This window comes from Anomaloglossus baeobatrachus, chromosome 4, assembly GCF_048569485.1.
Source record: "Anomaloglossus baeobatrachus isolate aAnoBae1 chromosome 4, aAnoBae1.hap1, whole genome shotgun sequence".
NCBI classification, from domain to species: Eukaryota; Metazoa; Chordata; class Amphibia; order Anura; family Aromobatidae; genus Anomaloglossus; species Anomaloglossus baeobatrachus.
The window spans coordinates 339,782,625-339,854,713 of record NC_134356.1 but is presented as its reverse complement, the minus strand read 5'-3'; the positions used below and the strand labels follow the sequence as shown (position 1 = coordinate 339,854,713).

Here is a 72,089-nt window from a genome sequence, read left to right as displayed (position 1 = left end):
TCCCCTCTGTACTCGTCTGTCAGTGTTATATATTTGTATCCCCGACCTTCTGTCTCCTCCCCTTTACCCTGTAGACTGTGAGCCCCCCGAGGGCAGGGTCCGCTCCCCTCTGCACCCGTCTGTCAGGATTGGTTTATTCACTGTAATTTATATCTGTATTTTGTGTGTGACCCGTTCCCATGTACAGCATGGAATAAATGTTCTCTATAAAAATAAAACTGTATAAATATATTTCTCCTTTTTTTTTTTTTTTTAATTGATATACTTATTTTAATAAAACTGTTCTAGAAGTTTGGGCTGAATGTTCATTTCTATAATGATAAAGCTCGGTGTGACATTAGTGAGCAGTCACTGCCGGTCGGGCTGCGGTCACAGTGTTGTAGGTAGTTTCCAAAACATCTGTCCTCACATGTAGACCCACAGTAAACTGATCAGATCTCGCTGACAATTTATTTTCTGTCTTTAGCAGCGCCTGATCCTCTTATGCCCCCCATTTATTAGGCCCCAGTCCTGTTTCACCGTGTTTCCCTCCTTTGGTGGCAACATAACTCCATGAGGCTCACAACGCCTGATTCCGGTCATATGGGGCGAAACGTGTTTTTTTTTTTTCTTCTTTAAATTTAAAAGGGACGTAAGTTGCTTTTTGCTGAGCGTCTGAAGCTGTTGCCACCACTGTTCCATAGGACGGGCTCTGGCAGAGGTGACACTACATATTTTACAGAGGGGTAACAATACTACTTAGAAATTTTGAGAAGTATTTTTAGCTGCTGAGGAGAACATCATAATTTGCAGCAACTCAAAATGATAGTACATACAGTAGATGGGTATCTATAAGGCCCCTTTCAGATGTCCGTGTTTAAACAGGTGCAAGCCACACGTACCAGTATGGTTGTCCGTGTGGTACCGGTAAAAAAAAAGTAAGATACTGAAATGAATGTTTTTTGGTTTTGGTTTTTTTTTTTGTTTTTTTTTTTGTTTAATGTGGAAAGCCTGAAAAATTAAAGATATAGGAAGATAAATAGAGCTTATAGAATAGTGTTCTAGAGATAGTTAGCTTGACCAGCATTTTTACACCATTTTTATTTTTTAATTTAAAAAAAAAAAAGTGGGGTCCCCCCAACTTTCATATCCAGCACAGGAACAGCAGCAGCTGTAGGCTGAAATCCTCAGCTCTTTGCAGTACCTTGGCTGGTTATGAAAAAGAGGGGATCCACGCTTATTCTTTACATTTTTAGATTAAAAAAAATTACGTGTGGTCCCCTCTATTTTTACTAAAAAAACAGCCATGGTACAGCAGACAACTGGGGGATGATATTCTTAGGGTGGAAAGGGCCATGGTTATTTGCGCCCTTTCCAGCCTAACAATAGCAGCCCACAGACGCCCGAGAAGTGGCACATCAATTAGATGCAGCAATTGTGGTGCTGGACCTGGCTTTTCCCCGTTGCTTTGGTGCAATGGCAAACTGGGTAATATTTGTGGGGTTGACGCCAGCTCCAGCATACACCCCTACTACTAATCCAGTAGATGAAAGGAGAATAACAAACTTTATTTGAACAAAAAACCTTCGACTCAGACCTCATTCACCAATTTATTTGATTTTTATAAATAAAAAACAGTTCTACCGTAATCTATGGTGAGGTCCCACGACATTCCCCAAAAGCAAACCTGGAAAGACATAAAAGAGAAAATCATTCAATAAATAAAGACAAAAGACACCCTCTTTTCCAATTTATTTCTCTATCAAAGCCCTAATCCTGGTCTGCCGAAAGCCAATTGGGGGCGGTCACGTCAATACTGCTGTCACACTCAATGGAGAACCGAACATTCCTCATTGGTTGTGAGAGTACTCACACACACACACTGCTGTGGATGCTTCTCTTTGATGACCTTCATCTCATAAGGTGAGCTCAGGTTATTCAGGTCAGCAGTATGTGTGCGGGCGCGGCAGTGATGTCACAGGTTAATCAGAGTTCACAATGAACTCAGATGACATCCTGATGACACCCGCGCTACTGTGGGGGTCGCGGCAGTAACGTCATGGGTTCATCGGAGTTCTCAATAAACTTTGAAGAACCCGTGAAGTCACTGTCGCTACACCCGCGGTGGCGTAGGCGTTGTCAGGATATCAGAGTTCCTTGGATACTCACCTGTCCCCAGCGATGCTGTCCCTGGCACTGATGTCTATGGTGCTGCTGCTTCCAGGTCCTCCGTTGAGTGCATATTCATTGAGTATAATGAGCGGGGATCGGAAGCAAGTGACAGCAGGGCTGGAGACAAGTAAGTATAAAAATTCATTTTATTTCAGAGACACGTGTTTTCTCTGGTTCTTGTCACACGGATTACATCAGTGTGTGACATCCGTGCTGCCTGAGAAAAAAAAACAATGTCTGCGTGCAGGGAAATGTGGGGCAACACGGTCCATGTAAAAACATGCATGTGTGAGGAACACTATAGAATAACGTGAGTACGTGTGGCATCCGTGTTAAAAATGGATGTCACACATACCTGAAACATATGGATAAAAATTCCCCGTTTTCCCCAATCGGTGCGGGTTCCAGTGATCGGACACTGATCAGCAGGTGATCACCTGGCCCATGGATAGGTGATAACTTGTTTTCACTAAACAATCCCTTTAAGGTGTGTAAACAATCCCTACAATTATTTGTCCGACAGCTCTCTCTTGACTATCACATACAGGAGTGCTCGGCCAAATGTTCTTGTGTTCTCTCTCTGAGAGCTGATGTCGCCTCCTCTGGGGGTGGATTATCTTTCAAGAGATCAAAAGCATCAACAAGTGGAATTCAAACACGCCGGTTCCTTCCCTCCCTTTAAGCTGGGTTCACACTAATCGACAGCGACAACGACGTCGCTGTTTACGTCACCATTTTCTGTGACGTAACAGCGACCTTGTAAGTCGCTGTTATGATCGCTGCTTAGCTGTCAAACACAGCGACGCAGCAGCGATCATAACGTCGCTGTGCTACATGTGCAGAGAGCAGGGAGCCGCGCTTAGCGCTGGCTCCTTGCTCTCCTAGGTACAGTACACATCGGGTTAATTAACCCGATGTGTGCTGCAGCTACATGTCACAGTGCAGAGAGCAGGGAGCTGCGCACACTGCTTAGCGCTGGCTCCTTGCTCTCCTTGCTACAGTATACATTGGGTTAATTACCCGATGCGTACTGCAGCCACATGTGCACAGAGCAGGAGCCGGCACTGGCAGCAAGGGCGGAGGCTGGTAACGAAGGTAAATATCGGGTAACCAGGGAAAGTTCTTCCCTTGGTTACCCAATGTTTACGCTGGTTACAGCTTACCGCAGCTGCCAGACGCCGGCTCCTGCTCCCTGCCCGCTTCATTTCGTCGCTCTCTCGCTGTCACACACAGCGATGTGTGTGTCACAGCGGGAGAGTGACGACCAAAAAATTAAGCTGGACATTCAGCAACGACCGGCGACCTCACAGCAGGGGCCAGGTCGTTGCTGGATGTCACACACAGCGACAGCGACTGGACGTCGCTGCAACGTCACAGAAAATGGTGACGTAGCAGCGACCTCGTTGTTGTTGCTGTGTGTGACACCAGCTTTACATCCATTCTCGAGGTAAGTCAGATAGCCCCCATACACATCATATTGTTGTCTGATCCGTGCAATTTTAGCCCTATGTTTATGGGAGCTTTCATGTAATCTGTATAAGGGCTTATTCACACATCTATGAACGTCAGTACAATCTCTGAACACAATGCATGGACTGGCTGAGGCCGTCCTTATAGACAGTGCTGTGAGCTCAGAAATCATGAACCTCAGTGCAGCAACTCCGCTCTAGTCACCTCTAGTGAGATAGAATGGAGTTACTGTACAGGGGACGTTCCTTACAGACAGTGCTGTGAGCTCAGACATCATGAACCTTAGTGCAACAACTGTGATCTAGTCATCTCTGTGCTGGGCAGTGTTGTAACTAGAATTTGATGGGCCCCAATGCAAAATTAGGACCTGCCCCCCCAACACAGATACACTGGGTACAGGATAATGACACCGACACTCGGGGCATGGGATAATGACGCTGACACTCAGGGTGCGGGATAATGAAGTTAACACTTGGCTCTTTCCCTCAGCACTCAGGTTTCCCATGATCTGAAATCCCTCTTTCTATCATCATCCAGCTTTCCTATGTTCTGATATCCATCTTGTCCTCAGCACCCAGCTTCCCTAGGCTCTGCTATACATCTTTCCCTCAGCACCCAGCTTTCCCATATCATAGCATCGTAAAGCTGGGTGCTGCGGGTAAGAGCCTCTTTCCATCAGCACAAAACGTTCCCATCCCAAGCTTATGTCTTTGTCCCCCCTCGTATATATAGTTCTCCAAATACTATAATGGCCCCCACATAGCTTTCCATATAGCATATTGGGTCCCACGTAACCCTTCATTTTACTAGAATGCGTCCCATAGTCCTCCTTGTATTATAATGCATTTCCCATAGTCCTCTCTGTATAAGGTAACTCTTATAGCCCTCCAATTATTATACTACAACTCCCATAGTCCTCCATGTATTATAATTCACTCCATAGTCCTCCATATATTATACTGCACCCCATAGTCCTCCATATATTATAATGCACCCCCATAGTCCTCCATGTTTTATAATGCACCCCCATAGTCCATGGATAAGGTAGCCCTCATAGGCCTTCATATATTATAATGCAGCCCCCATAGTCATGCATGTATTATAATGCACCCCACAGCTCACCATGTATTATAATGCAGACCTCATAGGCCTCCATGTATAATAATGCAGCCCCCATAATCCTCCATATATTATAATAGTAGCTGTCATATACCGTCCCCCAGGCCCACCCACCCAGTTCCTTGACCACTTTTCAGCCTGGCTGCCGCACTTCATGCCCTCAGAATTACCAACCCTCATCCGAGGAGACTTTAACATACCCATGACCAGCCCCTCCTCCCCATCTGCATCCCAGCTTCTATCTCTCACCACCTCCCTTGGCCTCTCACAGCTCTCATCTTCTGAGACACATGAAGATGGTAACACTCTTGACCTGGTCTTTATCCGCCTCTGCTCAATCTCTGACTTTGACAACTCACCTCTTCCCCTCTCTGACCACAACATCCTCTCCTTCAAGCTCACAAACCCTCGTCCACCCCAGTACACTCCCACCTATCACACATTCAGAAACCTACAGGCCATTGACTTTCAGACCCTTACAGACTCTTTACACTCATCACTGTCCCCTATCTCCTCACTTTCCTGTCCTGATCTGGCTGTAAACCATTACAATGACACACTCAGAAATACCCTAGACCAAGTAGCACCCCTCACCCTCAGAACCTCCAAACACAGAGTAAAACAGCCTTGGCTCACTTCCCAAACTCGATTTCTCCAGTGATGCTCTAGGAGTGCCAAACGCATATGGAGGAAAACCCGCACACCAGAAAACGTCATCCACTACAAGTTCATCTTAAGGACCTACAACTCTTCACCTCGCCAAACAGACCTACTTCACCACCCTTATTTCCTCACTATCCAACAATCCAAAAAAGCTCTTTGACACCTTTCACTCCCTCCTCAGTCCCAAAGTACATACCCCCATCACAGACCTTCATGCTGATGACCTGGCCTCATATTTCACAGATAAAATAGAAAACATCCGCCAGGAGATCAGCTCCCAGCTACCAAGCGTTGTGAATCCCATCCCTCCATATATCCCATCAAGCTCACTTTCCACATTTGACCCAGTCACAGAGGAGGAAGTCTCCAGGCTCCTCTCTTCTTCTCATCCTACCACTTGCCCTACTGATCCCTTTCCCTCACACCTACTCTGGTTGTCACCACTCACCTAACTAAAATCTTCAATCTCTCTCTCTCTTCGGGTATCTTCCCCTCCTCCCTCAAACACTCTATTATTACTCCATTATTAAAAAAACCCTTCCCTTGATCCGTCCTGCACAAGCAACTACAGACCAGTCTCCAATCTCCCCTTCATCTTCAAACTCTTGGAGCGCCTGGTCTACTCTCGCCTCACCCGCTACCTGTCCTCTCACTCTCCTCTAGATCCTTTACAGTCTGGCTTCCGCCCTTTACACTCAACAGAAACTGCCCTTGTCAAAGTGACCAATGACCTATTGACTGCAAAACATAATGGTGACCACTCTCTGCTTATCCTTCTTGACCTCTCTGCCGCCTTCGACACTGTTGACCACCATCTCCTTCTCTCTATGCTCCATTCTATCGACCTAAAGGACACTGTGCTCTCGTGGTTCTCTAACTATCTTTCTCGCCGTTCATTCAATGTATCATTTGCTGGCTCCACATCTTCTCCTCTTCCTCTCACTGTTGGGGTCCCTTAAGGTTCAGTCCTCGGCCCTCTTCTTTTCTCCCTCTACACTGCCCCAATTGGAATGACCATTAGCAGATTTGGTTTTCAGTACCATCTTTATGCTGATGACACACAGCTATACACCTCATCCCCTGAGCTCACCCCCGCTGTACTACAGAACAGAAGTGACTGCCTGACTGCAGTTTGCAATGTCATGTCTGCTCTCTATCTCAAACTAAACCTTTCCAAAACTGCCCGCTCCTGCCGCTTGCACCTCAAGAACATCTCTAGAATCCGCCCCTTTCTCACAATGGAAATGACAAAAACACTCACCGTGGCCCTGATCCACTCTCGCCTTGACTACTGTAACTCACTATTAATTGGTCTCCCCCTAACTAGACTCTCTCCTCTACAGTCCATCCTTAATGCAGCAGCTAGGGTCATCTATCTGGCTAATCGCTACTCGGATGCCTCTGCTCTGTGCCAGTCATTGCACTGGCTGCCCATATATCACAGGATCCAATTCAAACTGCTTGTTCTCACCCACAAAGCTCTCCACAGTACAGCACCCCCTACATCTCCACCCTCCTCTCTGTCTATCACCACAAAGCTCTCCACAGTGCGGCACCCCCCTACATCTCCACCCTCCTCTCTGTCTGTCTCTGTCTCACCCCACCCGGTCTCTACGCTCTGAAAACGACTTTCGACTAACATCAACACTAATCCGAACCTCCCACTCCCAGATCCAAGACTTCTTCCGAGCTGCACCAATCCTCTGGAACGCTCTACTGTTAGGGCCAGGTGGACGGGCAGACCCAGGAGGCGGATCCACTGGGCCGAACTCCTTGATGAAGGCAAGGGGTCCGGTAGCCGGAGCACTACGGGTAGCAGGACAGTCCGTATACAAGAGTAGAATGGAGAAGTCCCTGGGACCACGGAGTCACTGATGGTAGTCCGGGTGACGGAGCTCAGGTTCGGAGGCCGAGATGTTGTCAGGTGGAGTCCGGAACCGATGGAGCGAGAGGACGGGTCACCTCAGGGATCAGAGATGGTACGGACTGACAGGATGGCAGATAGTCAACGTTCTGGGTTCGGGAATCGGCAGGACCGGATGGCGAGGCAGGAGCGGCTCTAGAAGAGAGATAGGTAAGTATGGCACAGAGACACAAGGAGACCTGACTCCTAGCTTGGGAAACACGAAGAACAGGCCCCGCCCACTTGGACACTAAACCCCTTTATACCCTGTACCTGTGTGCTCAATTTCCTGTCAGTGGACGCTGGCCCTTTAAGAAAGGGTCAATGACCGCGCGCGCGCCCTAATGCGCATGCGCGAGGCCCGGGTGCCAGAAGCCAGGGCAGGGAGCGGTGAGCAGGAAGCAGGAGAGCCGGGCTGGGGCTGAGCAGCCGACGGGCGCCGGGAGCGGGGACCGGACCGCCTGGAGACCGCAGGCAATGGAGGCTGGGGACCGGGGAGAGAAGCAGGGAAGCCGGGGAGCGTGGCAGGTGAGCCGGGGAGCAGAGCAGGGGAGCCGGAGAGCGTGACATCTAGCCCAAGAAGTCATAATGAATCATAACTTACTCTGCTTCAGACGCTCCCTAAAAACGCATCTTTTTAGGGCGGCCTACCACACTCCCTAATCTAATCCAATTCACACAGTGCCTCTACAACTTCTCACAACATAACCTCACGTCAAACTCCATGCCACCCAAATGCATCTCAAGATTCAGGCCCACTGGTCCAGGAAGCCATTATCTATCCCCCATTTCCTTGAAATTGCTGGATTGTCATTGTAAATAAGCACTTGTACCTTGCCCCCCCACCCCACCCATATCTCATTGTAGATTGTAAGCTCTCACGAGCAGGGTTGTCTTTTTTTTCCCCTCTAAATATTGGATTTTCTATTACTGTTATTACTGTTACTTTTTTGTATATCATCCTCCTGAATTGTAAAGCGCTGCGGAATATGTTGGCGCTATAGAAATAAAGATTATTATTATTATTATTATTATTATTAATATTATTAATACAGCTCACATAGTACTCCATGTATTACTGTATAATGCACTCCCCATAGTCATTCATGTATTATAATGCAGCCCTCAAAGTCCTCTGTATATTATACTGAACCCCATTGTCCTACATATACTGCACCCCATAGCCATCTATGTAAAATTCACCCCATAGTACTCCATATATTATACTGCACCACATAGTTCTCCATGTATTATACTGCACCCCATAGTACTACATACAGTTAGGTCCAGAAATATTTGGACAGTGACACAATTTTCGCGAGTTGGGCTCTGCATGCCACCACATTGGATTTGAAATGAAACCTCTACAACAGAATTCAAGTGCAGATTGTAACGTTTAATTTGAAGGTTTGAACAAAAATATCTGATAGAAATTGTAGGAATTGTACACATTTCTTTACAAACACTCCACATTTTAGGAGGTCAAAAGTAATTGGACAAATAAACCAAACCCAAACAAAATATTTTTAATTTCAATATTTTGTTGCCAATCCTTTGGAGGCAATCACTGCCTTAAGTCTGGAACCCATGGACATCACCAAACGCTGGGTTTCCTCCTTCTTAATGCTTTGCCAGGCCTTTACAGCCGCAGCCTTCAGGTCTTGCTTGTTTGTGGGTCTTTCCGTCTTAAGTCTGGATTTGAGCAAGTGAAATGCATGCTCAATTGGGTTAAGATCTGGTGATTGACTTGGCCATTGCAGAATGTTCCACTTTTTTGCACTCATGAACTCCTGGGTAGCTTTGGCTGTATGTTTGGGGTCATTGTCCATCTGTACTATGAAGCGCCGTCCGATCAACTTTGCGGCATTTGGCTGAATCTGGGCTGAAAGTATATCCTGGTACACTTCAGAATTCATCCGGCTACTCTTGTCTGCTGTTATGTCATCAATAAACACAAGTGACCACGTGATCACGTTGCCTCCACCATGTTTTACAGAGGATGTGGTGTGCCTTGGATCATGTGCCGTTCCCTTTCTTCTCCAAACTTTTTTCTTCCCATCATTCTGGTACAGGTTGATCTTTGTCTCATCTGTCCATAGAATACTTTTCCAGAACTGAGCTAGCTTCATGAGGTGTTTTTCAGCAAATTTAACTCTGGCCTGTCTATTTTTGGAATTGATGAATGGTTTCCATCTAGATGTGAACCCTTTGTATTTACTTTCATGGAGTCTTCTCTTTACTGTTGACTTAGAGACAGATACACCTACTTCACTGAGAGTGTTCTGGACTTCAGTTGATGTTGTGAACGGGTTCTTTTTCACCAAAGAAAGTATGCGGCGATCATCCACCACTGTTGTCATCCGTGGACGCCCAGGCCTTTTTGAGTTCCCAAGCTTACCAGTCAATTCCTTTTTTCTCAGAATGTACCCGACTGTTGATTTTGCTACTCCAAGCATGTCTGCTATCTCTCTGATGGATTTTTTCTTTTTTTTTCAGCCTCAGGATGTTCTGCTTCACCTCAATTGAGAGTTCCTTAGACCGCATGTTGTCTGGTCACAGCAACAGCTTCCAAATGCAAAACCACACACCTGTAATCAACCCCAGACCTTTTAACTACTTCATTGATTACAGGTTAACGAGGGAGACGCCTTCAGAGTTAATTGCAGCCCTTAGAGTCCCTTGTCCAATTACTTTTGGTCCCTTGAAAAAGAGGAGGCTATGCATTACAGAGCTATGATTCCTAAACCCTTTCTCCGATTTGGATGTGAAAACTCTCATATTGCAGCTGGGAGTGTGCACTTTCAGCCCATATTATATATATAATTGTATTTCTGAACATGTTTTTGTAAACAGCTAAAATAACAAAACTTGTGTCACTGTCCAAATATTTCTGGACCTAACTGTATATTATACTGCACCCCACAGTCCTGCGTATATTATACTGCACCCCATAGTTTTCCATATATTATAATGCACCCCCATAGTCCTATATGTATTATAATGCAGTCACCATAGTCCTTCATACACTGTGTGCAGAATTATTAGGCAAGTTGTATTTCAGAGGATTTTTTTCTATTATTGATCAACAACTATGTTCTCAATCACCCAAAAGACTCATAAATATCAAAGCTTAATATTTTTGGCAGTTGGAGTGGGGGTTTTTAGATTTGGCTATCTTAGGCTAGATTTGGCTATCTTAGGTCCACGCAGCGGAAAATGCACGGATTTTGCCGCGGATTTCTCGCAGAAAAGCCGCGGATTTCACGAAAATCTGCAGCACCGGCACTTCCCAGCCATTTCTATGGCATTTTGGAAATGCTGTGTCCATGCTGTGGATTTTTCCGCAGCGGATTTCGTGCGGATTTTGGTCCGGAAAAATCTGCAACATGTCAATTATTGTTGCGGATTTTCATCCGGATTTTGGCTTTAAAATTGGGAAAAAAAAATCCGCATCAAATCCGCGGCAATTACGCGGTAAATCCACGGCAAATCCGCACCTTTGAAAAGGTGCGGATTTTGCGGGAAAGCTGCGGATTTTGATGCAGAAAAATCCGCAGCTACATTCTCTCGTGGACACATAGCCTTAGGAGGATATCTGTCTGTGCGGGTAACTATTACTGTGCAGAATTATTAGGCAACTTAATAAAAACCAAATCTATTCCCATCTCACTTGTTTATTTTCACCAGGTAAACCAATATAACTGCACAAAATTTAGAAATAAACATTTCTGACATGCAAAAAAAACCACAAAAAATTAGTGACCAATATAGCCCCCTTTCTTTATGATGACACTTAACAGCCGACTATCCATAGATTCTGTCATTGCTTGATCTGTTTACACTCAGCATTGCGTGCAGCAGCCGCCACAGCCTCCAGACACCACAGCCTCCAGACACCACAGCCTCCAGTCACCACAGCCTCCAGCCACCACAGCCTCCAGACACTGCTCCCAGAGGTGGACTGTTTTCTTTCCCTGTAGATCTCACATTTTATGAGGGACCACAGATTCTCTATGGGGTTCAGATCAGGTGAACAAGGGGGCCATGTCATTATTTTTTCATCTTTTAGACCTTTACTGGCCACCCACGCTGTGGAGTAGTTGGATGCATGTGATGGAGCATTGTCCTGCATGAAAATCATGTTTTTCTTGAACGATACTGATTTCTTCCTGTACCACTGCTTGAAGAAGTTGTCTTCCAGAAACTGGCAGTAGGTCTGGGAGTTGAGCTTCACTCCATTCTCAACCCGAAAAGGTCACACAAGTTGATCTTTGATGATCCCAGCCCATACCAGTACCCACCTCCACCTTGCTGGTGTCTGAGTCGGAGCGGAGCTCTCTGCCCTTTACTGATCCAGCCTCTGGCCCATCCATCTGCCCATCAAGAGTCACTCTCATTTCATCAGTCCATAAAACCTTTGAAAAATCAGTCTTAAGATATTTCTTGGCCCAGCCTTGACGTTTTATCTTATGTTTCTTGGTCAGAGGTGGTGGTTTATCAGCCTTCCTTACCTTGGCCATGTCCCTGAGTATGGCACACCTTGTGCTTTTTGATACTCCAGTAACGTTGCAGCTGTGAAATATGGCCAAACTGGTGGCAAATGGCATCTTGATTTTCCTCAATTCATGGGCAGTTATTTTGTGCCTTTTTGTCCCGGAACGCTTCTTGCGACCCTGTTGGCTATTTGACATGAAACGCTTGATTGTTAGGTGATCACGCTTCAAAGGTTTGGCAATTTGAAGACTGCTGCATCCCTCTGCAAGACATCTCACAATTTTAGACTTTTCAGAGCCCGTCAAATCTCTCTTCTGACCCATTTTGTCAAAGGAAAGGAAGTTGCCTAATAATTAAGCACACCTTATATAGGGTGTTGATGTCATTACACCGCACCCCTCCTCATTACAGAGATGCACATCACCTGATTTACTTAATTGGCAGTTGGCTTTCACTATACAGCTTGGAGTAGGACAACATGTAGAAAAAGTATCATGTGATCAAAATACTAATTTGCCTAATAATTCTGCACACAGTGTATTGTATTATTCACCCCATAGTCCTTAATGTATTCTAATGCAGCCCTATTGTCCATGTATAAGGTAACGCCATTAGTCCTCATATAATGCAGCCCCCATAATCCTATATGTATTATAACGCATCCCCATAGTCCTTCATATTGTATTATGCAGCCCTATAATCCTCCATATACAGTGCCTACAAGTAGTATTCAACCCCCTGCAGATTTAGCAGGTTTACACATTCGGAATTAACTTGGCATTGTGACATTTGGACTGTAAATCAGCCTGGAAGTGTGAAATGCAGCAAAAAAGAATGTTATTTCTTTTTTTATTTTTTTTTTAAATTGTGAAAAGTTTATTCAGAGGGTCATTTATTATTCAACCCCTCAAACCACCAGAACTGTTTGGTTCCCCTAATGTATTAAGAAGTATTTCAGGCACAAAGAACAATGAGCTTCACATGTTTGGATTAATTATCTCTTTTTCCAGCCTTTTCTGACTAATTAAGACCCTCCCCAAACTTGTGAACAGCACTCATACATAGTCAACATGGGAAAGACAAAGGAGCATTCCAAGGCCATCAGAGACAAGATCGTGGAGGGTCACAAGGCTGGCAAGGGGTACTAAACCCTTTCCAAGGAGTTGGGCCTACCTGTCTCCACTGTTGGGAGCATCATCCGGAAGTGGAAGGCTTATGGAACTACTGTTAGCCTTCCACGGCCTGGACAGCCTTTGAAAGTTTCCACCCGTGCCGAGGCCAGGCTTGTCCGAAGAGTCAAGGCTAACCCAAGGACAACAAGGAAGGAGCTCCGGGAAGATCTCATGGCAGTGGGGACATTGGTTTCAGTCAATACCATAAGTAACGTACTCCACCGCAATGGTCTCCATTCCAGACGAGCCCGTAAGGTACCTTTACTTTCAAAGCGTCATGTCAAGGCTCGTCTACAGTTTGCTCATGATCACTTGGAGGACTCTGAGACAGACTGGTTCAAGGTTCTCTGGTCTGATGAGACCAAGATCGAGATCTTTGGTGCCAACCACATACGTGACGTTTGGAGACTGGATGGCACTGCATACGACCCCAAGAATACCATCCCTACAGTCAAGCATGGTGATGGCAGCATCATGCTGTGGGGCTGTTTCTCAGCCAAGGGGCCTGGCCATCTGGTCCGCATCCATGGGAAGATGGATAGCACGGCCTACCTGGAGATTTTGGCCAAGAACCTCCGCTCCTCCATCAAGGATCTTAAGATGGGTCGTCATTTCATCTTCCAACAAGACAACGACCCAAAGCTCACAGCCATGAAAACCAAGGCCTGGTTCAAGAGGGAAAAATCAAGGTGTTGCAGTGGCCTAGTCAGTCTCCTGACCTTAACCCAATTGAAAACTTGTGGAAGGAGCTCAAGATTAAAGTCCACATGAGACACCCAAAGAACCCAGATAACTTGGAGAAGATCTGCATGGAGGAGTGGGCCAAGATAACTCCAGAGACCTGTGCTGGCCTGATCAGGTCTTATAAAAGACGATTATTAGCTGTAATTGCAAACAAGGATTATTCCACAAAATATTAAACCTAGGGGTTGAATAATAATTGACCCACACTTTTATGTTGAAAATTTATTAAAATTTAACTGAGCAACATAACTTGTTGGTTTGTAGGATTTATGCATCTGTTAATAAATCCTGCTCTTGTTTGAGGTTTGCAGGCTCTAACTTATTTGCATCTTATCAAACCTGCTAAATCTGCAGGGGGTTGAATACTACTTGTAGGCACTGTATAATGCACCCCTAAAGTCCATGTATAAGGTAACCCAATTAGTCCTCCATATAATGCAACCCCCTAAGTCCTATATGTATTAAAATGCACCCCATAGTTCTTCATATTGGATTATGCAGCTCCATAGTCCTCCATGTATAATGCACCCCTATATTCCATGTAAAAGGGATCCTTCATATAGTATTATGCACCCCTTATATTCCTGCATATAGTATTATGCACCCCTTATATTCCTCCACATAGTATTATGCTCCCCTTATATTCCTTCATATAGTTTAGTACACGCCTTATATTCCTCCATATAGTAGTATGCACCCCTTATATTCTGCCATATACTAGTATGCAGCCCCCATATAGTGCACCACCATATTGTGTGCCCCAATATAATATTGTGCGCCAACATATAGTTATATGTGTCACGCTCCCCGGTGCCCGTGCCATGCTCCCCGGTGCCCGTGCCACGCTCCCCGGTTCCCCTGCCACGCTCCACGGCTCCCCTGCCACGCTCCCCGGCTCCTCTGCCACGCTCCCCGGCTCCTCTGCCACGCTCCCCCGCTCCCGGACCTCGCTTCCCCACTCCCGTGCCACGCTCCCCGGTCCCCTGCTCCTCAGCCTCCATGCTCCCTCACCTGCGTCCTCCAGGCAACCCGGTCCCCGGTCCCGGCGCCCGTCTGCTGTCCTGAGCCGGCCCGGCACTCCTGCCTCCTGTACACCGCATCCTGCTCTGGCTTCTGGCACCCGGGCCTCGCGCATGCGCATTAGGGCGTGCGCGCGGTCATTGACCTTTTCTTAAAGGGCCAGCGTCCTCCAACAGGATATTGAAGATGCAGGTACAGGGTATATAGGGGGTTCCTTTCCAAGTGGGCGGGGCCTGTTCTTCGTGTTTGCTAAGCTAGGAGTCAGGTCTCCCTGTGCCATTGTCTCGTACTCACCTATCTCTCTTGTAGAGCCGCTCCTGTCCCGCCAACCGATCCTGACGGTTCCAGAACCCCGAACGGACTGTCCGCCATCTTCTCAGTCCCTACCGTCTCCGATTCCTGGATCTGTGCGGTGACCGATCTCCCCGTTCCGCTGGTTGTGGACCCTGCCTGACATCATCTCGGCCTCCGAACCTGCGCTCCGTCACCCGGACTACCTTCAGAGACTCCGTGATCCCAGGGACTTCTACACCCACTCCTCTGAACGGACTGTCCTGCTACCCGTAGTGCTTCGGCTACCGGGCACCTTGCCCTCGGTTGGGTGCTCAGTCCAGTGGATCCACCTCCTGGGCCTACCCGTCATCCTGGTCCTAACAATATGCAGCCCCATATACTATTTTGCAACCCCAATAAATGCTTCCCCATAGTCCTCTGGAATTCCTGATTAAATACACAAATATACTCACTTCTCCTCATTCAGCCACTGCCCCAGTCTCCTCAGCGTGTGTCCACTGTTATGCCACTCTGACATTTTAGCACATCAGTGCGCAGTAGTGACGTCACTGCTAGAGATGAGCGATGTTCGAGGTTCGCCAATTTCATGTTCGAGTGATTTTTGCTAAAAGCTCGACAGTTCGAGTTACGTTCGAGAACAGTTCGATCACCAAAAAGCCTAGCTAGTTACTAGCTGGCTTTTCACTGTAATAGTGTGAGTCACTCTGTGATTCACACTATTATCAAATTTCAGCTTATAGTGTGCGGGGGGGACGGGGTTTAGATCTGTGCTACTGCAAAGTGCTGAGAGAATGCCGATCACTATTTATTAATTTTTTTTTCCCCTAACCGCGCGTGCAGTGGAGCGTTCCAAGCTGTCAGCAAATCACAGACACAAACACAGCTAAGTTGATTTTTGCCAGACAAGCAAGGGCATGTGTCATAGGCTGTGCATGTCACATGTCCTTAACCTATAAGATACGGCCATTTTCCCCTTCGCCGCTATTATCTGTCTTCTGCGTGTGGGTGACAGTCACCGCTCACGCTGCTGCTGCTGCTGCTGTGTGCGCTATAGAGATACAGTGCAATCTACACAGCGCTTTAGGGATTAGGGACTGCTGGTTATTTCAGCCCTTTTCAGGGCTGATTTACAGGCATTCATAGCCATAGCTGCTAAGCATGTCCGTGCAAATGCGGTGTAGGGATTTAGATAACAGCGTCTGGCTACCTCAGCTCAGGCAATTCCTTACTGCATTTTTTCATTAGCAGGGATAGAAAGTGAGGCTTCCTTTGCTGTCCTGCTCCCCAGAGCACCCGTGCATTCTACCCACATGCACATTTTTGCCACGCTATTTTATTTGCCCAAGGAGCTGACACTTTTTGTGCCATCCTAAAAGTGTCTGGAATACTACCTTAGTGTTCCTTTGCTGTCTTGCTACCTACAGCACCCGTGCATTATACCCACCTGCCCATTTTTGCCATGCTATTTTATTTGCCCTAAGAGCTGACACTTTTTGTGACATCCTAAAAGTGTCTGAGATAGTACCTTAGGGCGGCTTTGCACACTACGACATCGCAGGTGCGATGTCGGTGGGGTCAAATTGAAAGTGACGCACATCCGGCATCGCATGCGACATCGTAGTGTGTAAAGCCTAGATGATACGATTAACGAGCGCAAAATCGTCGTAATCGTATCATCGGTGCAGCGTCGGCGTAATCCATAATTACACTGACGCGACGGTCCGATGTTGTTCCTCGTTCCTGCGGCAGCACACATCACTGTGTGTGAAGCCGCAGGAGCGAGGAACATCTCCTACCGGCGTCACCGCGGCTTCCGTAGGATATGCGGAAGGAAGGAGGTGGGCAGGATGTTCACATCCTGCTCATCTCCGACCCTCCGCCGCTATTGGCCGCCTGCCGTGTGACGTCGCTATGACGCCGCACGACCCGCCCCCTTAGGAAGGAGGCGGGTCGCCGGCCAGAGCGACGGTCGCAGGGCAGGTGAGTGCGCGTGAAACTGGCGTAGCGATAATTTTTGCTACGCCAGCTATCACACGATATCGTACCTGCGACGGGGGCGGGGACTATCGCGTGCGACATCGCAGCATCGGCTTGCGATGTCGCAACGTGCAAAGCCCGCCTTAGTGTTCCTTTGCTGTCCTGCTACCCACAGCACCCATGCATTATACCCACCTGCCCATTTTTGCCATGCTATTTTATTTGACCAAAGAGCTGACACTTTTTGTGCCATCCTAAAAGTGTCTGGAATACTACGTTAGTGACCCTTTGCTGTCCTGCTACCCACAGCACCCGGGCATTCTACCCAACTGCCCATTTTTCCCACACAATTCTATTTGCAAACTGTGCTGCCACTGTTAGGGGCATATTAAAATTGTCTGGGATAGTCAGTGTTGGTTCTTCAGCTGTCAATAAAGCTAGACCACCGCTGCAATCTACAGCACCTCTCCATTTTTGCTACCACATTTTAAGTGTCCAATCTTTTCGCTAACAAAATGAGTGGCAAAAGGACAGATGCTGGTGGAAAGGGGAACAGGCGTGTTGGAAAAGGAAAAAAAGTTTGTGTCCGTGGGGTAGGTGGGAAAGCTATATTAACATCTGCTGAAGAAATGCCATCTTCCAGCAAAAGTAAGATGTCTACTACTTTCCATGGACAATCCGATGTGCTTCCTTTTTTACGGAACCGAACAACTGTAACAAAGGTAGATGATGCACAAAAAAAAACAAGCTTGAATGGATCTCAAGTGCTCCAACAAGTGGCCTCTCCTCCACCTCAACTTCAACATCCAAAAAACAACAGTCCTCTGAGTTGTCATCCCAATCGCACTTGCTTTCTCCCAGCTCTCAAGTCTCCACCCGCCCTGAAGAGTATGGTGTAACAGAGATGGCTGAGTCTGCAGAGCTGTTCAGTCACACTATAGCCTCTGGGAATCAGAGGTCTGTTGCCAAGCTACAGTGAGTACAGACCAGGAAATGTCTGCAGTGATGCCCAGAAGCTTTGTGAGTCTGATTCAGGCCTTGATGACCAAGTTTCTGAGCATAATGTAGACCCTCATTCCCAAACTGTAACACCTGTTGGTAGAGACAATGAGGAACATACTGATGACGATGAGACGCAGATACCAGATTGGGATGACAACTTAACTTGATAATGAAGTTCTAGATCCCACTTACTGTCAACCCACAGTCAGGCACTCGAGGAGGACACCAGAGGCGGTGGAGGAGGATGCAACTGATGACGAAGTTACCTTGCGCCTTCCTGGACAGAGTCGGAGAACTGGAAGCACGTCAACAACTGCATCCTCAGCCACAACTCTGCCTCTGAGCACAAGTCGGGGTGGCTCTGCAGGTCGCATGGCCTCTAAGCCTTGCCTAGCCGGGTCCTTTTTTGACCTTGCAAAGGATCTCCCAAATCATGTGATCTGTAAAATTTGTCACCAATCTATAAGTAAAGGCCAAAACCTCACCAGTTTGACAACTTCTTCCATGAATCGTCACATGAATAACAAGCATAAGTCCCAGTGGGAAGCTCACCGTGCTGCAATGCGGCCTAGCGGAGCGAGCCAACCACCGCCTGCCCCTTCAAATTCCTCCGCGCGCCCTTCATCTTCTATGACTGTGGGGACAGCTGTCACACATGTTTTTCCACGCAGATCTTCCACCTCTTTAACCGCAACAGCCAGTTTGCTTGGCAGGTTGTCAGTTGGTTTGGAAGGGGAAACAAGTGCTGGTGTAGAGCTCTCTCAGACATCGAGAGCATCAACTTTGGATGAAGGCAACATCATGTCTCCGCCTGCACTTTCCTCACAGATCTGCAGTTTTCCAGGGACACCCTACTCACCACCGTCTCCACACAGCAGCCAGATCTCGGTCCCTCAGATGTGGACAAATAAAAGGCCATTTCCTCCGAGCCATGACAAAGCTAAGAGGTTGACTTTCACCCTCTGTAAGCTCTTGGCTACCGAAATGCTGCCTTTCCACCTGGTGGACACAGAGGATTTTCAAGACCTTATATCAGTCGCAGTGCCACAGTGCCAGATGCCCAGTCGCCACTACTTCTCCAAGAAAGGTATGCCTGCGCTACACCAGCATGTCGCACACAACATCGCCGCTTCCTTGAGAAACTCTGTGTGTGACAGGGTGCATTTCCCCACCGATACTTGGACCAGTAAGCATGGACATGGGCGTTACATGTCGCTGACTGGGCACTGGGTAACTATGGTGAGAGATGGTGAGGGGTCTGCTGAACAAGTCTTGCCGTCCCCACGACTTGTGCGTCAATCCTCTGTATGTCGAAGTTCCTCCACTGCTTCTGCCTCCTCAACCTCATCTGGGTCCTCCACCTCCGCCCAAAGCCTGTGTGGTCAGGCCACCCGCGTTGTAACTGTGCACAAGGAATCCCACACACCTCCTTACTATGCTGGCAGTAGAGCTCAACGGCATCAGGCGGTCTTTACGTTGAAATGTCTGGGAAATAAGAGTCACACAGCTGAGGAGTTGTGGTCAGCTCTGCACTCAGAGTTTCGTAAATGGTTGTCTCCACTCAACCTGCAGCCAGGTAAGGCCGTGTGCGACAATGCTGCAAACCTGGGTGCGGCCCCTCGCCGGGGCAAGGTGACACACGTGCCTTGTATGGCTCACATTTTGAACCTTGTTGTCCAGCAATTTTTCACCCACTATCCCGACCTAGATGGGCTTCTGCACAGGGCACGGTCACTCTCTGCTCACTTCCGCCGTTCAACCGCCGCAGCTGACCGACTTGCATCGCTGCAGAGGTCTTTCGGCCTGCTGGTTCATCGCCTGAAATGCGATGTGACGACACGCTGGAATTCGACTCTCCACATGTTACAGCGACTGTGGCAGCACCGCCGAGCCCTGGTGCAATACGTTATGACGTATAGCCTGGGCCAACGAGATGCAGAGGTGGGGCAGATCACGCTGATGGAGTGGTCTCAGATCAAGGACCTATGCACCCTTCTGCACAGCTTCGACATGGCGACGAATATGTTTAGCACTGACAATGCCATTATTAGCATGACAACGGAAGGGTTAACATGATCTACAAGGACCAGACGTTCATCATCACCAAGGCGGCAGGCATGGGACAGTGGGGGAGAGGGATTAACAAGGGCGCATGGTAGCAGCCAAACTGTTTAGGAAGGGGCAGGAGCCCATGGAGAAATGGAGGACGAACTGTCGATGGGCATGGAAGACTCAGCTGATGAGGGAGACCTTGGTCAAATTTCGGTTGTTCGAGGTTGGGAGGATATGTCAGAGGAAGGCAGCATGGTTATCACCTCGCCGCCACCAACACAGCAAGGACTTGGTCCGCAGGGATGCGCAAGACACATGAGTGCCTTCTTGCTGCACTACCTTCAACATGACCCTCGGATTGTCCGAATTAGAAGTAATGATGACTACTGGCTTGCCACACTCTTAGATCCCCGGTACAAGTCCAAGTTTTGCAAAATAATTCCAGCCATAGAAAGGGACGCACGTATGCAGGAGTATCAGCAGAAGCTGTTACTCGATCTTAGCTCGGCTTTTCCACCAAACAACCGTGCAGGTGCAGGGAGTGAATCTCCCAGTTGTAACTTGACAAACAGGGGACTGTCTCGTCATCAACAGTCAAACCGTACCAGCAGCACCGTATCTGGTGGTAACAGCAGTTTTATTGAATCGTTTCATAATTTTTTAGACCCTCCTTTGCAAGGCCACCAGAGACAAGAAGTCTGACACATAGTAAACGGCTGGAGAGGATGATACAGGAGTATCTCCAAATGAACATCGATGCCATGACTTTGCAAATGGAGCCTTGCTCATTTTGGGCTTCAAATCTTGAAAAATGGCCAGAGCTCTCCACTTACGCCTTGGAGATCTTGTCATGTCCCGCGGCCAGCGTTGTCTCTGAATGTGTCTTCAGTGCTGCTGGGTGTGTGCTGACAGATAAGCGCACGCGTCTGTCCAGTGACAATGTGGACAGACTAACGTTCATCAAGATGAACAAGTCATGGATCAGCAAGGACTTTGCTACCCCAGTGTCATCCTGGGGAGAGTAAAGGCTTGTGGATTTGGATTGTGCTTGATGCAAGTCAACATGTGAAGTTTACAACTAGGGCACAAGTGATGCCACTGAAGTGGTGTGTGTGGGGCCCAATTTTTGGAAAAAAGGGAGACTCCGCTTGGAGTCCCCTTGCTGTGTTTTTAAAAATGATCCAAGATGAACAAGTCATAGTTCAGCAAGGACTTTGCTACCTACCCAGGTGTCATCCTGAAGACAGTTAAGGCTGGCGTATTTTTGAATGTGCTTGATGCAAATCAACAGGTCAAGTTTGCAACTGGGGCACAAGTGATGCCACTGAAGGGGTGTGTGTGGCCCAATTTTTGGAAAAAAGGGAGACTCTGCTTAGAGTCCCTTTGCTGTGTTTTACATGATTTTAGAAGGGCGTGCCATGCCTATATCTGTGTCTCCTCCTCTTTTTCCTCGTCCAGCTGTTTCGTTTTCGCATGAGTATATGTCCTTGTCACTTTCCCATGTGTTTGTGGTATGTTGTGAGTTGTTTGTCACCTTTTGGACACCTTTGAAGGTGTTTTCTATGTGTTTTTAGTTGTTTGCCTCCCATTGTTTTCAATGGGGTTCGAGAGGTTCGTCAAACGGTTCGTCGAACGGCACCTCGAACGGAGCCTTCAGAGGCTCGCTCATCTCTAGTAACCGCAGTCCTCCATGCTGAAACATCAGTGTCTCACAGACACATAGTAGTAGAATGATTAGAAATAGTGTTCTGCTCCTCCTCGCATTGTTCCTTTCAATTGTATTGGCATCTGTGATGGTGATGCCGATATAAATGAAAGTACGATCGTCGTCAGGAGGTCCACGGGGCCACAGTGACTCACGGGCCCAATCTAGACAGCTCACTAGTGAATCATCTAGAATAGAGTGGCAAAAATGAGGTGCTCAAAATATCCACTCTGATCTAGACGGCTCACTGCTAAATCACCTAGAACAGAGTGGCTAAAATGAGGTCCTCAAAAAATCCACTCTGATATAGACGGCTCACTACTGAAGCAGCTAGAACGGAGTGGCTTTTTTGAGGTCCTCAAAAAATCCACTACGACACAATGTGGATATTATGAGGACTTTCAGCTGCGCACTGTTACGCTTTTTGCTTTGAGGCTCCTCCCACTCTTCGAAAAAATCCATTGCAGTCACCTCAGTACCAAATGTACATAATGTAGTGGCTAAAATGAGGTCCTCAAAAAATCCACTCTGATATAGACGGCTCACTACTGAAGCAGCTAGAACGGAGTGGCTTTTTTGAGGTCCTCAAAAAATCCACTACGACACAATGTGGATATTATGAGGACTTTCAGCTGCGCTCTGTTACGCTTTTTGCTTTGAGGCTCCTCCCACTCTTCGAAAAAATCCATTGCAGTCACCTCAGTACCAAATGTACATAATGTAGTGGCTAAAATGAGGTCCTCAAAAAATCCACTCTGATATAGACGGCTCACTACTGAAGCAGCTAGAACGGAGTGGCTTTTTTGAGGTCCTCAAAAAATCCACTACGACACAATGTGGATATTATGAGGACTTTCAGCTGCGCACTGTTACGCTTTTTGCTTTGAGGCTCCTCCCACTCTTCGAAAAAATCCATTGCAGTCACCTCAGTACCAAATGTACATAATGTAGTGGCTAAAATGAGGTCCTCAAAAAATCCACTCTGATATAGACGGCTCACTACTGAAGCAGCTAGAACGGAGTGGCTTTTTTGAGGTCCTCAAAAAATCCACTACGACACAATGTGGATATTATGAGGACTTTCAGCTGCGCACTGTTACGCTTTTTGCTTTGAGGCTCCTCCCACTCTTCGAAAAAATCCATTGCAGTCACCTCAGTACCAAATGTACATAATGTAGTGGCTAAAATGAGGTCCTCAAAAAATCCACTCTGATATAGACGGCTCACTACTGAAGCAGCTAGAACGGAGTGGCTTTTTTGAGGTCCTCAAAAAATCCACTACGACACAATGTGGATATTATGAGGACTTTCAGCTGCGCACTGTTACGCTTTTTGCTTTGAGGCTCCTCCCACTCTTCGAAAAAATCCATTGCAGTCAACTCAGTACCAAATGTACATAATGTAGTGGCTAAAATGAGGTCCTCAAAAAATCCACTCTGATATAGACGGCTCACTACTGAAGCAGCTAGAACGGAGTGGCTTTTTTGAGGTCCTCAAAAAATCCACTACGACACAATGTGGATATTATGAGGACTTTCAGCTGCGCACTGTTACGCTTTTTGCTTTGAGGCTCCTCCCACTCTTCGAAAAAATCCACTGCAGTCACCTCAGTACCAAATATACATAATGTAGTGGCTAAAATGAGGTCCTCAAAAAATCCACTCTGATATAGACGGCTCACTACTGAAGCAGCTAGAACGGAGTGGCTTTTTTGAGGTCCTCAAAAAATCCACTACGACACAATGTGGATATTATGAGGACTTTCAGCTGCGCTCTGTTACGCTTTTTGCTTTGAGGCTCCTCCCACTCTTCGAAAAAATCCATTGCAGTCACCTCAGTACCAAATGTACATAATGTAGTGGCTAAAATGAGGTCCTCAAAAAATCCACTCTGATATAGACGGCTCACTACTGAAGCAGCTAGAACGGAGTGGCTTTTTTGAGGTCCTCAAAAAATCCACTACGACACAATGTGGATATTATGAGGACTTTCAGCTGCGCTCTGTTACGCTTTTTGCTTTGAGGCTCCTCCCACTCTTCGAAAAAATCCATTGCAGTCACCTCAGTACCAAATGTACATAATGTAGTGGCTAAAATGAGGTCCTCAAAAAATCCACTCTGATATAGACGGCTCACTACTGAAGCAGCTAGAACGGAGTGGCTTTTTTGAGGTCCTCAAAAAATCCACTACGACACAATGTAGATATTATGAGGACTTTCAGCTGCGCTCTGTTACGCTTTTTGCTTTGAGGCTCCTCCCACTCTTCGAAAAAATCCATTGCAGTCACCTCAGTACCAAATGTACATAATGTAGTGGCTAAAATGAGGTCCTCAAAAAATCCACTCTGATATAGACGGCTCACTACTGAAGCAGCTAGAACGGAGTGGCTTTTTTGAGGTCCTCAAAAAATCCACTACGACACAATGTGGATATTATGAGGACTTTCAGCTGCGCTCTGTTACGCTTTTTGCTTTGAGGCTCCTCCCACTCTTCGAAAAAATCCACTGCAGTCACCTCAGTACCAAATGTACATAATGTAGTGGCTAAAATGAGGTCCTCAAAAAATCCACTACGACACAATGTGTGAAATTATAAGCACTTTCTCGGTTGCGCTCTGTTACGTTTTTCGCCGTGAGGCTCCTCCCACTCTTCAAAAAACTGAATTTCAGTCACTTCAGTACCAAATGTACATAATGAAGGCTACAGAGAGATCCTCAAAAAATCCACTCTGATCCAATATGGTAAGTTATGAAGATTGTCAGCTGCGCGGTTCCGTTTTTCCTTGTGAGGCTCCGCCCACTCTTTTAATGTCAGTCCTGCGGCCACGACTTGTGGAAATACGGTAAAATTAAAATTCTAGCAAAACTGAACAATCAGCGCTGTGTGGAATTATTTATATTGTAAAAAATAATAATAAAATGTAAGTTATAATAATAATGAAAATAAAAATTTGCCCTTTGGAAAAAAATAATAAATATAACAGTGTGAGCATCTAATAAATAAAAACATGAAATCATTCCAATTATACATCTGATTCCAGCCCCTGCTGGAGAAACTGAACTGTGTTGTATGGAGAAAAGATCACAGAGATCATCAAAAAATCAACTCTGATCTAGCCACCTCACTAGTGAAGCAGCTAGAATGGAGTGGATAAAATGAGGTGACCAAAAACATGTGACTACAGCGAGGCCTCAAGAAATCAACTCTGATCTAGACACTTCAGCAGTGAGCCGGCTAAATCAGAGTGGAAAAAATGAGGCCTCAAAAAATCAACTCTGATATAGCCGGCTCACTACTGAAGCAGCTAGATCAGAGTTGATTTTTTGAGGACCACAAAAAATCAACTCTGATCTAGACGCAACCATCACTACATCCACAAGGTAGGTACAGCTCCATCCTCCATGATCAATGAGAGCTGACGTAAGACGTAGGCGACTCTGCGTCTGCGCTCGAACTCGGGGATCGCTTGGTTGGGTCTGGCAGTGACATCTACCCAGGGTGCAGCGCGAAGCAGCCATGGCCGGCGTCCTAAAGAAGGTGAGAAGAAGAGGTCACGGCACAGTGTGCAGCGCAGGACACTCGTTACCCGCACGGTGTAAGCAGGGTGCCGTGTGCCGGTATTAGCGCCGGTGCATTCTCTGCTCCGTGTGTGTATGTGCAGGGGACACTCGTTACCACGTACGATGCGGCTGTTATGGAGCAGGTACATGCACGGAGTGCCGGTACATTGGCCCCAGCAGTGTGTATGAGCCGGCACTGTACAGATCACAAGTGTCCCTGCCCGGAATTGCCTCCCCGCCCTATAGCTTTATACCGGAGGGTGCAGTGTGCTGCCCGCCGCTCATTCTACACGAGCACTCCCATGTACAGGCTCTGTGTGTAGATAAGGTTTTACATAGGACTGCAGGATACACCTTTCCAGTAAGGCTGCTTTCACACCTCCGGTTTTTGCTATGCGGCACACTCCGGCACTTTGCAGGAAAATTGCAACCGGTTTTATTTTGCTGCCGGTTGCGTTTTTTCTGCATAGACTTTAATTAGTGCCGCATGGCCTTGCGTTCCATCCAGTTTTTGCCGCATGCGGCAGATTTAGCCGATGCGGCGGCCGGATGGAACGTTGCCTAGCACGTTTTTTCGTGCGGCAAAAAAAAACCGCATCGCGCCGCATTCGGCCGATGCGGCGCATTTTTCAATGCATGCCTATGGCGGCCGGATGCGGCAAAAACCGCATCCGGCCGCCGCATGCGGTTTTTGCCACTGCGCATGCTCAGTAGCATGCCGCAAGCGGCAAAAACCGGACGGGCCGCAAGGGAAAAACTTATGCAAAGGATGCGGTGTTTTCACCGCATCCGTTGCATAGCTTGCACAGCCGGATTGAGCCGCACAGCTCAAGCCGGATGTGTGAAAGCAGCCTAACGCCGCTCTCACATGCGTTGTGTTATGACGAGAAGGCTCAGACCCGGCCAGTCCGCCGTCCACCTGCTCCTCCGGACAGTGGGATTGTAGGTGGTCCAGCTGCCCATGGCCGGCACATTAGGGCGGTCCACATCGTTTCTCTAGGCACAGTTCCCGATCTATAAGGTAGACCTGTCCATAGGCTGCATTACCCAGGGGGACCCTACAGATTAGCTGCTGTCTGGCCAGGTTGGTTATAGAGTGTACCATGTGAGATATGTGATGGATGCCCCTGTCGTCCTCCGTCACCGCCTCTGATTATACGGGTGGAGGCTGCCCAGAAATACGGTACATGATGGTGACTCCTGGTGGAAGCTTTGCCTAAGGGCTTATTCACATGACCGTTTGTCCTGGTCAGTTCCTGTTTTTTGCGGACCTACGGATTTGACTATCTTTTCAATGTCTTTTGTGTAGGATCAGATGGCACACGGTAGCACTTCCATGTGCATCCGATGGTATAAAAAACACATCGGATGCGGTATGTCCATTCTGTTATTATGGAACATGTCCTATTCTGTTCCGTAATAACGGACCGTGACTCAATACAAGTCAATGGGCCCGCAAAATCCCTGGAAGCCGCACAGAACCACTTCTGTGTGACCTCCGTCGGGTCCCGTGCAGTCTGTTTCCCGCTTCAGCCCCGCAGCTGACCGCACAGGAGTGTGTCAGTGTCTCTCCACACTGCAGTATCAGCAGCTTCTCACACTGCAGTGTGGGCAGCCGCGGGGATGACGGGTGCTACTGTCAGGAGGTTAGATGAGATCATTACCTGCTGTGACGATGTCCTGCACTCCTGACGTCAGCGCTGTCACTGCCTTCTATGCCCGCCGCGTTCTCACATCAAGTCTCGCGAGCGGCCCGAGACTTTCACAAGCGGTGATGTCACGGGCTCCCGCGATTCTTCGCTGTGAACGCGGCGGACAATGGAGGGCAGTGACAGCGCTGACGTCAGGAGTGCAGGAGATCGTCACAGCAGGTAATGATCTCCTCTAACCTCCTGACAGCAGCGCTCGTCATCCCCTGCGGTGACCTGGGCTGACCTATTGATGTTAGCTCAGGTCACTGCACTACTCTCCCAGCCAATGGGGAACATTCTGTTCTTCATTGACTGGGACAGTGACTATGGTATGGATCGTTGTGGGACCCTCTTATTGGATTACGCCGGTCCCGGATTTGATTGTTCATTTCAATAAATTGGTGAAAGAGGGAACGTGTTGGGAAGTGTTTTTTCAAATAAAACTTTTTTTTGTCTATTTTTTTTTTTTATTATTACTGACTGGGTAGCTGATGTCGGGTATCTGATAGACGCGTGACATCACTAACCCCAGGGCTTGATGCCAGGTGACATTACACATCTGGCATCAACCCCATATATTACCCCGTTTGCCACCACACCAGGGCAACGGTATGAGTTGGGGCAAAGCACTAGGATTGGCACATCAAATGGATGCGCCACACCTGGGGCGGCTGTAGCCTGCTATTTTTAGGCTGGGGAGTGTCCAATAACAGTGGACCTCCCTAGTCTGAGAATACCAGACCACAGCTGTCCGCTTTACCTTGGCTGGTGATCCAATTTGGGGGGGACCCCACGTTTTTTGTTTTAAATTATTTATTTAATTTAAAATAACAGCGTGGGGTGCCCACTGTTTTGGATTACCAGCCAAGGTGAAGCTTCCAGCTGTGGTTTGCAGGCTGCAGCCGTTTGCTTTACCCTAGCTGGCTACAAAAGATAGGGGGGAGCCTACGTCGTTTTTTTTTTTTTAATTATGTATTTATTTTTTGGCTAAATACAAGACTAGGCACCCTTTAGTGCCACATGAAAGGCACTTAGAATATGCAGGGAGGTGGGACATTATATAGGTCTTTCTTATCTATCTATCTATCTATCCATCCCTCTGTCCATTCATTCATTAAGGCTACTTTCACACATCCGGTTTTTGCTCTGTGGCACAATACGGCGCTCTGCAGAAAAACCGCAACCATTTTTTTTGCCGCCGGTTGCGTTTTTTTTTGCATAGACTTACATTAGTGCCGTATTGTGCCGCATGGGCCTGCGTTTGGTCCGGTTTTTGACGCATGCAGCAGATTTAGCAAAAAAAAACCGCATTGCGCCGCATCCGGCCGCTGCGGCGCATTTTTCAATGCATGCCTATGGACGCCGGATGGGGCGCAATGCGGGAAAAAAAACGCATCCGGCCGCCGCATGCGGTTTCTTCCACTGCGCATGCTCAGTAGCGTGCCGCAACCGGAAAAAAACGGACCGGCCGCATGTAAAAACGTATGCAAAGGATGCGGTGTTTTCGCCGCATCCGTTGCATAGGTTTCACAGCCGGATTGAGCCGCACAGCTCAAACCGGATGTGTGAAAGTAGCCTAATTCATCCCTCTATCTGGAATGGAAGGCACACGAATGCCACACGGACCGTATACGGAACGGATGTCACACGGATGCATCTATGAAAAAACGGACCGTTTTTTGCGGCCCGCAAAAACGGAACGGTCATGTGAATGTAGCCTTATGTTTGTAGAATACATCAGTAATTGACCAGTAATTGTTTTTCTTAATGATCCAGCTTTTCTATAATAATGATCTGCTTGCTGTGGGGCATCGGTGTGGACCGGTCATGTGTGTGTATATACTAACAATGCACCTTCACCCTGCGACTGAGTACACGAATCCCACTACTTCTACCATATAGAAATGTGAGGCTTTTTAATCAAAGCCATTGCTAGCCCTCCTGACTCGCCTCTCCATGTGCCCACAGGCCTCGTATGTGTAGGGAAGAGAAGTTTCATCGGTGCTAATCCGGGTTCTGTCTGGGAAAGATGTGTGGATATGGGTGCACAGCCCAGGGAACACATCACAGTGCTCGCTACTGACAGTGCTGGCAGTCCTGGTGCTAAGCTAATGCTCAGGTGCACATATGCTGTGGCCAATATACAACTAGATACTAACAAAATACATCAGCACTGTCAGTAATGCACCACTCCAGCGTATTTTCATTGCACCTCTGGAGTGATGCTTTAAATCTAAGTCCCCTCACCCTGTATTATACTAACCCTCCAGCGGTCGGCTTCACCTTCTATTCCTGCTGCTTTTATCAGCCTTTGGTGATTTGTGACCTGCCGGCAGCTTCAGTTTTTTATGCAGTGCGCCGAAGCTCACAACTCAATATAAGTCTATAAGAGCCTCATTCTGGCTCTCATAGAGATGCATTGGGAGCTTAGGATGTAGTTTCTGACTCCCAGGCAGAGGTTACATACAGAAGATGCTGTGGAACCAAAGCAACACTGAAAAAGGAGAACGCCAGAGGGTGAGGATAAATCTGGGCAGGGGACTTAGGTTTTAAAGGGAACCTGTCACCAGTTTATTGGCTTATAAGCTGCGGCCACCACCATCGGGCTCTTATATACAGTATTCTAACATGCTGTATATAAGAGCCCATGCCGGGGGTATAACATAAAAAACACTTTATAATACTTACCTAACGGTCGCGCTGTGGGGGGCCTTATGGGCGTCTCCATTGTCCGGTGCCGGCACCTCCTCTTTCGGCCGTCTTCGTCCTCTTTCTGAAGCCGCGGTGCATAACACGGCTACGTCATACACACTCGCCGGTCCTGCGCAGGCGCACTACAATACTTTGATCTGCCCTGCTCAGGACCTGAATGCCAGCGAGTGTGTATGAAGTCGGACCCGTCATGCACCGCGGCTAGAGAAGAATGAGAACAAAGATGGCCAAAAGAGGAGGTGCCGGCACCGGACAGTGGAGACGCCCATATGGCCAAACGCGCAACCGTTAGGTAAGTATTATGAAGTGGTTTTTATGTTATACCCCTGGCCTGGGCTCTTATATACAGCATGTTAGAATGCTGTATATAAGAGCCCGGTGGTGGAGGCTGCAGCTTATAGGCCGAAAAAGTGGTGACAGGTTCCCTTTAAAACACCACTCCAGCGCTGGAAAATAAAAAACCCAAAAAAACAAAACACTGGAGTGGTGCCTTAAAGGGAACCTGTCACCAGATTTTTCCCTATTAAAGTAAAAGAATCACCTTAGGCTGCATTCTATGAAGGTGCACCTTGGCCCTGACTCACCTTTGAGACCCCAAAAATAACTTTATAAAACTTGGCCCTTAGGTATGCTAATTACCTTGGTTGGACAGATGGACGGGCTCATTTTCTGCTTCTTTATCACCCTCCTGCTGCTGATCGTCGTCCTCCTTCCTTCATTGACAGGTATGAGCATGGCGCTGGTGAGGTCATGCATCATAGCACCAACCTAGTCAGCGCTATGCTCTTACCCGCCCATAATCTCACGCCTGCGCAATTAGCTCACCGGCGCGAGCTAGGGCAGCTATGTTTTCTGCTCTGCCCGTGATATGGCAGAGCGAACTGCGCCTGCGCAAGCCGACCTAACTGCACAGGTGCGAGATTTGAAAATGCTACGAGGAGGATGACGGAGGACGTCAACCCGTCAATCAAGGAAGGAGGACGGTGATCAGTGGCAGCAGGGGGGAAAGGAGCAGAAAATGAGCCCGCCCATCTGGCCAACACAGGTAATTAGCATACCTAACGGCCAAGTTTTATAAAGTTATTTTTAGGGTCTGGAAGGGGAGTCAGGGCCAAGGTGCACCTTCATAGAATGCAGCCCAGGAGCTGCAGAAGGGGATTCTTTTAGTTTAATAGGGAAAAATCTGGTGACAGGTTCCCTTCAATGAATGCCTGAATACCACTATTGCTGCATGCATGAAAATGTTGGAAACACAATGGCTGCGAAGGGAGAAATGCATAATGGGGTAAAACCCAAATCTAGGAGATGGTCGTACAATAGGTTAGGCTGACCCGGTGTCGTTGTGTACATACACAACCACTATAGGTTCATCTGCCCCTGCCTCATGGCTGGGGGAGACATCAACAACAAGAGACTTCTATCCGGCGGCGCAGCCTATTTTAAAGTGTGATTTATTTATTTTTTTTTATTTTTTTTTATCCCATTGGGAAACATGAAAATGTGAGATAAGGGGTTAACAGTTTTTTTTTATCAAAAAATGCATAGGCCACCGACAATGTGATCTAATGGATGGACCCTACCCAGATCAGTTTTATATGGGACCTCAGTACTTCTACAGTAACGCCTGCTGCTGTAAACACACTGATATAGTAGGATATTTTCAAGGAATTCTTAAAACTAGTCCTATGTTTGGACCACAAGCACTTGTAAAGGGAGTTATTTCCGTAACACATACATATTACATATATACCGGTATGAGGAAATTATTTTACCGCTATATACATTAATGGACATCCGCTGCAGTGCAGGCACCATAGTCTTTGCTCTGTGGATGATATGTTACACTGCTATATAGGGTTGTCCACTTTCGATGTCTGTTACCATTCAATTGGACACGGACCCTCATTCGATGTGGAAGGCTTGACAAAGTGAACAATTCTTTCCCAATATTCCATTAATGTGATGTGACTTCTGCTCTCTTTCAGACCACTGGCTTGGTTGGACTGGCTGTCTCCCCAAACCCACATGACGTAAGTTCATTTTGAAATTGTTACTTCAATCAAATTATTTAGGAAGCTACAAAAAAAGGGTTAAACCCTGTTTGCTGCACAGTGTATATGTGTGTGATACATTGGGTGTGGGTGTAATGCAGTGGGCTCAGGAAGTGCGCTGTCAACCTGCAGGGTGAGACCTGCTTGTCTTATACAGCTGGCTCTTGCATCTAACCGCAGTGACCAGTTCTGTCCATCTGTGGCAGAGGCATTAAATGGTTTTATCAGCCGTTTAGAGTGACGGCTTTCTGAAGGCTGTCTTTGCCATCTTCCTACTTTTGTGAAGCTCAGCCAGTCATTTTTACTACACATAGCAGTACTGAAGTATTACAGTGTATAGTGCTAGCAATCAAATGATTGCAGGTTCATCTCCCTAGGGGGACTCACTGCAGCAGGGATTTCCTCCATACAGATCTCCAGATCTTTCAGGTTTCTGGGCTGTCACTGGACAACATTGAATTTAGTCTCCCTCCAAAGATTTTCTATTGAGTTCAGGTCTGGAGAGTGGCTAGGCCACTCCAAGACCTTGCAATGCTTCTTATGGAGCCACTCCTTAGTTGCCTTGGCTGTGTGTTTTGGGTCATTGGTCATTGCTGGGTCTTCAATCTTCAATGTTCTTACTGAGGGAAGGAGGTTGTTGGCCAAAATTTCATGATGCATGATCCCATTCATCCTCCTGAAAAAGACCCCCAAAGTATGATTCCTGCCCTTTGACCTTTCTTAGAATCATCCTTACCCCACGAGGTGAGATCTTAAGGGCCCGTTACACGCTACGATATGTCGTCAGGGTCACGTCGTTAGTGACGCACATCCGGCATCGTTTAACACAGGGGTGGGGAACCTCCGACCCACGGGCTGTATGCGGCCCGTGGCCACTTTTTATGCGGCCCCCGGGCACATTCCCGGGGACCGCTGTGCTCTGGCGGCAGCCGCGCTTTTCCCGGCTGCTGGCCCTTTAAATCCCACTGCCTGATGACCTGAGGGTAGATACTAGAATGTATGGGCTCTATCCAGATCCTGACTTCCAGGACCTGACTGCAGCCCATACATTCTAGGCTTAACCCCGGCCTGTGCTAGTGTGCTCTGGTGGGCGGGGTAAGTAGCACACTGCGATAATGTCACAGAATAGCTGCAGCAGATTACCGGCCTCCCGGACCTGTGCTGTGCTGTGCGTGTGACTCCTCCACCACCCCAGTACTGTGAGTATTCAACCCATCGTTGCCCCCCCAGCTCAGTGCTGTGTACCCCCTTGTGCAGTGTGCTGCCACCCAGTGCTCTGTCCGTGCTGCCACCCAGTGCTCTGTCCGTGCTGCCACCCAGTGCTCTGTCCGTGCTGCCACCCAGTGCTCTGTCCGTGCTGCCACCCAGTGCTCTGTCCGTGCTGCCACCTAGTGTTGTACTTGTCCCCAGTCATGTCTGTGCCACCGCCAGGGCTGTCCATGCCCCCCTAGTGATGTATATGCCCCAGCCCCTCCTGTGATGTATATGCCCCAGCTCCTCCTGTGATGTATATGCCCCCAGGATCTCCATACCGAGACAAACCTGGAAAAGCAGCTGTGAGAACCAAGATGATCAATATCACCGAACATCACAGCCGCACCAAAGAGAAGCAGCTCCAGCCACCACAGTAGGGGTGAGTTAATTAATCGTTTGACCAAATATAACAGCGTAGTTTTCAAGTTGATAATTTTGTGCGGCCCCCAAAGGTTAGTAGGAAATTCCAAATGGCCCCCGGCAGTAAAAAGGTTCCCCACCCCTGGTATAACATATCATAGCATGTGACAGCTACGAGCGACTGTGAACTAGCAAAAATACTCACCTTATCGTTGCTCGTTGACACGTTGCTCATTTTCAAAAAATCGATTGTCCTTCTGCGCGCCAGTTGTTCATTGTTCACGAGGCAGCACGCATCGCTCCGTGTGACGCTCCGGGAACGATGAACTGCAGCTTACCTGCGGCCGCCGACAATGCGGAAGGAAGGAGGTGGGCGGGATGTTACGTCCCGCTCATCTCCGCCCCTCCGCTTCTATTGGGCGGCCGCTGTGTGATGTCGCTGTGACACGTCGCTGTGACGCCGAACATCCCTCCCCCTTCAGGAAGAGGATGTTCGCCGCCCACAGCGAGGTCGTTCGGGAGGTAAGTACGTGTGATGGGGGTTACCGACTTTGTGCGACACGGGCAACAAATTGCCTGTAACGCACAAATGATGGGGACAGGTGCGATCGCACGATAAATCGCCGCGTGTACAGCGGCCTTTACATGGACCCCCTTGGTGAATACCCTTTCAGGAGCAAATAGTGAAAGAGTTTCAAAACCTCCAGCGAATCCAAGTGAACAAAGTTTTGGGTTTTTTTTGTTTTTTTTTCTTATAAAAAATTCAAAATTGTATTTGTTGATTTTGATTAAAAAGCACTACATTTAAATGGCTGGTAAAAACTAACAGGGGGTCCCAGATTACGCGTTTCAGCGATTTACTACGCCTTCATCTTGGTCTGTATTCTGAAAGCCACAAAAGTTGTTCTACTTAAATCCTAAGAGCACATGATCAACTAAAAATGGGAGTACATCCTTTTAATATAAGAGGCAAAAAACAAAGTTCCAAAAATCCCTAATTCCTTTTTTGCAAAAAATATATAGTTATACGGTAGGTTGATTTTATACATATGGACATATACTCGTAACTTACATGAGTTTCCAATGCAAAAAAAAAACCCCAAATAAATATCCTCTATAATCCAGACCTGCAATACTAGACACCTTTCAGGAGCTAATAGAAGCTGAATTAATTGAATTGAATAAAAACCAAGAAGCTGGATAAGAACAAAGACAACTTATCCAAAAGAGAGGCCATAAAAGAACTGCAGAACAACCTAGATTTAATGGTGAGACAGTCAGATAAAGGGGGCACATTGGTAATAATAAATGTAGGGCTATATAGAAAATTAAACATGTTAGATCCAGAAAATAAAGAAATGTAAGATGAAATCCCAATTGATCCCACTAATCAATAAAATAAAGACCTGTTTAAACGTTTGGAAGAGGGAGTGACAATGGGAGCACTAAATAAAAAAAATACAGTAATATATAATATATATACGTAGAGTTTCCAGTCACCCCAATATAACATTCACTTCCAAAAGTGAGTTAGTTGCCACAGACTAGTTGGCCCACTTGGGCTATGTTCACACAGGGCTTTTTTGGTAAGTTTTTGCTGCGTTTTTTAGCTGCGGATTTGTTTTAATTTTATGCACATCCATGCTAATAAAACGCTGCTTTTTACAGTACCAGCAAAGTCTGAGATTTCTGAAATCACACCACACACACACCGGGTTTTGTTCCTGAGTGTTTTGTCAAATACCTGCGTTTTTGGTCAGGTTTTTAAAGAATGAGCATGTCAATTCTTTGCATATATGCTGTGTTTTTTTTTTCATCGAGACAACCCATTTTGTAGAATAAAAGCAGCAAATCCGCACCAAATCTGCAGCAAAAACGCCACTAAAAAAGCATGCAAAAACGCATCAAAAACGCAGATGACTCAAAGGAGATTTCCTGCCACAAGATCAGGTTTTGGTCAGGAAAAAAACTTGCCAAAAAAGCTTTGTTCACTCACACCATTGAGCCTTTGACGCTAGGAGTATGCGTTGTGGTTTGAGAGGGATACTGCACATGATTGGAAGTGCAGAAAATAGCTGCTTTTCGGCTCTTCTGTGTGGTGAGTTATCTTCTGCACTCCTGATCATGCGCATTGTACCTCTCTGAAGCCAGGCCGCGTACACATCACGGGTGCACCCATGGGCGCTTAGAATGGTGTTCCCCTATGGTGGCGTGTGTTAAATCCCCTTGTCAGAATTTGACAGCACGATTTAACAGTTAACAATAGCAGGCCGGGCTGTGCTGCACCCGCAATAGTTAGGCACATCCTGGCTATAACACACAGCCATTACCTGCCAAGTATGGGGCAAGCCCACCCAGTGAGCCGCTCCGTACACCTGCTTTTGACTCGTGTCATATATGTACAGTGCATGTTGCGAAAGGGTTAATAAAGTTAGTTTTATTCACCAAAAAAAGCAGCAAAAATGCATGGGAGTAATTGCCTTCTATATGGTGTAGAGATGCTGAAAGAATTAACATGCTCCAGTTTTCGAAAACGCAAGTTTTCTATTTGTCAAGTAAAGAAATCGTGTGCATGAGATTTCTGAAATGTCATAACTTTTGCTGATATTGGAAAAAGCTTTTAATTTGCATAAAAATACACAGCAAAACGCGTGGATATAGTTAGGACGTCATCAGCAAACAACAATAGTTTAAATTCCTTATCTCTCGCCATCACCCCGTGAATCTCTGGGTTAAGACAGATATGGCTGCTGCAATAGGTTCGATACACAGAGAAAAGAGTAGGGGTAATAAGGGGCAACCCTGGCGACTGGCAAGTACCATTGTCTAAGTGGAAAAGGCTGGGGTAACGCATGTGGCAATTTGACAGTAGCCGAGGGCTGTCCATAGCAAACAGTCCTGTGACTCCAGATTGAGTTAAGGTTTCGAATATAAATGACCAAACCAGGCGGTCAAACACCTTTTCACCATCCAAACTGAGTACTCATGCTGGACACTGTTGTTTGACTTCGAAAAGATTGATTACCTTTTTTGGATGGTCATCTCCTTGCCTGCATGATATAAAACCTACCTGATCTTTGTGGATTAAGTGGGGGGATGGGGGGGGGTAGTCAGGTGGTCAAACATAGCGCCAATATTTTTGTGAAAATGTTTTAAATTGAGCTTATAACTAGCACAATCTAAAGGGTCTTTTCCTGGTTTTGTAATCGGAGTGAGATAGAAATGAAGCATCGTGGTTAGTATTGGTGATCCAGCTAAAAAATCATTAATAAAGTAGCTAAATGAAGAGTTGGATGTGTTTTGTAGAATAGGTAAATCAATCCGTCTGGACCCGGGGATTTGCCGTTAGGAAGGGACATGAATACATTTGTTACTTCCTCCAGGGTCATCCTTTTATTAACGGAATTTATGGCTTCAGTAGAGCGTATAGTAAGTTTACATTGTTGGAAGGTTTCCATAATTTTCCTCCTCTTATCTGGGTTGGCTGTGCAGTGTATTGGGGAGAAAGTACAGTTTGTCACCACATTCCAACTGGGGTAAATTACTATTGATCACTTTACATTCTGATGACTGTCTCTATTTTCTATTATATACGGATAAGGCTGCACATCAAACTTAGATAATAGTATAATGCCTCAAGCATATGGACAAATATTGGAATATACAATGACAAATGCTACTTGCTAATTTGAACATGTGAATAATGAATTGCATACCTGCCATGAATATTAGGAAAAAGGAGATATTTAGCAATCGCATTGATCAATGTAACTGAGCCCCAAGGCCTCGTCAAGGCATATCTCTATATTGGGGTCCCTAGCTCTGTGACCCTAACTGTGTGTCATCTCATTGCAATTAAAAACTGCTATGGGTGGAGAGGGGTAACTAAGGACTTTCTTATATAGGAGATGGAAAAAACATGGCCGAAAGGGGCGGAGCTGTGTTCACATTCAGAAAAAAACTACATATAACTGAATAGGATAACTGAAGTGAGCACTAATATATATATTATGAGTGCAAGCCAAAAATTACATACTATATACGGATAAGGCTGCACATCAAACTTAGATAATAGTATAATGCCTCAAGCATATGGACAAATATTGGAATATACAATGAAAAATGCTACTTGCTAATTTGAACATGTGAATAATGAATTGCATACCTGCCATGAATATTAGGAAAAAGGAGATATTCTGAATGTGAACACAGCTCCGCCCCTTTCGGCCATGTTTTTTCCATCTCCTATATAAGAAAGTCCTTAGTTACTCCTCTCCACCCATAGCAGTTTTTAATTGCAATGAGATGACACACAGTTAGGGTCACAGAGCTAGGGACCCCAATATAGAGATATGCCTTGACGAGGCCTTGGGGCTCAGTTACATTGATCAATGCGATTGCTAAATATCTCCTTTTTCCTAATATTCATGGCAGGTATGCAATTCATTATTCACATGTTCAAATTAGCAAGTAGCATTTTTCATTGTATATTCCAATATTTGTCCATATGCTTGAGGCATTATACTATTATCTAAGTTTGATGTGCAGCCTTATCCGTATATAGTATGTAATTTTTGGCTTGCACTCATAATATATATATTAGTGCTCACTTCAGTTATCCTATTCAGTTATATGTAGTTTTTTTCTGAATGTGAACACAGCTCCGCCCCTTTCGGCCATGTTTTTTCCATCTCCTATATAAGAAAGTCCTTAGTTACCCCTCTCCACCCATAGCAGTTTTTAATTGCAATGAGATGACACACAGTTAGGGTCACAGAGCTAGGGACCCCAATATAGAGATATGTCTATTTTCTATTAGTCTGTGTATGTCTTCTATACTTTATATTATCAACTTGATTTTTTCATTCAGGATGATTATTTACCATGTTTAAGACCCAATTTCTGCTATGTGTTGCCATCTACTGGCTAATTTATATACTTAATTAAAAAATTATGTAATCTTTCATTAAAATAATGGTTAATTTGCATTAGTTTCTTATGATCTGTCAATTAGAATTTTCCTTGACAAACACTTCCATGAATAAAGAACAGTATCCCAATGTCCTTCAAGAACAGTTTCGCCCCCAACAATAGAGGAGCAATTTTGTGATGAAAAATGCTTTTTCCAGTGTGATGAAGCACCATGTCATAAGGCAAAAGTTTAATTAGTGATGTGCGAACACTACTGTGCTCGGGTAGTCGTAACAAGTAGTTGACGCTCGGATGGGCATGACTCGAATACTTAAGTATAACAGAAGGCAATGGAGAATGAAAAGATTTTCCCTGGAAATCTTCCGGAAAAATGCTTGTTTCCCATTGACTTCCATTATACTTGGGTACTTGAGTTATACCTATCCGAGCATCAACTGCTCGTTATGAGTACCAGAGCACGGTAGTGTTCGCTCATCACTAATTATAACTTGTGGTTCTGTGAGCTAAACATTGGTATCTTGGGTCAATGGCCAGGAAACTCCCCAGATATCAATCCCATTGAGAACCTGAGGTCATTATTCAAAAAGTGAGTGGACAAACAAAAACACAGAAACTGTAAAAATTCCCACTGTATTTTTACCTGCATTTTTACCTGCGTTTTTGCTGCAGAACTTTCTTGAGAAAATAGTTGTACCTTTCTGCAGACATTTCTCAGCAAAACCTATGGCATAAAAAATTAACTGTGCACACACTACGTTTTTTTCTTAAGAAAATTCTTTCGGTAGATTTTCTTAAGAAAATGAGCATGTCACTTCTTTTCTGCAGCTAACTGCGTTATTCACTCCATTGACTGTAATGTAATCATCAGGACTATTTTTTCAATGTCTTTTGTGTAGGATCGGATGGCACATAGAAGCACTTCCGTGTGCATCCGATCCTACAAAAAACACATCGGATGCGGTATGTCTACTCCGTTATTATGGAACATGTCCTATTCTGTTCCGTGATAACAGACCATGACTCATTAAAAGTCAATGGACCCGCAAAATCCCCGGAAACCACACGGAAGCACTTCGTGTGACCTTCGTCGGGTGCCCATGCAGTCTGTGTCCCGCTCCAGCCCCGCGGCTGCCCACACTGCAGGCTCAGAAGCTTCTCACACAGCAGTGCGGGCAGCCGCGGGGATGACGAGCGCTGCTGTCAGGAGGTTAGGTGATACCATTACCTGCTGTGACTATCTCCTGCTCTCCTCACGTCAGCGCTGTCACTGCCTTCTATGCCCGCCGTGTTCTCACATCACGTCTCGCGGGCGGCCGGAGACTGTCACTAGCGGTGACATCACGGGCTTCCGCGATACTGCTGAGAACGCGGCGGGCATAGAAGTCAGTAACAGCGCTGATGTCAGGAGAGCAGAAAATCGTCACAGCAGGTCTCATCTAACCTCCTGATGCCAGCGCTCATCATCCCCTGCAGTGACCTGGGCTGACCTCATGATGTTAGCTCAGGTCACTGCACTGCTCTTCCAGCCAATGGGGAACATTCTGTTCTTCATTGACTGGGACAGTGACTATGGTATGGATCGTCGTGGGACCCCCTTATTGGATTACGCCGGACCCAGATTTGATTGTTCTTTAAATAAATTTGTGAAAGAGGGAATGTTTTGGGAAGTGTTTTTTCTAGTCTATTTTTTTTTTTTTTTTTTTATTACTGACTGGGTTCGTGATGTCGGGTATCTGATAGATGCGTGACATCACTAACCCCAGGGCTTGATGCCAGGTGACATTACACATCTGGCATCAACCCCATATATTACCCCGTTTGCCACCGCACCAGGGCAATGGGATGCGTTGGGGCGAAGCGCCAGGATTGGCACATCTAATGGATGCGCCACTTCTGGGGCGGCTGTGGCCTGCTCTTTTTAGGCTGGGGAGTGTCCAATAACGGTGGACCTCCCTAGTCTGAGAATACCAGACCACAGCTGTCCACTTTACCTTGGCTGGTGATCCAATTTGGTGGGGACCCACATTTTTTGCTTTAAATTATTTATTTAATTTAAAATAACAGCGTGGGGTGCCCTCTGTTTTGGATTACCAGCCAAGGTGAAGCTGCCAGCTGTGGTCTGCAGGCTGCAGCTGTCTGCTTTACCCTAGCTGGCTACAAAAGATAGGGGGGGGCCCAAGTCTGTTTTTTTTTTTTTTATTTATTTTTTGGCTAAATACAAGGCTAATCACTCTTTAGAGCCACATGAAAGTCACTAAAGGGTGTCAGCTTAGAATATGCAGGAGGGTAGGACATTATATATGTCTTTCTCATCTATTATCTATCTATTCATCTATCCATCTTTCTATCTTTCCATTATCTATCTATCTATTATCTATATTATTTATTGCTGTTAAGGCATTAAAAAACGCAGGGACCAACCTGCAAAAAAACGCACCAAAATGCGGTAAAAACACATGGGTTTTTCGGTGCGTAATTGGTGCGTTTTATTTAACACAGGTGCTTTAATCCTTCACTCTCAAGAAATTTCTTAAGAAATTTCTTGCGAAAAATCCTTTTTCCAGTGTGAACATAGCCTTAGACAAGAATGGGTTGCCATCAGTTAGGTTTTGGCCAGAAGCTGATGTCCAGCATGTATGAGTGAGTTGCAGAAGTCTTGGAAAAATACTATGTATTTAAATATGCATTACATATTGATGTGTTTGTCAATACAAGTGTATAAACTTATGAAATGCTTAAAATTGTTCCTCAGTAGCTATAGAAACATCTGACTAAGGGTACTTTCACACCTCCGGTTTTTCTTCTGCGGCACAATCCGGCACTTTGCAGGAAAATCGCAACCGTTTTTTTTGCTGCCGGTTGCGATTTTCCTGCATAGACTTTAATTAGTGCCGCATTGTGCCGCATGGCCTTGCGTTCCATCCGGTTTTTGCCGCATGCGGCAGATTTAGCCGATGCGGCGGCCGGATGGAACGTTGCCTGGCACGTTTTTTCGTGCGGCAAAAAAAAACCGCATCGCGCCGCATTCGGCCGATGCGGCGCATCTCTCAATGCATGCCTATGGCGGCCGGATGCGGCGCGATGCGGCAAATACCGCATCCGGCCGCCGCATGCGGTTTTCTTTGTCGCTCCATTGGGAGACCCAGGCAATTGGGTGTATAGCTACTGCCTCCGGAGGACACACAAAGTATTACACTTAAAAGTGTAAAGCCCCTCCCCTCTGCTATACACCCTCCCGTGCATCACAGGCTCCTCAGTTTTTATGCTTTGTGCGAAGGAGGCACACATCCACGCAAGCTCCACAATTTGGTCAGCAGCAGCTGCTGACTAGATCGGATGGAAGAAAAGAGGGCCCATAACAGGGCCCCCAGCATGCTCCCTTCTCACCCCACTGAGTCGGCGGTGTTGTTAAGGTTGAGGTACCCATTGCGGGTACACAGGCAGGAGCCACATGCTGTTTTCCTTCCCCATCCCTTATGGGCTCTGGGCGAAGTGGGATCCTATCCGGTCATCCAGGCACTGGGACCGGCCTCCATCCGCAGCCCCTGTGGGATTCTGCCGGACGGAGACGGAGTATCATCAGGGACAGGGCCCTGCATCTACAGGTACTCTGTGTCCCCTCGGGGACGGTGCATAGAGCACCTTGGCCTCAGACGCTGCAGCGCCCGAGGTGATTCGTATGACGCCGGGACTACCGCGCCGACCGCGCCTGCCTGCCGGCCGCGGTTTATAACTTTAGTCCCCGGCTTTTGCGGCCTAGTGCCTTTTCACTCCCGCCCACGGCCCTGCCAGTCAGGGGGAAGGGCGGGACGGTCGGTCTAACGCCGACAGTGAGAGCTGGAGCACACTTCGCTGTCCTCCATCACCCTCACTAAGCACTCTGCGGCGCAGAGGTACTCTGTGTCCCCTTGGGGACGGTGCATGGTGCACCTTGGCAGATTGGGCAGTGACTGCTGGGTTGATACGGTACTACCGCGCCGACCGCGCCTGCCGGCCGGCCGCGGTGTTTAACTTTAGCTCCCGGCTTTTGCGGCCTAGCGCCTTAAACTCCCGCCCCTGGCCCTGACAGTCAGGGGGAAGGGCGGGACGGTCAGTCGGAGGCTAACAGTGAGGGCTGGAGCACACTTGGCTGTCCTCCGCCCCCCTCACGTTTTCACTCAGGGCACCAGATTCCCGCACTTTTGGGGTTACGCCCACGGCTCCCCCCTCCACTGTATACGCCGACAGCCATGTTTTAAGCAGCACATACTGCTTCAGGGTCGGTACGCCAGGGGGCTTCTTCTTGATGCTGGGCCCCCTAGAGTGATGAAATGTATATATGGATATATATGTTTGTATGCAGTTTCACAGTTCGGCTGTACATATGTATCCTCAGTGATCGCGGTGAACATTGCTCGGGCCATGTGGCACTCGCTCAGCCGGAGCCGGGGGCACTGGTTGAACTCCGCCGGCGTTACCTGTCCAGGCGGCAGGGACAGAGTTGCAGCTTTTGCTGAGAAACTCTGAGTCATTTTCACTATCCATGTCTCAGGCTATGGACAAATGGTCGGCTAAGAGACTAGGAGTTTGCAGTCCAGACCGGTCCCTTACACAGGCCCCGGGCACTGCGGGATCGCCCCAGGCCTCTATCGGTCTGCGACGAAGCGTGTTCCTGGGGTGGCCTCTAGTTATGACGTGGGGTACTCCAGCACGAACCGCAGTCCCAGTCCGGCTAAGCAGCCTTGCTTGGAATCTTCCCCGACCTCTTCAAGGGTCTCAGCTTGAGGACCCTCTAGAGGATGGGGCGGAGGTCGCAACCCAGGACTCTGTCCGGACGTGGCTCTAAAGGCTTCACAGATACTGTACAGAAGCACACCTTCCCGGACAAGCGTTTTACTGAACGCCTTATAACACACGTTGTCCCTTCCCCTCTGACGTTGTTAAGGTTTGGGCTCAGTGTCATAAGGTGCCCTCCAGTCTCTTGACTGGCGGCTAGATCAGTAGTAGCAGTGGCTGACGGGTCCACGCTCAAGAATGCCACGGACAGACAGATAGAACTCCTAATGAGATCCATCTATGAACCCATAGGCGCGTCCGTTGCCCCAGCCTTTGCAGGGGCGGGCACTCCAGGCTACCTCAGCCGCTCTGTCTCAGATTAATGCGGTCTGCTCCGCATTTAGCGTCTTTGACGTCTCGGGCGGTGGTATTTTCATCCTCCGCCGTGCACAGAGAACCTTTTCTGTATGGCGGTCCAGGTCAGGGGAGTGGTCCCCACGTGTCCAAGACCGATGTAGGAGACATTCTGTCTTACGGTCACAGGATAGAGCTCAGTTCTCGTCCTCCGACTCGTTGCTTCAGAGCATCTCCGTCCCCCGAGCGAGCCGATGCATTTCCAGGCGGTGAACACCAGATAGGACGGATCACTCCACCCCGTTCTGGACTTCACACTGCTCAACGGACAGAGAACCTGACGGTTCCGGATGGAATCTCTCCGCTTTGCCATCGCCTTTGATGGCCCAAGGAGGCTTCCTAGCATCAATCGACATCAGGGATGCTTATCTCCACGTGCCGATTGTACCAGAATTTCAGCGCTTCCTGCGCTTCGCCATAGGGGACGAACACCTTCAGTTCGTGGCACTAACTCTCGGCCTGGCGACAGCCCCACGGGCCTTCACCAAGGTCATGACAACGGTGGTAGCGGTCCTACACTCTCAGGGACACTCGGTGATCCTTTACTTAGACTATCTGCTGGTCAAGGCTCCCTCTCGGGTGGCATGCCAACACAGCCCGAACATTAGACACAAGAACATTGAACCAAGGCACATCTCGCATCAAAAAATCAACGCCACTCCATATGGCACATAAACATAGAAAGAAAGATGGAGCTTGCAAGGCAGTTAGTGTAAAAATATCCAAAATTTTATTATACAAATTTCTTATTATATTAAAATAGTTTCAATCCATATAGAAAAAGTACATATGCAGTGCTAATAGAGAACAAGGTGAATTACCACACATAAGTGGGAAAGCAGAAGTGATAACACCCCAAGTAGACGTAAATAACTAGCAAGGGCAAAGGGTCATAAATAAGCGTAAGTGGCTGGCTAATACCTATGGCGTCTCTGTCCTGGCGGGAAACGTAATTATATATAGCCAAATCAGCATAGATCCCTAAGGCAGGACAGAGATTCCAAGAATCAAGCCAATCATGAAAAAAGTCACAAAACAATGACTAAAAAATGTGGCGCCTCCACCCTGACCGGGCACATGAAGTTGTGCAGCCAATTCGGCACAAGTCCGTTTAAACAGGGCAGGGGTCACCAGTAACAAGCCAGTCACATACAAAAGACCCTAAGAACCCATAACTTACACATAGTTAAGAAGGGGGGTGAACACCAGAGCGTCCCACGACAGTGCAAGGAGCCTTCCTACGCGCGTTTCGCACGGATTACATCTGCTGGCTTCATCAGGGAAGGTATACGGCAATTGCCGTTCAAGGACCTTATATCGGAAGTCGCGAGACTTCATTGGACTGACCAGGACCTGGAAAATGTGTCCCAGCCAATCGGATCCCCGCCGACGCACACGCGCACCGCGCGCCCAACGTCACACGCCCCTCAGCCGTCCAATGGGAGAGGGAGCCCGGAGCACAGCACACGTGCTCCAAGGCCACCCCCACCCAGTAAGGACGGCCAAGGGGCGGGCAAGGAAGGCGAGCGGCGCGCACGGGTCACGGAGATCAGAGGGCGGGACACAGCTCCCAGCTAGAGTCCGTCAATCAGCCATCGGGTTGCCATGGCGGCGCGTATGCCAAAGCACGGCAAAAGTCCGCACCACGTCCCCGGCAATCCAGTGAGGGGGGACGCGGCGGACCCCCGGGCCCAGGGGTCCGCAACATCCACCCCCACCAAAGAGGACGCCGGGCAAGCAGCGGGGACAGGATACCGCGCGATGGGAGCGCGCACAGCAACCAGAGGGCGGGACAGGCTAATAGCTGGAAATGAAAAATGTGAGCAATCAATAAGTATCCTTGCCATCCCATAAATACGACCACAGAAATGAGATAACAATGGCATCAGTCATATTACATAAAAACAAGAAACAGGAGAATTATTATGCAGAGATCTTCTTAAAGTGACAGTACGTCCATGTCCTAAGGGAATCATGTGCGGACAATTTTTCCAAAAATCGATGTCCGGTCCAAGTCCGACATGTAGATCACAATGGATAATAACTAGACAAGGTCCTATGAAGGCAAGAGAATTAAATTAGGAACACTGAAAATTAATAATGGGGCCAAAAAGAAACCTGATAAAAAATAATTAAAAATATCCCTTAAATTAAAAAGGAAAGGAATGGTGCAGTACATGACAAGAGCCACTCATAGAAACGGGGCAAAGTTTAGAGCCTCATTAAGGCCCTTTGGTGTGACTGTGTCCAAAATGGTAATCCATTTCAGTTCACGTTGGGCCAAAAGCTTTTTGACATTTCCCCCCCTAATCCCACAGTGAATCACGTCAACACCCCTGACCATAAAAGATCTAGGGTTGCATCCATGAACCAATTTGAAGTGGCGCGGTATAGTTTTTAATTCTGCCACATTGGTCGCTGTGGTTGCCGCCCGAATGTCCCTCACATGCTCCCTTACTCTTACTCTTAATTCCCTTGATGTCATACCTATATAGATCTTATTACAATCACATGTTGCATAGTAGATGACGTTGATGGTAGTACAAGAGATATGTTCTCTTATAGGGAAGCTTTTTCTCCCATCACTAGTATGGAAAGAGGAGCAGCGAGAGACATTCGGGCAGGAAACACAGCGACCACAGGGAAAGCAACCTTTGATGGGTCCAGACGAGCCAAAAGGACTACTGGTCACTGGTGGTATATAATGGCTTTTGACCAAGTAGTCCTTAAGATTTTTACATCGCCTGGCGGTCATCAAAGGTACAGGGGGCAGACGTGATTTCAAAGTGGGATCTGATTGAAGGATCGGCCAGAATTTAGTTAGAATTTCTCTCATCTCCTGCCATTTAACATTAAATGTTGAGATGAACCTTATATTTTCCACAGGCCTGATTTCACCTCTCCTCCCATGAAGCAGATCATCCCTAGACACCGATCTTGCTCTCTGATAAGCTTGTTTCAGAGTGCGGTTCCCATAACCTCTGTTTTTGAACCTCATCCTCAAATCATCTGCCTGTTGTTTAAAAACGTTGTCCTGAGAGCAGAGTCGTCTCATCCTGAGATATTGACCAATTGGGATGGCACGTACAGTGGAGTTGGTGTGAGCAGAGGTGGCATAGAGTAGGGAGTTTACAGACGTCGGTTTTCTGTACACATCCGTCTGCAAAGCCCCAAACTCATCTGCAGAAATTTTAATATCCAAAAACTCAACTCCACTGTCACTAAAACTATATGTCAATTTGATGTTGTAATTATTTGTGTTGAGCTGGTCCATGAAACACCTGAGTTGAGAGATGGTACCCTGCCAGATGATCAATAGATCATCAATGTATCTCACCCACATTGACACCATGGGGGCGGCCCATGCACCTCCGTGAACAAACAAACCCCTCTCCCAAAAACCGAGGAAGAGGTTTGCGTACGAAGGCGCACAGGCCGCGCCCATAGCGGTCCCCCGCCTCTGCAGATAGAATCTATCCTTAAAGACGAAGAAATTGTGGGTGAGTACATAGTCAAGAAGTTCCAGGACCAGCTCACAAGTGCGTCCATCCCAATTACTCATACCCAAGAAAAAACGAGCTGCTCTCAGGCCGTCGTCGTGGCCGATACACGTGTATAAAGACTCTATATCGGCCACCACCAAGAGGGTCTCTGGGTCCACATGAACCCCATCAAGTCTATTGAGAACCTCGGTCGTATCCCTAACGTAGGATGGAAGGGTCTCCACCAGGGGTTTTAAGTAATAATCAATAAACTGGCAGATGGGACTACATAACCCCTCCATCCCTGAAACGATGGGCCGACCGGGTGGATTGATGGGGTCCTTGTGGACCTTGGGCAATAGGTAAAAGGTTGGAATTTTAGGATATTTTACAAATAACCCATCAAAGACCCCCTTGGTAATAATCCCTTGGTCTACGGCATCATTGAGGATGAGGTACAATTGGGCAGAGAATGAGATCAAAGGTGAGGAGTCCAATCTACTATATGTCTCTCTTTCTCTCAGCTGCCTGTGGGCCTCCCTTTCATAGAGATCCACTGGCCAAACCACGACATTACCCCCCTTGTCTGCAGCCTTGAATATGACGTCCTTCATATCGCCCAGTTCTCTCAAGGCTTTCCTTTGGACTGCAGTTAAATTGTCCCGTGATCGGCGAGTGGAGATGTTACGCAGATTTTCACTAACAAGGCGAGTAAAAATCTCCACCGCCGGGCATAGAGACAAGGGGGGGAAAGTCGTGGATCTAGGCCTCAAAGAGGTGGGAAACTCACCTGGCAGCTGAGATGGTAATTCTTCTGAGAGATCCTCCAAAATTTGTGTCGCACTTTGTCCCATAGCAAGATCGGTGTCTCCTGTCGGTGATTTAGAATGTAACTTATGAAGGATCAGCTTCCGGGAGAAAAGGTGAAGATCCTTCAAAGCTGTGAACAAATCAAAGGTGTTAGTGGGGGAAAAAGTCAAACCCTTACTCAACACCTGTAGTTGTGCCGTTGACAAAGTATATTTCGACAGGTTAATTACCTGGGGGCCTTCGCCCGAACCAATATCTTTAGGTCTGCCGGCACCCCTCTTTTTGGGTTGACGTAGTCTATTGTCCCAAGACATTTGGCTCTGATTACCCCTTCCAGATATAGTAGTACTGCCGGATAGACCACTTTCTTCGCCTGATGTGTAGGAGGAGATGGAGCCTGATCTTGATCCCCCAAAACGTGGGCGTTGATATGGTTTAAATCTATCACTACCCCTCCATTTGTACATCTTATTCTGACGTCTGTCATCCAAATCTCTCTGTAGTTTCCGGATCTTAGTATCTTGAACCTCTTTACTCAATTTCTCAATTTCCAAGTCAAGACCCTCATTAAACTTATTAATTGCTATTGTTGTCATGTTTTTTTCTATATCAATCTGCAAAGAATTAATATCACCTTCTAAAGTAGCAAGGGTCTCCTTATTCAACCCAATTAAGAGTTGAAGAAATTGCTTGGAGCAGTCAGAGGCGGCAGTCTCCCATTTACTTTTAAACTCATCATTCTGAATGGGGAACGAGGGAAAGACTTGAACTCGTAGTCCCCTTGGAATTAAACCGAGTTCCACATATCTCTCCAAAAAGGTACAATTAAGCCAAATCCTAGTCCGCTTCTTGAGTAGCTCCGTCATCTTATTGCACAAATCCCTAGTACATGCACCATTACTTTCCAAAACCCCTGTGGGTTCACCTTTTAGCACCTCGTTAATTTTATTAAGCCACGCCTCCTCGCGGGCTTTAAAGTTCATCATTGTCCGAGACTGTGCTGTGGATAACACAAAAAAAAAAAACCATGAGACACAAGAACATTGAACCAAGGCACATCTCGCATCAAAAAATCAACGCCACTCCATATGGCACATAAACATAGAAAGAAAGATGGAGCTTGCAAGGCAGTTAGTGTAAAAATATCCAAAATTTTATTATACAAATTTCTTATTATATTAAAATAGTTTCAATCCATATAGAAAAAGTACATATGCAGTGCTAATAGAGAACAAGGTGAATTACCACACATAAGTGGGAAAGCAGAAGTGATAACACCCCAAGTAGACGTAAATAACTAGCAAGGGCAAAGGGTCATAAATAAGCGTAAGTGGCTGGCTAATACCTATGGCGTCTCTGTCCTGGCGGGAAACGTAATTATATATAGCCAAATCAGCATAGATCCCTAAGGCAGGACAGAGATTCCAAGAATCAAGCCAATCATGAAAAAAGTCACAAAACAATGACTAAAAAATGTGGCGCCTCCACCCTGACCGGGCACATGAAGTTGTGCAGCCAATTCGGCACAAGTCCGTTTAAACAGGGCAGGGGTCACCAGTAACAAGCCAGTCACATACAAAAGACCCTAAGAACCCATAACTTACACATAGTTAAGAAGGGGGGTGAACACCAGAGCGTCCCACGACAGTGCAAGGAGCCTTCCTACGCGCGTTTCGCACGGATTACATCTGCTGGCTTCATCAGGGAAGGTATACGGCAATTGCCGTTCAAGGACCTTATATCGGAAGTCGCGAGACTTCATTGGACTGACCAGGACCTGGAAAATGTGTCCCAGCCAATCGGATCCCCGCCGACGCACACGCGCACCGCGCGCCCAACGTCACACGCCCCTCAGCCGTCCAATGGGAGAGGGAGCCCGGAGCACAGCACACGTGCTCCAAGGCCACCCCCACCCAGTAAGGACGGCCAAGGGGCGGGCAAGGAAGGCGAGCGGCGCGCACGGGTCACGGAGATCAGAGGGCGGGACACAGCTCCCAGCTAGAGTCCGTCAATCAGCCATCGGGTTGCCATGGCGGCGCGTATGCCAAAGCACGGCAAAAGTCCGCACCACGTCCCCGGCAATCCAGTGAGGGGGGACGCGGCGGACCCCCGGGCCCAGGGGTCCGCAACATCCACCCCCACCAAAGAGGACGCCGGGCAAGCAGCGGGGACAGGATACCGCGCGATGGGAGCGCGCACAGCAACCAGAGGGCGGGACAGGCTAATAGCTGGAAATGAAAAATGTGAGCAATCAATAAGTATCCTTGCCATCCCATAAATACGACCACAGAAATGAGATAACAATGGCATCAGTCATATTACATAAAAACAAGAAACAGGAGAATTATTATGCAGAGATCTTCTTAAAGTGACAGTACGTCCATGTCCTAAGGGAATCATGTGCGGACAATTTTTCCAAAAATCGATGTCAGGTCCAAGTCCGACATGTAGATCACAATGGATAATAACTAGACAAGGTCCTATGAAGGCAAGAGAATTAAATTAGGAACACTGAAAATTAATAATGGGGCCAAAAAGAAACCTGATAAAAAATAATTAAAAATATCCCTTAAATTAAAAAGGAAAGGAATGGTGCAGTACATGACAAGAGCCACTCATAGAAACGGGGCAAAGTTTAGAGCCTCATTAAGGCCCTTTGGTGTGACTGTGTCCAAAATGGTAATCCATTTCAGTTCATGTTGGGCCAAAAGCTTTTTGACATTTCCCCCCCTAATCCCACAGTGAATCACGTCAACACCCCTGACCATACCGCGCCACTTCAAATTGGTTCATGGATGCAACCCTAGATCCTTTATGGTCAGGGGTGTTGACGTGATTCACTGTGGGATTAGGGGGGGAAATGTCAAAAAGCTTTTGGCCCAACGTGAACTGAAATGGATTACCATTTTGGACACAGTCACACCAAAGGGCCTTAATGAGGCTCTAAACTTTGCCCCGTTTCTATGAGTGGCTCTTGTCATGTACTGCACCATTCCTTTCCTTTTTAATTTAAGGGATATTTTTAATTATTTTTTATCAGGTTTCTTTTTGGCCCCATTATTAATTTTCAGTGTTCCTAATTTAATTCTCTTGCCTTCATAGGACCTTGTCTAGTTATTATCCATTGTGATCTACATGTCGGACTTGGACCTGACATCGATTTTTGGAAAAATTGTCCGCACATGATTCCCTTAGGACATGGACGTACTGTCACTTTAAGAAGATCTCTGCATAATAATTCTCCTGTTTCTTGTTTTTATGTAATATGACTGATGCCATTGTTATCTCATTTCTGTGGTCGTATTTATGGGATGGCAAGGATACTTATTGATTGCTCACATTTTTCATTTCCAGCTATTAGCCTGTCCCGCCCTCTGGTTGCTGTGCGCGCTCCCATCGCGCGGTATCCTGTCCCCGCTGCTTGCCCGGCGTCCTCTTTGGTGGGGGTGGATGTTGCGGACCCCTGGGCCCGGGGGTCCGCCGCGTCCCCCCTCACTGGATTGCCGGGGACGTGGTGCGGACTTTTGCCGTGCTTTGGCATACGCGCCGCCATGGCAACCCGATGGCTGATTGACGGACTCTAGCTGGGAGCTGTGTCCCGCCCTCTGATCTCCGTGACCCGTGCGCGCCGCTCGCCTTCCTTGCCCGCCCCTTGGCCGTCCTTACTGGGTGGGGGTGGCCTTGGAGCACGTGTGCTGTGCTCCGGGCTCCCTCTCCCATTGGACGGCTGAGGGGCGTGTGACGTTGGGCGCGCGGTGCGCGTGTGCGTCGGCGGGGATCCGATTGGCTGGGACACATTTTCCAGGTCCTGGTCAGTCCAATGAAGTCTCGCGACTTCCGATATAAGGTCCTTGAACGGCAATTGCCGTATACCTTCCCTGATGAAGCCAGCAGATGTAATCCGTGCGAAACGCGCGTAGGAAGGCTCCTTGCACTGTCGTGGGACGCCCTGGTGTTCACCCCCCTTCTTAACTATGTGTAAGTTATGGGTTCTTAGGGTCTTTTGTATGTGACTGGCTTGTTACTGGTGACCCCTGCCCTGTTTAAACGGACTTGTGCCGAATTGGCTGCACAACTTCATGTGCCCGGTCAGGGTGGAGGCGCCACATTTTTTAGTCATTGTTTTGTGACTTTTTTCATGATTGGCTTGATTCTTGGAATCTCTGTCCTGCCTTAGGGATCTATGCTGATTTGGCTATATATAATTACGTTTCCCGCCAGGACAGAGACGCCATAGGTATTAGCCAGCCACTTACGCTTATTTATGACCCTTTGCCCTTGCTAGTTATTTACGTCTACTTGGGGTGTTATCACTTCTGCTTTCCCACTTATGTGTGGTAATTCACCTTGTTCTCTATTAGCACTGCATATGTACTTTTTCTATATGGATTGAAACTATTTTAATATAATAAGAAATTTGTATAATAAAATTTTGGATATTTTTACACTAACTGCCTTGCAAGCTCCATCTTTCTTTCTATGTTTAACAGCCCGAACATTGCTCTAGAGACTCTCCAGAGATTCGGGTGGATCATCAATTTCCCAAAGTCAAGATTGACACCGGCCTAATCACTGACATATCTCAGCATGGAGTTTCATACTCTCTCAGCGATAGTGAAGCTTCCGCTGGACATACAGCGTTCACTACAGACAGGGGTGCAATCGCTCCTTCGAGCCCAGTCACACCCTTTGAGGCGCCTCATACACTTCCTAGAGAAGTTGGTGGCAGCAATGGAGGCAGCTCAGTTTGCGCAGATTCATCTGCGCCCACTTCAATGGGACTTTCTCCGCAAATGGGAAAGCAAATCGACGTCCCTCGACAGGAACGTTGCTCCTTCTCGGGCAGCCAAGGCATCCCTTCAGTGGTGGCTTCTTCTCACTTCTTATCGAAGGAAAAATCCTTCCTGCCCCCATCCTGGGCTGTGGTCACGGCTGACGCGAGTCTGTCAGGGAGTCTTCCCCCGCCACAGGGCTCAGGGTACATGGACTCAACAGAGTCCTCCCTCCAGATCAATGTTCCGGAGGTGAGGGCAGTGTATCTGAATTCTGCGGCCCTCAACCTGACTGCGTAGCCTTTGAGTCCTGGATCCTAGCGTCTTCAGGGTTATCTCAAGAGGTCATTACCACTATGAGACAGGCCAGGAAACCAACGTCCACCAAGATCTACCACAGGACGTGGAAGATCTTCTTATCCTGGTGCTCTGATCAGGGTTTTACTCTGGCCATTCGCCTTGCCCACTTTTCTGTCCTTCCTTCAATCCGGAATGGAAAAGGAGTGGTCTCTCGATTCCCTTAAGGGACAAATTTCGGCGCTTTCTGTGTTTTTTCAAAAGCGTCTAGCCAGGCTTCCTCAGGCACGCACGTTCCTGCAGGGGGTTTGCCACATAGTCCCTCCTTCCAAGCGTCGGCTAGAACCCTGGGATCGGAACAGGGTGATACCGGCTCTTCAGGAACCACCCTTCGAGCCAATGAGGGATATTTCTCTTTCACGCTTTTCGCAGAAGGTGGTCTTCCTAGTGGCAGTCACGTCACTCCGCAGAGTGTCTGACATAGCAACACTGTCATGCAAAGCCCCCCTTCCTGGTGTTTCACCAGGACAAGGTGGTTCTGCGTCCGGTTCCGGAATTTCTCCCGAAGGTGGTATCCTCTTTTCATCTCAATCAGGATATCTTCTTACCTTCTTTTTTGTCCTCATCCAGTTCAACGATGTGAAAAGGATTTGCACTTGTTAGGTCTGGTGAGAGCACTCAGACTCTACATTTCTCGTACGGCGCCCTGCGCCGCTCGGATGCGCTCTTTGTCCTTGTCGCTGGCCAGCGTAAAGGGTCGCAGGCTTCCAAGTCAACTTGGCTCAGTGGATCAAGGAACCAATTCTTGAAGCCTACCGTTCTGCTGGGCTTCCGGTCCCTTCAGGGCTGGAGGCCCATTCTGCCAGAGCCGTGGGTGCGTCCTGGGCATTGCTGCACCAGGCTACGGCTCAGCAGGTGTGTCAGGCGACTACCTGGTCGAGTCTGCACACTTTCACGAAGCACTATCTAGTGCATACCTACGCTTCGGCAGATGCCAGCTTAGGTAGGCGAGTCCTTCAGGCGGCGGTTGTCCACCTGTAGGAAGGAGCCGTTTTACGGCTCTTTTACCGAGGTATTCTTTTACCCACCCAGGGACTGCTTTTGGACGTCCCAATTGTCTGGGTCTCCCAATGGAGCGACAAAGAAGAAGGGAATTTTGTTTACTTACCGTAAATTCCTTTTCTTCTAGCTCCAATTGGGAGACCCAGCACCCGCCCCTGTTCCCTTCGGGCTGTTGTTTCTTTGTGTACACATGTTGTTCAGATTGAATTGTTCTTGGTTATGGTTTCAGTTCTCCGAACATCCTTCGGATTGAATTTACCTTAGACCAATTTATAAGTTTCCTCCTTCCTGCTTTTGCACCAAAACTGAGGAGCCCGTGATGCACAGGAGGGTGTATAGCAGAGGGGAGGGGCTTTACACTTTTAAGTGTAATACTTTGTGTGTCCTCCGGAGGCAGTAGCTATACACCCAATTGTCTGGGTCTCCCAATTGGAGCTAGAAGAAAAGGAATTTACGGTAAGTAAACAAAATTCCCTTCTTTGCCACTGCGCGTGCTCAGTAGCATGCCGCAAGCGGCAAAAACCGGGCGGGCCGCATGGGAAAAACTTATGCAAAGGATGCGGTGTTTTCACCGCATCCGTTGCATAGCTTGCACAGCCGGATTGAGCCGCAGGGCTCAAGCCGGATGTGTGAAAGTAGCCTAAAGGATCTGAAGATGAGTTAAAACTAAAGTTTGTGTCAATCTGTAAACTTTAAGTCACACCTATATGCAGCAGCAGATGTGAAACTAAGGCCAGTTTCAGATGTCCGTGCTTAATCAGGTACAAGCCACTCTCATGGGTATGGTCATACGTATGTCGCATCTGTGCTTGCATACGTGTGACACGTATTGGAGAAAACACGGGTCTTTGAAATAAAGATTTTCTATATTTACCTGTATCCAGCACTGTTTTCTTCGGTTCTGCTGTCCCTGTTTCTGACCCCCGCCAATTATACTCATTGAATATTCACTGCACTTCGGACCTGGAAGGAGCATTACTGGGGACAGGTTAGTTGTGTCCAGCTAGCAGTGTGTGTGCAGTGACGTCCAGGAGGCTGCATCGGAGTTCGCAATTAACTCTGATGACCTCCTGATGACACCCACGCTACAGCGGGTGACACGATGGTGACTTCATGGATTCATCAGAGTTATCTCGGGTGACTTCCTGAACGTCACTGCACACACACTGCTTGCTTGATACTCCCCTGTCCCTGGCGATGCTCCTGCCTCCAGGTCCGAGATGCAGTGAATATTCAATGATCATATTAGCGGGGGTCAGAAGCAGGGGACAGTAGATCTGAAGACAGCAACACTGGATACAGGTGAATATAGAAAATATATTTTTTTTTTCAAAGACACTTTTTTTTCTCCAGTAGGTGTCACACGGATCACATCTGTGTGATGCCAGAGAAAAAAACGGACAGGTGCCCATGTGTACGTGTGGGGTCACACGTTCTGTGTAACTCCAGAAAATAACATGGGTACGTGTGGAATCCGTGTTTAAAAACGGATGTCACACGTATCTAAAACATGGACATCTGAAACCGGCCTAAGGCTGGTTTCACACGTCCGTGTTTAATCAGGTACCAGTCACACGCATTGTTATGGTCACACGTGTGTCATACGTGTGACATCCGTGTTTGCGTATGTGTGACACGTACCGGGTAAAATACGTGTCTCTGCAATGAAAAGATGTTCTATATTTACCTATATCAAGCGATGCGGTCTTCTGCTCTGCTGCCTTCCGCTCCTGACCCCCGCTCATTATTTTCATTGATTATTCACTGCCCGAGGATGTGGAAGCCGGAGCATCGCGGGGACAGAGCCGGACAGCACCGCTGGGGACAGGTGAGTATACAGCAGTTTGTGCAGTGACATCCAGGGTGTCATCAGAGTTCCCAATGAAATCTCATGAACCCGGCTGGAAGTCACCATCGTGACACTCGCTGTAGTGCATTTGTCACGGGTGTCATCAGGAGGTCGTCAGTTCATTGGGAAATCTGATAACCTCCTGGACGTCCCTGCATACACAATGCTGTCAGGATACTCGCCTGTCAATAACGATGCTGTCCTCGGCAGTGCTGTCTCCAGCGCTGTCACCGCGATGATCCTGCTCCCAGCTGCTCACTGCAGTGAATAATCAATGAAAATAATGAGTGGGGGTCAGGAGCGGGAGGTGGTAGAGCCGGAGACAGCATCGCTGGATACAGGTAAATATAGAAAATCTTTTTATTTAAAGACCTGTGTTTTCTCCGGTCCATGTCACACGGATCACATCAGTGTGCGGTCCGTGTAACACCCGTGCTGCAGGAGAAAAAACAGACACATGTCCGTGTGAAATAGCGGGGCCACACGTTCCGTGTGAGTACACAATAGGGTAACATGGGTACGTGTGACATCCGTGTTAAAAACTGATGTCACATGTACCTAAAACACGGACGTTTGAAACCGGCCTAAGGCAGAGTAGGATGACTGCACTTGAGCGATACAACTTCTGCATCGATGAGAGTGCAGGTCTGAGATCTTGCATGAATGATCCTAGCACTTCAGGGCTGACATGTACTAATATCAGCAGTGATGTTATGTATAATGCACAGTACATTTGGGCTGTATATGGAATGTCACTAGAGTGATATCACACACTAGATGAGCAGCCCACATAACAGGTGGACAGAATTTTTAATAAATTATAAATCTGTTAATAGTGCAAACGGCAAGCTTGGGAACAAAAAAATAATTTTTGGACAATTTCCACTAATAAACGCATTCTCTACAGTGGGTATTTATGTGCAATTTTATAACATGTTTATTATGTTCTTTTCCATTGACAGCGTTTGAGAATATTATATACGAAAATTCTTGCTGCACTCCAGACCATTCCAAAAGATGCAGCATACCGGAAATACACCGAGCAGATTGTAAATGACAGATTCAGCGCAGTGAAAACTGTAAGTAATTTCAGCAGTCACCAATACTTGTCTTTGTACTACATTTCTTCTCCTTTCTTTGTAAAGATGTTTTCCCCTGTCAAATGTTTGTGTACGATTCAGAGCATGTTTTATTCTTCAACTAATGATTTGGACAGTTATCTCACATGGATTTATCTGGGGGTGGGAGGGTCTGAAGATTTCTGAACATAATGATTTTTCACGATCTGTGTTCCATTGGCAAAATTGATTAGGGCTTGTTATACAATTATTGACTGATACTAGATTGCCACAGGCTGTAGACTGTTGTAGAATTCATCAGTGTGCCCTGCATCTACATGCCATGTATTATGCTCTCTCCATTCCTAAACTTGAGAACAACTGTGTGGCTCTATAGTCTCAAATCTTAGGGTAGTGCAAATTGTATATGCACTATCTTTAAAGGGAACCTGTCACCAGTTTTGGGGCCTATATGCTGCGGCCACCACCACTGGGCTCTTTTATATACAGCATTCTAACATTCTGTATATAAGAGCGCAGGCCGCGCTGTAGAACATAAAAAACACTTAATAATACTCTCCTAACGGTCATGCTTCGGTGGAGTTGGGCTATATGGACGCCTCCGGGGCCGGCGCCTCCTCTTTCGCCCATCTTGGTCTTCCTGCTAAATGACGCGTCCTACGTCATACACACTCACCGTCACTGAGCTCCTGCACAGGCGAACTTTGATCTGCCCTGCTCAGAGCAGATCAAAGTATTGTAGTGCGCCTGCGCACGACCGGCGAGTGTGTATGACGTAGGACATGTCCTGCACACAGGCTTGAGAAGGTAGACGAAGATGACCGAAAGAGTAGGTGCCGGCACTGGAGAAAGGAGACACCCATGTGGCCCAACTCCACTGAAGGACGACAATTAGGTGAGTATTATAAAATGTTTTTTTTATGTTTTACAGCGAGTCCTGAGCTCTTATATACAGCATGTTAGAATGCTGTATATAAGAGCCCAGTGGTGGTGACTGCAGCTTATAGGTCCCAAAACTGGTGACAAGTTCCCTTTTAAGTTACCATTATTTAATACTAATATAGCGTAAGTAAAATGTGTAAGACTTGGGCTGTGTTAATTGTGGCTTTAGTTATAAACATGCACAGTTTACATATGTGTGCATACACACATACACACACTCACTCATCTTGCAGTTTCTGATTGAGACCTGAACTGAGCAGATAATGGACCTTTTGTACAATTGACGCAAGGACCTTTCAGGTCATATGATGATTCACATGAGCTAAAAGACCCTTGAATTAATCCGGTGGAAGGTCCTTCAGCTGATGCAGCCTCCATTCAGATCCCGGTAAGCTTTTTCTCCAGCTCTGAGCCGATCACGTAGATCAGTGTGCGGCAGGAGGAAAGAGAGCAAGTCTATCTGTGAACGGGGAGGATGCTGTGTCGTGATTCTCCATCACAGTCCACTGGACGTTAAGACACACACATTTTAGCAGGAGTTTTTCTTGTTTAAAAAAAAGTGAGTCTTATAGTCCAAAAAATACTGTAGGTAAATTGGTTTACCATAATTCACAGCACAAGGACTGATGTCGACCTGTTTTGGCCTATTGGGTGGCTGCCACATTGTGAAGACAAGTATTTCCTATGATTTCACATCAAGACATGTAGCAATATCAGGATGAGGCTGACAAACTCTTTCCTTACCTTGTCGCCTCAAATGCCGTTCTTGGTTTCTGTGAAGCACCACTAGCAAATAAACAATCCTAATGTCCACTTATGTTTTTTATTTATTTGTGTAGGAACGCAGTGTTGAAAAATTGGAGGAGAAGATTAACTGTGGCCAAATAGAAGAAGTTATTGCACAGGTAAAAGCAAACATAAATGTATGTTCTTCTGTCTATACTGCATCCCTTATCCCTTATGTTGATAAAGAAGCTATGTACAATCATATCTGCCTTTATTATGCCCTATAGCTCTGAACACTTTTGTATCCTACCTCACTGCTGTTTACCCCATGTCATATTCCGATTATTATTCTTATTCTCCTCCTAATAAAAAAATTCCATTGCAGCTAATTGGAATAGTGACAATATACGAAATATAATGGAAATTAACAACAAGCTCATATTACACCACAAATTTGAAAGGAAACATGCTATAGTTAATAATTCATTCGGCTCTTACCATAAAAGATGGGGAGTTTGGTTAAACAATTTAATAGATATTGGATGACTATTGAATTCTAAACTATATAGGGCAACATCTACTACTCTTGGACAATCTTATAGATTTATCAAAGACACTCTACTCCAAAGATACAAAAAAACACCTCTGTCTCACTTACCCCTCTTTTTCTATCTCTTCTTTATTTCATTCTTTCTTTCTTTTTTTTTTTTTTTTACTCTTATAATCTTTTTTTATTAAGGTTAAGTCTCCCTTTACCACTTACCCTTCCATTATTTTCCTTGATCCTTCCACGTTTGCCCCAATAAAGTTCTTCTTCCCTAATTTACCCTCCCCAACCTCTCATTCCTTACCCCATAAAAATACTAAATGCTAAATGTAAGTATACTTATTCATAATGTATTTAAACAAATTTATAAATGCAGTTCATTATGTAATATATGTTCAAATTTAAAGTACAATAAAAATTATTGAAACTCTCACTGCGGTTTACTTTGGTTGTCGTGTTTGGACAATCGATCCCCTCAATAATTGGTTATCAATGAGCTGATCATGGAGGAGTTCCCCTGTAAACAGTATAGGCTTTCTTAGTCTCTAAAACCCTCCAGCATTATTAAAAAAAAAAAAAAAAAAAAAAAAAGCATAGATTGTGAAACCATCCGCGTAGAGGATGGTCTTTGAACTTGGCAATCTAAAATGAACAAATTTTTAAATACAGTGCTGGCCAAAAGTATTGGGACCCCTGCAATTCTGTCAGAGAATACTCAGTTTCTTCCTGAAAATAATTGCAATCACAAATTCTTTGGTATTATTATCTTCATTTAATTTGTCTTCAATGAAAAAAAAAAAATTTGTCATAAAGCCAAATTGAATATAATACCACACCAAACATAAAAAAGGGGGTGGACAAAAGTATTGGCACTGTTTGAAAAATCATGTGATGCTTCTCTAATTTGTGTAATTAACAGCCCCTGTAACTTACCTGTGGCACCTAACAGGTGTTGGCAATAACTAAATCACACTTGCAGCCAGTTGACATGGATTAAAGTTGACTCAACCTCTGTCCTGTGTCCTTGTGTGTACCACATTGAGCATGGAAAGAAGACCAAAGAACAATCTGAGGACTTGCGAATCCAAATTATGAGGAAGCATGAGCAATCTCAAGGCTACAAGTCCATCTCCAAAGACCTGAAAGTTCCTGTCTACGGTGCGCAGTGTCATCAAGAAGTTTAAAGCCCATAGCACTGTGGCTAACCTCCCTAGATGTGGAAGGAAAAGAAAATTTGACGAGAGATTTCAACGCAAGATTGTGCGGATGGTGGATAAAGAACCTCGAGTAACATCCAAACAAGTTCAAGCTGCCCTGCAGTCCGAGGGTACAATGGTGTCAACCCGTACTATCCGTTGGCGTCTCAATGAAAAGGGGCTGTATGGTAGGATACCCAGGAAGACCCCACTTCTTACCCCGAGACATAAAAAAGCCAGGCTGGAGTTTGCTAAAACTTACCCGAGAAAGCCTAAAACGTTTTGGAAGAATGTTCTCTGGTCAGATGAGACAAAAGTAGAGCTTTTTGGGAAAAGCCATCAACATAGAGTTTACAGGAAAAAAAAAAATTCAAAGAAAAGAACACGGTCCCTACAGTCAAACATGGCGGAGGTTCCCTAATGTTTTGGGGTTGCTTTGCTGCCTCTGGCACTGGACTGCTTGACCGTGTGCATGGCATTATGAAGTCTGAAGACTACCAACAAATTTTGCAGCATAATGTAGGGCCCAATGTGAGAAAGCTGGGTCTCCCTCAGAGGTCATGGGTCTTCCAGCAGGACAATGACCCAAAACACACTTCAAAAAGCACTAGAAAATGGTTTGATAGAAAGCACTGGAGACTACTAAAGTGGCCAGCAATGAGTCCAGACCTGAATCCCATAGAACACCTGTGGAGAGATCTCAAAATAGCAGTTTGGAGAAGGCACCCCTCAAATCTCAGGGACCTGGAGCAGTTTGCCAAAGAAGAATGGTCTAAAATTCCAGCAGAGCATTGTAAGGAACTCATTGATGGTTACCGGAAGCGGTTGTTCGCAGTTATTTTGGCTAAAGGTTGTCAATACTTTTGTCTGACCCATTTTTGGAGTTTTGTGTGAAATGATCAATGATTTGATTTTTGTTTCATTCTCTTTTGTGTTTTTTCATTGCAAGCAAAATAAATGAAGATAATACCAAAGAATTTGTGATTGCAATCATTTTCAAGAAGAAACTGAGTATTATCTGACAGAATTGCAGGGGTGCCGATACCTTTGGCCAGCACTGTATATCTTACTCATTAAAGCTAGTGTACTTTGAAAATTCCTTTTTAATTTGGCTGTATAATCTTTTCTATAAAAAAAAAAGCTTAGTTTAAAAATCCATATCTAAATGGTTTTATAATCCATGTAAACTTTCCTGCCTAATATTAAAAGGGCAGTCCACTACTAGGACAAACCTCTCATTTCACGTTTCCCCCAATTAAAATTAAAAACTAAACTTTTTGTTTTGAAGTCCAGCCGAACCCGAACATCGGCAGATCAGCTTATCTCTACACATGAGTAAAGCTGGTGTCACACATAACGACAACGACGTCGCTGCTACGTCACCATATTCTGTGACGTAGCAGCGACCTCAACAGCGACGTTGCTGTGTGTGACACATAACAACGATCAGACCCCTGCTGCGAAATCGTTGCTCGCTCCTGAATGTTCCAGGTCATTTTTTGATCACTGCTATCCCGCTGCGCCAAGCTGATAAGCTGATAATCCTTGTGTTTGACACCGCAGCAGCGATGATCGCTACGCTATGCTACGTCTGAAACCACACAACGACCGTCGACGTCGCTATGATCGCTGCTCCGTCGCTGCTTTATATAACATGTTTGACAGCTTACTAACGATCATCTATGGTCGCTGCTACGTCACAGAATATGGTGACGTAGCAGCGACGTCGTTGTCGTTATGTGTGACACCAGCTTTAGTCACCATGGAGTGAGTGCTGTGGCTACTGCTCACTTCTTGTTGATTACTCCTGCGTCCGAAGACAGGGAGAGAGAAGCCGGCTCGCGTGACGTCACAACCTCCAGGGCGCCAGCATGGGAGTAAAATATGAGCTTTTTTTTATTAATGTTAATATGGGAAATGTGTCCTAGTACTGGACAGTCCTTTAAAGATGACTGCTTTTTTAAAAGCTAGATTAGAAAATATTTTTGAAGCCAGATTTTAAAATAATTATCAAAAACAATTTATACAATAATGTGGACAGAAGCTTTACCTAACCTGCCAGCAACATCGGCTCAGTCCCTCCTGGTCAGAATTAGAGAAGGAGAACTATGCAGCCGCTTGGGTATCTCAGCACTTATGAATGCTCTGCCTTGTGATTTAAGGAATCAGTCTGGGAGACTGCAGACTATAAGGCACACAAATTTTAGCAAGATGTTATCTTGTTGAAAAATGCATCATATAGTCATAAAAAAAATGTACTGATGTATGGTAATATGAATTCAGATTCAATTTTTTATTATACATAAAATTGAAAAAGTTATATATTTTTAACAGGCAGAAAATGAACTATTTCTGGTGAGAAAAATGGCCGACTGGAAGCCTTGGGAGCCCCTTGTGGAAGACCCACCTGCAAATCAATGGAAATGGCCAATCTAGTAACTTGTCTATCTGTACATATTTGTGTATTCATTAGGGGCATCAAAGTAATGTCTTCTAAATTCAAAATAAAAAATACCTTATTCTTATTTTGCTTGTCGCGTGTGTTTTTTTTTGTTTTTTTTTTTTTTTTCTTTTTTTCTTATTACATTGAATAGAAAGATTTGCATAACCCTGGTTCTGCAGCCATGTCTGTAGTCTGTGTCTGCTGGACCAGAGCTGTGTGAAACTGTTGACCTGCTGCCACCCAGGCCTAATAATTAGATGAGGTGCTGGGGATGCAGGTAGGAGGTTTTCAGGGCTCTGTTCCAGCAGCTACAGACCTAGGCCTGGACCAGAATTGTTTGAATTTTGTGTTCAAATCTACCTGTAATTGGGGAACCGCACTGTTAGCATGATGTCGGCAGTCCCACCTGTCAGCAGAGCGGAACAGTTGTTACCACTCTGTTGATGACATCAGCAGAAGATGCTGAATTGTTGGAGCGGTCTGTGACCACTTTGTGCTGACGAAGCACGGTGCCAGGCACAACAGGCAGGTAGCTATCAACCATCTGCCCGTTAGTGCTTAGGCATGTTTGCCTAAAAAAAAAAAAAAGTACCAGATATTCCCTTTTAAGAATATGGGACAAATCGTATGCCACTTGTAATCCGTTAAACTGTTTTAAGATCCATAAACCTTACCACTTGGGTTATTTTCTTAATCCTATTGGGACTATGGTTAAAGGGAACCAACCACCAGGGTTTTGCTATATAATATAAAGGCAGGGACATACTGGCACTAGGATGCTGAATCCAAGCGTACCTTTTGTTGAAACCTCGAATGTTTGGTTGCTGAAATATCTGTAATCAAAGTTACAGAAATGCACTGCACCTTTGATTGACGTGTACATTGGTGTGGGCCTTTTGTGGGTTAGTTCCTCACTGCAAAGTCCTCCTCCAGCGTCCTCAACAGCAGCAATGCTGGAACGCCATAGAGGATGCAGGAGGACCCGACCCACAGAGGCCCGCCCCGCTGAACACGCCAATCAAAGGCGCAGTGCATTTCTGTAACTTTGATTTACAGATATTACAGCAATCAAGCATCCGATCTTTCTACAACAGGTATGCTTGCATTCAACATACAAGTGCCATTATAGCACTGCCTTTACTCTATATAGCAAAATCGTGCTGGCTCCCTTTTAAGAAAGTCATGGAGTATGCCACATAGATTTATATTGTTTACATTCATTTATGCCTTTCACCTTACACCATATTCTAGGCTTAAAGGTTTGAGGAGTTTTTTTTCTAGGCAAATATAATTTTTGCAGTTGAGTTCTATTAACCCCTTTATGACATTTACGATGTCAACTCACTTCATATGTCATGTCTCTGCCATTGATGCAGGCTCACACACCAAGCCCTCCTCTTATCCTGTACGTGACTGCTGATTTACTCATCTATCCTGTGCCTCTAACAGCGGCGGCTGGATTGGAGATCCTTCACCTGTTAAAGTGTTAATTCTCGCTGTCAAACAACAAAAGCAAATTCTGCAAGCAGGATGATAACGCCCAGTAGTCCTAAATTATACCAATACAATAGCAGGGACTAAAACTTAGATTAAAAGTTATCATGTAAAATTAGATCTCTTAAAGTACAGTGCCAAATTATTGCCAAAGGGACAATAATATAGATATAATATAGATAATATTATATAATATAGATCAATCTCACCTGATCTTTCTCCACAGGCAGGAATAAGCACCAATCATGAAGAGAGGAACCACAGGCTGGAATAAAAAGGGTCAGCAGTCAGGTTACCATGTATCAGCCCCTGTCGTGCCCCGTATATAGACTTCCGCCCTGACAAGGGCAGCACCCTAATAAGCTACCGGCCCCGCAGCCTCATCAAATAAACGCCCTAACGACGCGTTTCCCTCACATTAAAGCGAGTTTATGAGGGGAGAGAGGAGTAACAACCTGCAGTGGCAGGGATTGGTACAAAATTTACAAGCAAAAAAACTTGTCTATGCAGAGTACCACCTGTCACCAGATTTGGGGCCTATAACCTGCGGCCATCACCAGTGGGCCCTTATGTAGAGCATTCTAACATGCTGTAGATAAGAGCCTAGGCCGTTGTGTAGAACGTAAAAATCACTTTATAATACTCACCTAAGGTGCGGTGCAGTCGGTCCTCCTTCTTCTGAAGCCTTGGTGCATGACACGTCCTATGGCATCCACAGTTGCTGGCATTGAGGTCCTGCACAGGACCTCAATGCCGGCTAGTATGGATGACGTAGGACGTGTCATGCGCCCAGGGTTCAGAAGGAGGACAAAGATGGCCGAAAGAGGAGGTACCGCAGCCTATAGTCGCCAAATCTGGTGACAGGTTCCCTTTAAATAGTCAAACTGCAACCCTAAAGTAGATGCCTGACAGAAATTGTCAGACATAGTGCTAAATTTTCTTGTCATAACTGAAACGGGGCTGAAACTACATTTCAACCATGTCCATTGCAATTAGGTTTAATACTTCTGGCTTATATCCATGTAATCTTTATACACAAACTTTGGTGACCGTGAAGATTGGACTGAAAAGCAGAGTGAATTTTATCTGCTACTGGCATATTTTGCCATGGCTAGAATAGAAGGGCTTATACTCAGTATCACATTAAAGCCAGTAATCTTAGCTTTCAAATTATGCTAGGCTTTTTATTATAATGTTTGTGGCAGAACATGAAAAACTGTATATCCTGGTTCTGTGTCTGAAAGTGAGGGATAAAGGGGAGTAAGCTGAATACGTTGATAATTATGAGGTGTATGTACCCCTTGGATTAGATGTGTGAGGTGTATCACGAGCTGGGATTAGATGTGCGGAGTGTATTAAGAGGATGGAGTTAGATATATAGAGTGGTACCACATAGGATGGAATTAGATACACTCTGTGTATCACACATGATGGGATTAGATCAATGGTCTACGGGATGGTGTCACACATGATGGAATCAGCTGCACGGTTCTGCGGATTGTATCACACGTGATGGGATTAGATTAATGACACTGCTGAATAAGGTATTAATTGACTGAGCAGTCCATGTGTACAGAGACATCTGAGAGGCTGTACTGCTCCGTCAGCACACAGACTCCTGATCCGCTTTGCTGATGCAGCAATAATTACTCATGCACACACGGACATTTGAATGAGGCATTTTCTTGAGCAGAGCTGAGTGTGTCTGGAGCACAGCTGCAAAGTTTAGTAGTGTAATACCAAGCTGGCCAACCTGTGCTCGCCACCATGGCCCCGGAGTTCCTGTCAGGGCTGCAGCTGGCTCTACCCCATCGCCGCTCGCAGCTGAACACTGAGTGAGCTGTGACAGGGAAACTCGTTTAGAGCATTGCTGTGGACTACAATAAAATGGCACCCAACTCTTCTCACAGATGTGGACTATACAGCCTAGGGGGCATACTCAGTTCACAGCTAAGGCAGCCACAGCATAGGGGATCAACCAATCTCCTTTGCCTAGGGGCTGCTGTATTTGCAGTAAGTGTCCGCATAGATGGAGGCGGTACCGAAAACTGAGGGACGTCACTGCTGCAAACCTGATCTCACTTGTCAGTGTTTCCTGGAGAGATTGGACATGGTTTTGGTCTCTCCAGGTTCTGATGTAGCAGAGCTGAATCATCGTGGGACCTCGTGTGGATTACTTCAGATCTGCAGGAAGGTTTTTGGGGTTAATAAAGAGGTAAAAGAGGGTCTTTCTTTGTATTTTATTTCAAATAAAGGATTTTTGGGGTGTTTGTGTTTTATTTTCCCTTACAGATTAGTGATAGGGGGTGTCTCATAGATGCCTCCCATTACTAATATAGGGCTTAGTGTCAGCTGTGAGCTGAGATTAACCCCTTATTACCCTGATTGCCACCACATCAGGGCAATTGGGAAGAGCCCGGTAAAGTGCTGGGGTTGTCGCATCTAATGAATGTGACAATCCTGGGTGGCTGCAGTGTGATATTTTTAGGCTGGGGGCTCCCAATAACATGGGTCTCCCCAGCCTGAGAATACCAGCCCCCAGCTGTCTGGCTTTGTCTTGGCTGGTTATCAAAATTGGGGAGGACCTCACGATGTTTATAATTTATTCATTTTTACTGTATGCTATAGACCTGCAGACCGGTTCTGTGATTGGAAGCGTCAGACACGCTGTCACACAGGCTGGGGACGCTGACTGCAGCCAATCACAGACGTTGGTGTGCGGGGGAAGCATTGAATATGTATGAGCCTAATAAGCGGCCCCAAAAGAAGAATGAGAGGACGCGGGAGCAGTGTGACTGCCACGCTGGTGATCGGTGAGTATGAAGCACTTGCTCCTACACCCTTTGCGCCGGATTCTGATTCCCATAGATTATATGAAGACCGGATCCAGCCAGATACAGGGGATTGATCTGCGAATCCTCCAATCACTAGTGAAAAACACAAGATGATGGAACATGCTGCATTTCTTTTGTCAGAAGTTTGTGACAAACTGCAGACAAACTGCAATCTGCAGACAAACTGCAATGTGCACACAGCAAATCTGAATTGTCATAGACTTTGCTGGGAAGTCAAAAGTCAGAACATCAATTTATTTCTTCTTCTTAAAAACATCCAAAATACACAAAATTAAATAAATACTAAAGTGCACAGATAGAAAGGGAGGAGGGTTATAGATCACACCCTAAAGATTTTCCTCCCTCCTGTCCACTACCTCACGCTGAGGTCGGCACCCTAATGATGGACGGTGTGGCACCCCCACTCATCGAAGGCTATCCCTTATCTGCCCTAGATCGCCCTAGCAGCAGATATGAAAAGGTGCTCACAAATGCAAACTCAAATCAATAAATTTGGCGGAGAGCCAATGAGGTTTTTTTCTTTTTCAATAATGAGGTCGTACCAATGTCCCAGATCAGCCTCACAACCTTCAACAGTGAGGCTGAAAAACAATTGGAACTACATGCAGGAGTGGGAGCAGGGTTATGTGTGTGTGTATATGTATATATATATATATATATATATATATATATATATTATGTATGTATGTGTATATAATATATATATATATATATATAATCTCCCTCCTGTATACTACCTCACCTCGGGGTCGGCACCCTATTGATAAACATTATAGAATATAATGTGGTGCCCCCACTCTACAAAGACTGTCCCTACTATGCACTAGTGCTCCCAAGCAGCAGAAAAATGTAAGGTGCTTGTGCTGTATTAAAGTGCAAAACAGTATATCGGTAGTGCAAACCGGCATTTCATCAGCCTAATAGACCCTAGCAGCAAAATATATCAAAGTGCTAGTGCTCTAAAGTGCATAACCGTAAGAACAGGACAGTCAGAGGTACTTATCCATTCAGGGAACCCTAGTTACGATCCTCGGATATCCTCCGAATTGCCTCAACGTGTTTCTCCCAAAGGGGTCATTAGGTGACCAGATCTAGACAGTGCCAAAAAGATGCCATGATATGTAGATAGGAAGAACTTTCTGACAACAAAAACATGACAAAAAACGCAGCATGCGCATGTAGCCTAAGTCTGTGTTTTTTTGACATATTGTTAATTTTAAAGGAGTTGTCCAACATAAACTCCAAAAATGTTTTTAAGCTAATCTGTGCTGTATTGTCATATAAAACACCCCTACATTTTTTTTTTTTTGTTTTCTATCTTTTGTTCCTCTTAAATTATCCCTTTTATTCTCTGCAACTCTGTGTTTACATGCAGCTCGACCTAACAGGACATCTTCCTGTGCCAAACCTCAGTCAGAGCTGCCACCGCCCGGCCTTACTGTCCAGCCCCGTCCTCTGCCCGCCCTCTGCACACACATTCCCTGTCAGTATTCTGCCCCAGCACTGACCATTACTGCATTATATGTGAGGTGGATGTGAGGTGATTGTGTTGCACAGATGAGATATCACTGCTCTGTATATCTACGGTAATCATTGGTAGTACAGAGCAGTGATCCTGCTTCTCTAATCTGTGGCAGCACAATCACCTCACATGCACCGCACATATAATCTAGTAATGTCCCCTTTAACTGTCCCCACACACACAAAAAAACAAACACATTTTTCTCACCTTCTCGTTCCCTCGGTGCCCTGTGTGATCTGCCTCTTGTGGCCACAGCTCCCTCCTTGCTGATCGCTGCCTGTACAGGGGGCCGTGATCTGCTGCTGGCCTCTGATTGGCCGGCGGCTGATCATAGCAATATACAGAACTCTGCTCTGCAGAGCTCCCGGGAATCGGTCATCTAATATATAAAGCTGAATGTGTGTGTGTGTCCGGGATTGGTATCTGCACCGTCGCAGCTACAGCCACAAAATTTTACACACTCACACGTCTGAACCCTGAGAGCGTCATAGGCTATGTTGTGAAGCGAAATTTTAACCCCGCGTGTTCCAATTTACCAATCAATTTTGCCCATATCTACATAATGGGGAAAAAGTGAAACGAAAAGTGTATCCGCACCGTCGCATTTACAATCACGAAATTTTGCACAGACACCTCAGGTGACCCAGGGAGCATCGTACACTATGTTTTGACAGGAAAATGTAACCCCGTGCTTTAGTTACTCTCCAAAAAACATGCCTCCATTAAAGTAAATGGAGCCTGGAACTACAGGTTATTAGTAGGAGCTGTGATTGGTTGCTATAGGAACAAAAGACATTCATAGTATAAGAAGCTTATATGTGAGGTAATAAGATGTCAGTGGGGAGATGGATAGAGAGAGACAGATTGAGACAAAAAGGGAAAGAGACAGACCTGGAAAGAGACAGACAGACATGCAGACAGGGAAGGAGTAGACAGCCAGAGAGACAGACAAAGGTAGATGGGGAAAGACACAGACCTTGATATAGACAGACGGGGAAAGAGACAGAGAAATAGAGACAGACAAGGAAAGAGACAGGCAGACAGGGAAAGAGACAGACAGGAAAAAACACAAACAAAGAGACAGTGAGACAGACGGGGAAAGAGACATACCTGGGAAAGAGACAGACCTGGAAAGAGACAGATGGGGAAAGAAACAGAAAGATAGAGACATACAAAGAAAGAGACAGACAGACAGGCAGATGGGGAAAGAGACTGGGAAAGAGACAGACGGAGCACATTACTTGGCCAATTTAGTTATATCTGTGAGGAATATCTGGGGTGTTGAAATATATGTTGTGAAATGCTTCTATTAGCTTAGTTTTTGCCTTTTAATAATTACATTTCTATCTATTTGTTTTGTGTTTTTTGTGTGAACAATACATTTTTGTTATTACATTCTATTTAGTTAACAGCAGTTATTAACCCGGGCGAAGCTGGGTAGTACAGCTAGTCTGTTATAAAGTGCTGACTGCATAGCCCCCTCCAGAGGCCGCTGACAGTGCTTTATATCAGATGCAGATTCCAGGGCGCTCTGCAGAGCCGATCTCTGTATACAGCTACTGCAATAATCAGTTGCTGCCTCTGGTTGGCGGGCGGCTGATCATTGCAGTAGCTGTATACAGCGCTCCCATCTGCAGAGCGCACGGGCACCTGCACAGGCAGCATTCAGCAAGGGGGCACTGCCTGCACGCCGCCAGCAGCATCAGGGGCTGCATGCAGCGTACAGGCAGCAAGACCCCTGCACTATGGAATGCGGGGAGGGGGGGGGGGTGACTCCGGCGCCGTGAACCTGCCCAGCAGGGCGGCTACATGATGTTGGCTGTGATGCCCGTCGACAAGGCAGCATAAGCGCATGCCCAGTCGTCGTGACATCACAGGAAACTGCAAAATCACGGCAGGACCGCTCTGAGCCGGGGGAGAGAAGTTGACAGCAGGGCAGGTAAGTAGTCACTACTTACCTGCCCCAATGTAGCCCCATAGTGTAATAAATGAAAATAAGCAAAATAATCCAGATAACCCCTTTAATTTAAGTATTTATAATTTTTTTTATTTTTTTTTTTTTAATATTTAATCCCGGCCATATTCTGTAAGCTACTTACTTTTTAGCAGTTGACTCCTCCTCTGCTCAGCACAGACATTTCTTTCACAAGTTTATAGAGTCTGAGAAGAGTGGAGATGGGTAGAAAACAGGTAGGTGGGACGGAGCATTTCAATGTTTGATCACACCAACGGTGCACTGAGCTCCTGTACTTTGTTTAAACTGTCATTCTCTCCTTACAGTCCGCTTCAGTTCATCATAGGTGACCAAGGTCCTTGACTAAATACTATTGACCTTGAGCGCTCAGGTTCAGCTCCTCACAAGGTAAGTCTGTACTAACCCAGAATAGAGCCAAACTTAATTTGTGTTCTTGCCTGACCAACCTTTCAGCTACTGGTTGTTGTAGATAGTGACAGCGCATGAGTGTCACCAGGGCCGTATTTACCATTAGGCACCCGTGGTCCGGTGCCTAGGGCGGCAGATTGTGAGGGGCGGCACCTTCTGGCAGCAAAAAAAAAAAAAAAAAATTTTTTTTTTTTTTTTTTACATTTTTTTTTTGTGGCCGCCGAGCACAGGGAGCTGATTGACCCCGGAACTGCCGGCGCCTGCACTTCCGGGGTCACAGGCGCGCGCCAATCAGCTCCTTCCTCTGTGCTGCGTCCACTGCTGTGTGGACGTCACATGCAGAGCTCACAGCAGGACGCCGTGGAGGACGCCGTGATGGAAGCCGGTGTCAGAAGAGGATACTCACGTGAGCCAGGAAGATGGCGGCGGGCACTGGAGCAGGTAAGTGGATTCATAAGGAGCGTGGGAGTGTCTCTAATGCAGACCAGAGATCTGCGCATGCGGGGGGGGAGGCGGCAAAGGCAGATACTGGAGGGAGGCAGAGGCTGAGACTGGGGGGAGGCTGGAGGGAGGCAGAGGCTGAGACTGGGGGGAGGCTGGAGGAAGGCAGAGGCTGAGACTGGGGGGAGGCTGGAGGTAGGCAGAGGCTGAGACTGGAGGGAGGCAGTGGCTGAGACTGGGGGGAGGCTGGAGGGAGGCAGAGGCTGAGACTGGAGAGAGGCAGAGGCTGAGACTGGGGGGAGGCTGGAGGGAGGCAGAGGCTGAGACTGTGGGGAGGCTGGAGGGAGGCAGAGGCTGAGACTGGGGGAGGCTGGAGGGAGGCAGAGGCAGAGACTGGGGGGGAGGCTGGAGGGAGGCAGAGGCAGAGACTGGGGGGAGGCTGGAGGGAGGCAGAGGCTGAGACTGGGGGAGGCTGGAGAGAGGCAGAGGCTGAGACTGGGGGGAGGCTGGAGGGAGGCAGAGGCAGAGACTGGGGGGAGGCTGGAGGGAGGCAGAGGCTGAGACTGGGGGGAGACTGGAGGGAGGCAGAGGGAGAGACTGTGGGGAGGCTGGAGGGAGGCAGAGGCAGAGACTGGAGGGAGGCAGAGGCAGAGACTGGGAATAGGCTGGAGGGAGGCAGAGGCTGAGACTGGGG

The 72,089-nt window shown here is 46.6% G+C and overlaps 1 protein-coding gene and 1 long non-coding RNA gene across 2 annotated transcripts in view; both read left to right on the top strand.

Annotated features, from left to right (window-relative positions):
- LOC142301518 (uncharacterized) overlaps window positions 1-290 on the top strand; it is a 3,979-nt gene extending 3,689 nt beyond the window's left edge. Inside the window, exon 2 of the long non-coding RNA XR_012752821.1 lies at window positions 1-290. This exon is cut by the window's left edge and continues 349 nt beyond it. This is a non-coding gene — a long non-coding RNA (uncharacterized LOC142301518).
- Window positions 291-25,200: 24,910 nt separating this feature from the next.
- Window positions 25,201-62,782, top strand: NDUFA5 (NADH:ubiquinone oxidoreductase subunit A5). Its single transcript, XM_075342531.1, has 5 exons — window positions 25,201-25,303; window positions 31,715-31,759; window positions 56,730-56,846; window positions 58,628-58,693; window positions 62,592-62,782. The coding sequence occupies exons 1-5, from the start codon at window positions 25,283-25,285 to the stop codon at window positions 62,691-62,693; spliced, it is 351 nt and encodes a 116-aa protein (XP_075198646.1). The 5' UTR covers window positions 25,201-25,282; the 3' UTR covers window positions 62,694-62,782.
- Window positions 62,783-72,089: the final 9,307 nt, after the last annotated feature.

Excerpts from the sequence above, each read along its gene's own strand:
- NDUFA5 (XM_075342531.1), top strand. The coding sequence starts at position 25,283 with ATGGCCGGCGTCCTAAAGAAG. Across the intron at positions 31,760-56,729 it reads TCTCCCCAAACCCACATGAC|CGTTTGAGAATATTATATAC; the intron begins GTAAGTTCATTT and ends TTCCATTGACAG. Across the intron at positions 58,694-62,591 it reads TAGAAGAAGTTATTGCACAG|GCAGAAAATGAACTATTTCT; the intron begins GTAAAAGCAAAC and ends TATTTTTAACAG.